Here is a 72,089-nt window from a genome sequence, read left to right as displayed (position 1 = left end):
GTAAGTAGTTTAATTGGGATTTGGAAGCCCTCAAGGGCCCACTTGTTGAGATGGGATTTTCATCATTAATGTGGCAAATTCCCACTTGATTTATTAAAAGTTTTTCAGATATCATATCTTTTTCATATCATAATCAAACCAACATTAATTATAAAATTAAAAATTTTATTACGTGGAGATAGGAAAATGAACGAGAATAGCAACACCAACATAGACGTGGATTAAAAGGGACAAAACACCAGGCGTAGCTAATTCCTCCTGTATTGTCCTTTTCACATGTGCATTGACAAAAAGGCCCACAGGAGTAGCTAATTCTTCTGAATCGTTTTCCGCTGTTCGATCGATACAAAAATGTCATTTTCTGGTGAGGTTTGATTGTTGGAACTGGAAAAAGAAGAATCGATCCGTTTTCCTAATAATTGGGCCTAAGGGAAACTTCTTGGAACCGTCCATCATTAACCAAATTGATGAGATACAGGTCAATTGACAAAGGACGGGTCGGGTGCAAATTGATTGGTCCAACCAATTTGTTGAATCCAATTAAAAAATTTGAAATCTAAGATCTGAAAAGTTAAAAATGATATTAAATGTGTCTGAAATCTGAAAAGTGATATAGATGTTTTTTATGATTTCGGATCTCTTGTTCACGAGAATTTGGTTCATGCCTACCCACAATACACTATCCCTCGTGAATTGGGAACATCTCCCCCTGCATAATACTATGCAGAGGATGAGATATTCTCCATGTGTGGCTGCGATAAATGTGGGTAAAGTTCTCATAGGCAAGAGATCCAGACTCGCTTTTTAATTGAGGTTATTAATAGAAAAGGTTATCTGTGTTGGATCAAACCTTTAGGTTATGTTTGGTTTGAAGGAAAAGGTAGAAATTTCTTGATTTTACTATTTTACCCCTAAAATAGATTATTTGGTAATTTTGAGTTCAATTTGTACTATTTCATAAAAATAATTTATTAAATTTAAAATAATATTGAAAAATATGAATAAATTATAAAAAATAAAAAATTAATAACAAAATTTAAAATACATTTAAATTTCTAAATTAAAATAAATTATTGAAAGTTAAAATAATAATGGAAATAGTAATAAAGTCCATGAAGCAATGAAAAAATATTTAATAATTAGCAAATTAATATCTCAAAACTATTAAAATATTTAATAATAAATAAAAATTAAAATAATTAATACAAATAAAATTTATAAAAAATAAAAAAATAATTTATTAAAATAAAAATAAAATTGGAAAGTACGTATAGGAAGACAAGGGAGAGGGTGTTAACCACTGTTGTTGAGAATTGCAGCGGTGGTGGTGGGAAGACATGGGAAAGAGACCACAAGCGGCTCTTCACAGAAGAAGTGTAGATCAATTTCCTTCTTTCCTTTGCATGGGATATGAACTCGACCTCAAAGGTCAAAGTCGAAGCTTCCGTTGAAGGGATAGTGCCGTAACCAATTTGTTGTGCCTTCGCCATCACGTCATTGGGAGCAGAATTAACATTCTTGAACTTCCCAACCAAAATTTCAGGAGTGCAAATCAGACAACAGAGGATGTAGAGAACGTCGAGGCAGAGAACGTTGGGAACGGATCTATGAGTTCCCTCCATGGGCATTGTGTAGATTTGTGAGTTCTTTCTTGGATGGATCTATGGATTTGTGAAACTGAGGATGTAGAGAACGTCTAAGAAGAAGAAGAAGAAGAAGGAGAGAGGGGGAGAGAGAGAAGGGTAGAAGAAGAAGCTTGTGCCGCTGGTTTGCCATCAAGTGGAGAAGGAAAATGAGGGGCATAACAAGTATGGGCATTTTTGTCTTTAAATGTGGTTTGAAACGCATCTGAATGCATTAAGTCACTGGCCCGCCTCTTACAATTTCAGATCCTTTTTTCAGATTCAATCCAAACATAAGTGATGTATAAAAAACAATATTTTCAAACTTCAGAGATCTGAAAAGTGTTATCAAACACCACAAATCTTAACATTTCTTATAACCATAGAGGGAAAGGTCTATTTAATTAATGCAAGAACCGGCTCAACTGAATCACCTCACCCAAATAAAAACCAGCCAACTCTAGAGCTTGTGGGTGGTCTCATAAATTTGCTCCTCTAGAGGAAGTAGAGCTAAAAAAGAATATAATAAGAAAATCATTGACTCCAATTTATGAAGAAAAGTTAATAATGAAATGATTTTTCTTGCTTTTAAATTTTCAATAAAGTAGTGTGGACTTTGGAATCGGTTCCCATCAAGAACAAACTTGGACGTATGGCTCAGTTTGGGAAGAGTACAAATATAAATATATACAATACAAATACATATAAAATAATACAATATATAAGATTTTACGATCTATATATTTGTATTTGTACTCCTTGCCCAACCAATTTTAAAGTCAGAATACATGGTTGAATGGGCCGGTCATAGTGGCAGTCATCATATGATGACTTTCATTGTTTGAATGGAGTCTGAGCTGAAGACAAGAATTTACAACGTGGATTGGGCACCCAACCGTGAACCGTGTAACACGTATTAGTTTTTGAAAAGTAACGGGAAAAGGTTTAATTCTCCGTTACATCTCTTTTAGTTTTTAAATTGATTGAGTTTTATAAAAGTCAAATAATATAATTTGTTAAATCTTTTGTATCTCTCTCTCAAAGAAACCTAACTCCCCACTAAGAAAGAAGCAGAGCAAATCAAATGGGAGACAGAAGCAGAGGCCCCCAAGAAGTCCTATTCAGATTTCCGAGCAACTTTTTCCGTCCTTTTCTATTACAGTATCTAATAGGAAGAAAAAGAAAATAGCTAATGAGGCTTTAATAGGAAGGGTCGTGATATCAAATTGATGTTCATCCAAATTCCCAAGATATATGTTTTATTGGCAACAAAACTAAATTTGTTTCAAAGTTTTGTTTTTTTGTTTTTTTTTTTCCCTTTGTTGTAGAAACAATAGTAAATGGAGGAAGGATAGAATAATCTCGGCATTGCTCCCATAGTGTATCCACAAATACATCTTTCTGTCTCCAAGAATGATTAATTGAAAAGAATGTAGAACTCAAAGGAATCATCTTCTTCAAGGTGCTAATTTCCACAACTAAGAATTTGGAGGGCACTTGGAAGTAAGGCTGCAACTTGGGTCGTGTTGGCCTGAACCTAACCCTAACTCAACCCGAAAAAGTTGGGTTGGATTGGGTCGGGTTGATGTTCGGGTTAGGATTAGGGTTGAAATTTATATATCCGACTTTAGTTTGGATTGGGTTAGGGTTGACCCCTTAGCCAATCCGACCCAATCAGAACCTGACTCTATAGTATATGTCATATATAAACATATGTTATATGTAATACATAACATACATTGATTTGTTTAGATGCATAATATTTGTATAGCCCCCACCATATACTATCATGTATTTCTTTTAAGATACTCACTTCACTTAATTCTAATAAGAAAGACTAAAACCTTAATAACATTATTTTATGTTTATTGAAAATTTTATTCTTCATCTCCTCTATATTGTATGCCGCCTAAGAAAGATTTTTCGTAAGTCATAACTCATAATAAACTATAGTCATTTCTGACACTTGTTTTTTTAAATTTTGTACCAAAAGAACAAAAAAAAGTCTACAAATAAATATTAATGAAACATAGGATTAATATATGTAGTGAGAGTTGTAAGATATAAAATTGAGAAATTTTATGAGGTTTTAAGGGATGGGAAGAAGGTTGGGTTGGGCCCAACCTGAAATTGACTTTGGGTTGGATTAGGGTTAAAGGAATTTAGTTAGGGTTAGGGTTAGGGTTGGGTTGGTCGGGTTGAAGGTCGGGTTAGGGTTGGGCTAGGATTGGCCTCAACCTGACCTAATCTGGCCTGACTTGCAGCCCTACTTGGAAGCAACATAAGAATTGGTTACTGCTGAGGAATTTTGGTTTCAAGGTCCATGAAGATTGGGAAGTCTGAAATTGGTAAAAGTGGAGAATCTGTTGAATAGAATGAGGAGATATCTCTAATCTTGTTGTAATTGCTAGTGTTAAGCCTTAGGGAAGAGGAGTTAGAAAAACAAAACCCTTTTAACCTGCTAGGTCCATTTGCTTTCTCTCGCTACAATCCGATCAATAATTTCCAGATTTTTTATAATTATATCATCTTATCATCTCAAATAAACCCGATTCTTCAAAATGTAATAATGATCTTTCCCATTTTTAATTAAAATTATCAGATGAATCAAATAAAAAAAAAACAAAGAAAGTAACAAATGAAATGAGTTCCCTTTTTCTTTCCTCTTTTGCAGTTCGGAAAATTAAAAAGGTAACGGAGAGTTATTTACTCTCCCATTACTTGTATATGCAAATAAATAAAAGGGAGAAACAGGAAGCGTGGTACAACGTAATTGGGTGCTCAGCCCGTCTTCAGCTCATCCAGACCTGTTTGAACGAGCTACCGGATTATGTTTTACGCCTCATGGAGTTACATAATGGGTATCTACCCACAAACACTTCCCGATTTACAGTTATAAACTTATAACGCCTGTGGATAGAAGAACTGAGTTCACAATTGGGAGGGGGTAACTCGCCTGGCCCGCAAGCCATGAGTAACTGCACATCATCCCCATGAATGACAACATATGTATATCAGATGTTCCCAACAGTGGCAGGCTCGGATCTGGTACCCACAAATTGTTTTTACATCTTTATCCACGGGACATTATAATTGCACATTTGGAATCTCTCTCTTTTTTTTCATAGGGAGATGTTCCCTATAAAAGCGGTGGTGTTTCATGGGTAAATGTTGGAACATTTTATGGGTAGCAGATCCGGTGTAAATTGTGGTTGGGTAGGATGGTGAATACTATAGGTCTAAGGTATTCGCATTGACACCCCACATGCACATCTCAGCATGCACTGGAAACATATTCCATAATTGTTATTGGGAGATATTTTCGATACAATGTTTTCAAATCCCACCTGAATTAGGGTTTGGGAATGGGCTACCCCGTTGTGTAGTTCAACAAAGTAAATAATAATAATAATAATAATAATAATTAACAACAGAAACTAATTTTCCACATTCTATTACCCATACTCGTACCCCCCCCCCACCCCCACCCCCACCCCCACCACCACACCAGAGCGTAAGGCCGGAATCTATGCCAAGTCCTTGCCACAAGCAGGCAAAGGACCTTACTGGCTACCTGATCAGTTAACCGATACAATTCTGATCCAATGAGCTTTCTGATTTTCTGTCTGATCAGAGTCTGACAAAATTGGGACAAAGACTTAATAAGAAATTGAAATCAAGGAATTATCTGCTCGTTTGGTGATCTATTAATTTTATTTTATGTGTTTGTATTGTTCATGACGACTGGTATTTGCAAGCGACGTATCAATCCCAGATAGACAATGCACATGGCTTTCTATTTCTGAAGAGATTGCTGCTTACTTTTCAATTAATTCAGAACAAAGTACCACTTAAAACGTGAAGATGCATGGTGAATCATCCATACCTGCTGTCATCAGATGAGACATCCAAATGTTGAATATTGTCCATGCATTTAATCCTTCATCTCTTAATTAATTTGCGTTTCATTAAACATTTGAATCGGTGGATATCTTCCACCTTGGTTATCACCGCCAAAAATCTGCTTGACTTGATCAACTTCAACCATTTTGAGTGGTTTTTCTTATGCTTTTCTCAATTTTTCTTTTCCACCCATCGATTAATAGTACATAGTTGAGGTCATGAAATCATGTTGAATTTTGGTGTATATAATATATTCTATGCCTAAAATGGATTACGTAGCTTGAATAAACTTTAAATGTCAATTTCTTTGTGTTTTTTTTTTTTTTTCAAATTTGCTATTTTGTTATTTAGGGTCCATTTGCAGTATAAATCCAAACATGATGTAAAATTTCTACCTGGTCAGTTTGCATGCATTTATTTGTTTGTAACCATGCATGATTTGCATCCTTGCCTGATGCAAAATTTGTACTTTTTGCAGTGCATGCTTCACATTCAAAAAAGCTGACACAAAATTCCTCCTACTTTCGTTTTCTCTCATACAATACTTCCCATTTATGTAACTAATTCATGACAAATTAAATACATTGAGGTACTTCCGATATATAATTAACTTGCTATTATGATTAGGGTTTTTAATTTTGCTGAAGTTTTGCAAAATTTCTCATCAACTTAGTGTAAATGAAATTACATTGGACACATTTTCTCTAAAAGATTTCATATGAAATTCCAGGGCTTTGATAAACTTATAATGATGATATTATCAAAAATTTCCTAGTTATTGGGTACATTGGAATCCTCTCTACAAACACATCTGTTATTTCCACTACATCTAAGATTTAGGTGGAAAAGAAATAATAAGAAACGATTTAAGCATCCATAATTTAATAATAAAATAAAACAAAACGAAAATGGCAAAATAGGATTAATTCATGCAGTGCATTCCATATAATTAACATAAGGCTTACATGATGATGACAACAAGACGGCCATGATGATATAGGGATAATGTCACCACTCCAAATCATCTCCTGCATATGGAACCCTTTGAACTAGCCACGTGTTAAATTATCCATACCAAAGAGGCCTATACCTCACTTTGGATTGGCTTTTATCTTCATTGAAAAATCAACCATTCAAAATCATCCATAGAGATGAGAGAATTAATTAATGGTTGTGGTCAGTTTGAATTGCCCATACCCCATGAATAGAATATATAGTGAGAGTGGGCCTTAATTTTGAGTTTTGACCCCCAACACAACATCTTGCCACGTGGAAGATAATTAAACAACCCAGCTGGCTACCAAACTCACTTGAAATTTCATATACATGTATATATATATAATATATATATATATATTAAAAGTAACATGTACATGGGGAACACTTTGTCCCTCTTTGGCGATAATTAAAAGCTTGAAAACCATGATTGCGATGTGTGAGGGTTGTAACTAGACAAAAAGAGCAATGGTCCCTGTGTAGGATGATGAGAGAGAGAGTGACACAGAGTGGCATTTTACTAAAAACGCTGCCATTAATTGCAAGAGACCTCCTCTCACTTCCCCAGTAGACATCGACACTTCCAAAGGGGTTTTCTAGCCATTAAAGGGCTTTGGAATAGTACAAACCCTAATTAAGCACTGGTTGATGGCATGGGTGTGCACATGGGAACAAGTTTTCCTTGATAGGAATGGAGGAAATTTAATTGGATATGTTTTCGCATGCTGCACCACAGCTAATTTCTTAACCCATTGCATGTATCAAGTTTTTCTCTTTTCTCCTTTTGAGGCTAATTCATTGTGTTGGTATTTCTAAATCTTTCTTATGTCACCATTAACACCAAGCAATAATAGCCATCAAGGACCCCTTGGTTGATGAATTGGTTTATCTTATATCACCATCGATGCTTGCAAAAATAGCAATCATGGATCCAATTGGGCCAGGAAGAAGGTAAGTGATGTTTAGAAGCATACATTTATGCGAAAAAACTACAATGTATTAATCCGGATCTGATGAGCTGCATTATTTGATATGCATGCATTAGGGGCTATTTAACCAATGTTCGATGAAAAAATCATGATCAATCATAAATGTGTTAACCAATCAGGTGGAATTTATCAAAATTTTATGGTGGGTTTTGATTGGTCAAAACTTAAAAAAAAAAGGAAGGGATAAGTTCAAAGTACATTTGGAGTAGGTGTCAGCTCGGAATTGATGCCAATTCATGGGCGGGTATGGATGCATAGAGTGTGATTTTTTTACCTTTTGAATGTTTATAGCTCTGCAGTGGAAATCATAAATCTGCATTGGGCAACAGAGGTGTGGGTAAAAGAGTAATTGCAATCAATAATCTATTAACTAAAGAGAAAATGAAAAGTGGTAAGCCTTTTCAATTCATTTGTTATCCCATGGAGTATTCATTACTATGTAGTAGAAATTAAAAGGCTTCTTGACTTCTGCAACTTCTCCTTAAAACATGTGTACGGTGAAGCGAATAGACCAGCAGATTGCTTAGCTAAAATGGGTGAGTTGTTGAAAGGATTCACCAGTTTCAACGCCATTTCACATACCCCAGATCAAGTAAGAAAGTTAATTTTTGAAGATCTTATAGGTCTGCCCAATTTAAGAATTAGATAATCTTATTTGTACTTTTCTTTTGGGCTAGGCTGAGAAACTTAGGTTGAGAGATTTGTATTTTGTGTTTGGGGCAAGGCGGGCTATGTCCTACCCTATAATATTTTTTTATATTTGATATTGATAAATAAAATTTTAAGGTGGTCGCCCCTCCACCTGAAGTAAAGTTTGAAGTTAAAAAAAAATAGAAAATGAAAAGTGGGGTAATATATCATGTGAAACAGCCCAAGCTTTTTTTTCCAAACAGCCAAATTGAGCTCGTGGGGTAATGTACACTTGATGACTGATTGAGGCATTATTGTTGGTTAAACATACCCTAATGCAGCCATCAGTTGCAAATCAAACCTGTTTGAACACTGGTATACTCTCTAGCCCTAGCGCTAACAGTAGGATGAAAAACGAATTTGAATCCGGATTCCTTCCTTACACCCATCTCAGTGCACTATCAGCCATGCATTGGGAACATCTCATGAATGAAAGACTGATGTGCGGCTGCGATGTGATGTGAAGTGGGTGTGAGGAAATCCCAACACAACCAATTCATGTGTTGAAGTATGTTAACCAGAGCTTTGTTTTGTCATCCACCATAAAAAATCACACTGTAGGTACAACCTAAAAGGAGCAAAGTTTTTCTTGCTCAACTATTCGTCAAGTGCAAACTCTTCTGTTGCTTCTTTCTTGCTTGTTACGATGGATTTCGTGCAAGCAAACTCCAGCTCAAAAGCCGGAGTCCGTCTCCATTTTCTCCCTTTGTTGCTTTTCTGGTTTTGTTACTTGTTAGAGATCTAGAGAGAGAGAGAGAGAGGGAGAGGGTCTGTGGTAACTGGTAAGCAAGAGAGAGAAAGAGAGAGGGCTGTGCGTGTGCGCGTTCTGACAATAAATATGAATTAAACTGTACATTTGCTCGGAAAAATATGAAACACTTTTTGGCTGTAACCTTGGCTCCGTTCTAAGATTCCCCGCTTGCCTGAAACACTGAACGACTGAAGCTTTTTTGTACACGACACCCCAGCTATAAGCAAACCCATCTCACGTATTCACGTTAGTGTTGAGTCTCACAACTGGTTTCCCAGCTGCAGATACCCACAATCGTTATTTGCGCATATTGACTGAACTTATTGATCAGCAAACTTCACAACTTTACAAGGGAAATCAGAAAAGGTGAGAACTCAACCCCACATGAGTTTTCATCTTAAAACATGTCAATAGATGCAGTTCGAAAGAATTGACTACTGCTTTAATTGATTCAACTGCCTTGAGTATCTAACCATTTCCGCCATGAAATCAAAATTAAAAGATGTTTGTTTCTTTAATTTCCTGGGTTTTGTTAGCTAGCTAGCTTCTTGCTTTCCACCAGGAATGCTATATTTTGGCCTCTTCAACTGCTAGAGAGACCAAAGTGATGGTCACTCTGCAATCTACGTTGTCCAAACTGGTTTGGATGGTAGCTATGATCATCCGCTCAAATTGGAATCTGATGCAGTAGATCACTTGAGCGGGACCCACCTAAGTGATGGCTATCTATAGATTAATGCATCTAATTATATAACTGCTAATTAACCCCATAAGACTGTATGAAGCTAGAAAACGACTCAAGCAACATAAACCCAGATGAGGAATAGATGGATATTGGACCACTGGCCATCAAATATTACAACGTCGTCGTCTTCAAACTTCCCTCCAATTTACAGAAGAGGGAGCAATTTAAGCAAAAATGTAATTTGTCTCAATAAATATGCCTGGGTTCACACGCACGTCTGCCGTTGTCAACTGGGCATACAGTCAACCTCGTGCAGACAGATCACAGATGCATCCCACGCACAAACACACAGAATAGAGAGAGAGAGAGAGGGAGGGAAGGAGACCTGATCATATATGATGATTGATCGATGTTTCACTATTCATTCTCCTCAGCCTACTACTGTACAGAAAGAACGATACATTGAAGTAGCAGAACTTAAGATATAGCGAACAAATCTCTTAAGCATAAAGCATCAACGTCTTCCTCTCTTGAGGTTGAACTACTTTCTTCCTCTGTTAAGCATGAACCATCCTCTTTCTCTCTTAAGCATAAATCGTTGGCTACTTCCTGGACCTCCTTCTCTCTTCTCAGTGAAGACGACAAGGAAGGAGAAGAAGGAGAGGAAAGAGATGAAGATGAAGCAAGACTGAGAAGCAAATCAATAAATGCTCCAACTATGAAGCCATGAGTCTTCTTTCCATTCACCCTCAAATACCATCCTAATAACTCCTCCAGGCATTCCCAGTCCTTCAATCCATGAGCCTCGACCATCTCCTCCATTGACGTCCTGAAGTCCACGTACGGATCCTGAGACTCCATCGCCAACACCACGCTCTCCTTGAATGGGAACTCGCCTGGCTTGGACTCCTCCAGGATTGAATTTGTCTCGCCAGGCTCAAAGAACAGCCTCTCCGATCGCAACCCACGAATGACCATCTCTAATGATTCACCTCTGGAGTCCTCCGACGCCGTTGAGAAGCTCCCAGACTCCGATGAGTTGGTAAACCACGACTCCGGCGTAGTGGTCATGTCGCCTGGATCAAAGAAAACCGAGTTAACGGTCTTGAACATGTCTTCGCCGGCTCGGAAAGAGAGGGTCTTGGGGTGCTTGCAAGAGGGCCACTGCCATGAAGCCTTTATGTCTTTGCCCTTAAAGATAGAAGGAAGCTTCATCATCTTCTTTCCCATGGGATCTCTCTCAGCCTACAGCCTTTGTTTGAGAAGTGAGGCCTGTATAATTCTTGGGTTTGTGAATGAGCTTCCAACCTTTGGCATTAATGGAGGTCAGAAGGGTTGCAGGAGGGGATTTTAAAGGAGAGGTAGAGGAGACCAGTGGGTGAAGATGGAAGCAGGAAGAGGGGCTGGTGGGGTCTTTCATGCGTGTATTTAATTGCAGGTTTGGAGAATTCAATGTTATTCAATGGCCCTATTCAATATTATAGTACTTTTAGGTGTCTATTTTTATAATATTTCATTTAACCATTTTTTAAAAGCAAATCTTGCTGAGTAGAAGGAGAACCCCCCTAATTTGCTCTCTTTACAAAACAATTGTGTAATTGCTTAGTGTCTGTAGTTTGTATTTTGTCGGTTTTCTAAATGGGTGCATTGGGGGCTTATTTTACATTTTTGGCCCTTTCTCTTGGCTATGAAAGTAAAGGAAACCACAATATATATATATTTGTTTATAGTTTATATAAAAATGGATAAATTAGAAAGAACCCAAGAAAAAAAACAGAGGAAAAAGGGCAAATGGAGGAGAAAATCGTGATCCATTTAAGAGTTAACCGTTTGTCACGCTTTTCCTTATGTCTTTAAGAGGGAGATTGAGACCGGGGAGAAGCTGAAAGAGGAGTTTCCATTTATTACTTTGCTTGCTTGCTTGCAAATCCTTACATTTTAGTCTTTTTCTCCATTAAATGATCTATTTCGTAATTCTAGGTCTAGGGTTTCCAATGAATGTCACATGGGATTGCAAAGGCCAGGCCGGGCCGGGCTCCACCCAAGCCCATGATGATTCAGGCCAAGACCTTTTCATGGGAAAAAGTGTTTTGACCTAGCAGGGCGTTGAAATTAGCATAAAGATTAAGATGGACGTAGTTTTAAGAACTAGACTTACTTTTTTCAAATGCTACTAGAATCTAGATCAAGTTGATCAACCCTTCTGTCCATTCAACAGGCTCCAATGTTAAGCCCAGGCCCATAGTGCCCATTATGCTCAGTCAATATGTGCCGGGCCTAAGGGACCTTCAATGTCTAGTCCTCAAAATTAATTTCTGCTCAGCTTTAATAGAATCCTGAAGATTCATGCCATAGAAACATGATGGCTTAGCTTATTTAATGGATTCCAATACCGTCGTTGACACATTGTTACATATGAGCCTTGAGGTGGCAAGCATTGACCACAACCGTGAACCCATTTGGTCTTCGATTCTCCATATCCATTTCATCAATAACTCAATCAAATTGACAGATGAATCCCATTTTTCTATCCAAACAGATCCGACCCATCTCCACCCCTTTCATGTACTGCGTCTATACAGTGAATCTACTACACTGTTCAATACGTAGGGTTTTATATTCCTTTTTCTGTGGCATTAACCGTAATTCAAATTTAATGGCCAAGATAGCAGTGATATTTGTTTGTTGTGGGTCCCCTATACGTTCACCCCTGAAATGAAGTACCAAGTGTAATACTAGATGCCAAAGAGTGGTGGGTCTCACCTATTTATTAACTGACAGATACACCTTGTAGCACAAAATTGGTTCTAGCGAGTAGCACAGCCATGATGTTTATTTGCAGACAAAACAGAAGGGGTCACAATTTAGAAAGGGGACCCTTAGCTGAGGAGGAGGAACTTCTCACCAGTATATTAATGTCAAGTAGGACATACACTGTGGGGTATAGGCGTTGAGTAGATACCAATCTAACGACTAAATGTGTACTAGCTTCTCATGTGTTGGGGTCCCTTGTTAGATAGCCGTTAGCCAGCTTTGCATTAGAAGAATAATATCAGTTTTCCTCTTTCTTCTAGTTATTGGTATTCTTTGGAGCGCCATTGGTTTTGCAAAACCCTTATATGGGAATTGTTTGGATTTGAAGATTATGAGATTTTAATGAGGATTATTAGTTTATTATTTATTATAGTGTGTGGATTATTAGTCTAGAGCATCATAGTGTAAAGTAGGGTTCTAGACTTTTAGAGCCAATTGTTTGTTGGGACATTACACAGATATGTTGCAAAGTCAAGATGAATTTTTTAATGATTTCGTTTGTCTTTGACAGGCAAAATCAGGATCAGCCATACAAACCCTCATTATTTGATTCATTAATTTCAGAAGAGGCAAGCTAATAAAACACATAAAAGCAACCCTATAGAACCTAAACCGTCTGGTTTTGTTAAATTTCCCTCCTTGAAAGTTGAAACCCGACCCCTGATGGATTCCCCTCAACTTAATTAGGATCATAGTTACACAAAATTAAATTTGGTTTAGGAACCTTGCCTGATATGTACATGAAACCATTGGAATTACGTACCCATTTCAGACCATTGGTTGAACCACAGTTATAACTCTGATAAGGTCTGGTTTCAGTTTGACATGAATCCACACTACTGTTCCAATTAGCATGCACCACCATTAGCAACACAATATTTAAATCAACCTGCAGTTACAGTGTTGGTTCATGCAACTAAGATAATCGAGCTAGATCTTTCGGTTGGAATCTGTAGATTGAGTGGTCTGATCATGGCTTTTCCAACTAAGAACAATATAAAACAAAGAAGCATGTTTGGATGCTATGTCACTGTGTCTCCCCTACAGAAATACGATCCATGATTGTAGCTAGAGGGAATCTCTGTTACTTCCTCCAGCCATGCATGGAAATGGTACATTGAGGTTCTGATTGGCTTAATAATCTAACCACCCTGGCCCCTATCCTGCTTTTTTCCAATGAATTTTTGTCACAGAAAGATGAACTGGGAGAAACATAAACTCTGATCATCAGGTGGAACATACAGTGTATAAGTCAGATGAGAGAACTAATGACTGGCATGTTCTAGGGCCATCTTGCAGGAATTCCAGCCCATTGGTTTCATGGATGTTTAGCCGCCCCTTAACAAAACAACAACCTAAAACTATAAAATAATCAACCCTTGAACCCATCTTTATTAAGTACAATTCCCTTATCTATACCAAACAATGCTTGATCAAATGGGTCGTCTGGATCAGTATCACTAAAGGTACTATATATATAACATGCATAATGTTTTTCTTTTTTTTTTTTGTCAAAATTATTCTGCCCACTGGTTAATGAAGACAAGGACATGTGGGAGATAAAAGTACTAATTCGGCAAAATATGTAGCTACAAGTTGGGGTGCCACATCAGCTGCCAAGTGTAACATTTGCTTAAGGAGCTAGCAAAGAATGACCTCTTAAGTCTTTTCTATAACATAGTTTGTTAAAACCAGAATGGTAGTCAATTTCCAGCCAAAAAACAAAGTAGTTCAGAGAGCCAGTCATCTAAGTAGATATATATATATACCACCATTTTCATTGCACAAGTCAGTATTAAAGTACTCATTTTTATATGTTAAATTGCAGGGATTCTTCCCCCCATAAATTAGTTTTATATAACTACAGTTTCCTTGGATGAAAAGACATTGATGGAAGACAAGAATTACAAGTAGCGAAAGGAACAAGTTAAGGAAAGAACATGGAAACGCCATATACAACGTACTTTATTCACTAGGCCATCTGGTGGGGTTGCAACTCCAAGAATTATTTTTAGGGATTCCATAACTTTTATTAGTCTGTTGATTTACTTGTTTTACAGAGGTAGTTGGAGTTGTTCCTCCCTGAGGTGGAGATGATATTTTTCTCTTATAACCCATTATTGTAGGATTATCAAAATTAATCTTGACTTAAACCTAGCTATTAAATCCAATAATATAATTGTCTCACCACCTTAATCGACATGATCATAACCATTGACTTAAATCCTTCGACATGGAAGAGAAATATCTTAATTTTGTTTCTTTAGTTCAAATCCATACCACATTCTTTCACCTAATTATCTACTGGTTTTCCATGAAGTGTACCATTTTCAGGTAAAGATTCCTTCTTGCATGACATACTTCTGTCCATTATCTACTCTGCTCCTATAGTTTGTTGGGGAACAAAATTGACTACAAAAAGAATCTTTCCCTTGATAAGCATAAAGCTTCTAGCTTTTTCCTTGAAGAGATTTTCAATGGGTTGGCTCTAAGCCCTTGTGTGTACTTCATTTTTCTAACGAACAATGACAAGAATGTAGCAATTTAGCAGGTAGTACTAATGGAACCCAAAACAAAGTTACGGAAATTGATTCTGGAAAATAGAGGATAAAAATCGGGCTATAGGGTATCCCTGTGATAGGAGACCCTCCAGAGTAGTCATTTCTATAGAGTGCTTTTTTACTCTAGCCAGTACCCCACCATGTGTTGCATTTTCTCCTCCTCAGCATTACCCTTAATTTTCTTGATTGTTCTTTCGTGACATAGACTACTTGGAAGAGGGATGTTGAGAAGAGACTTGTGATATGAAAATATATGGTGATATATAGGAAGATCTATTCTGGGCTTTCATCTATCAAGATCCTGTAGAAACTGTGTCAGTTAGCTACCAGTTCTGATTACAGAACATTAGAGTTCCCTTTCAAGTTAAGTCATCAAAAGTTTTGTATTTACTTGGGTGCTTAAGATTGTTGGTTTCTGTGATAATTTGGGTCATGGCCCATTCAAGATCATCAATAAAAAAGGTATAATGGGAAGGTTCTTTCCATTAGGCTGTATTTGGTTTGAAGGAAAAAGTAGGGAAAGGTAGGGAAACCTTCACAAAACTTGTATAAGTTTCCCTACCTTTCCCTACTTTTTCCCTCAAAACAAGCATAGCCTTAGAGAAAGAAACATTAAGAAACAGAAATTTAACGTTCTAGTGGAAGGGAAATACAGAAAATACTGCACTCTAGCATATTTACCTACCTCAGCATCATCATTCATAATAATTAACCAACACAATTTACTAAGGAAATCCTTGTATACAAAGTGCATCAGCAATCAAACTTGAGATAAAAATCTGTAACTTGATTTGAGTCCCTATGAGTCTCTGCCAAGGTGAAATTCTCATAGGGAGGGAGTGAGGGGAATAATAGTCTGGTGTATAACCAAGCAGAATTACAACAATTGACCATATCCATAGATACACCAATTTACCTGATTTAGATGAGGGTCATTCTTTCTCATAGCTCAAAATATATATTGAAAGTTGAAACCTTCTGTTAATTAGTAGGAAAGGTCCTTTTTGATCTATAAATCAACTTTATATTTCAAATGCCATTATAAGTAATGACACACTTTAGTAGTGTCGTGATGATTTAATTTCTAGAAATTTACTACTACCGATATCACTTCAGATTAAGAGAAAGCTTTATTTTATCTAGTATGTTGGTGGGAAGAAAACATCACCATTAATCTAAACTATGTGATGCATCATGAAGAAATGAAAGGAAACCAGGTGCTTGATGGTCTTGCAGGAACTGGAGCTGATTTACAGTTTTATACTTGATTTGACAGAATGAAAACTTGTTAATTATTCAAGTATTGCAGTTCACTAGTATGATACATAGTTTTTCCAACTAGTGATGGCCATCAATAAGACAAAAGGATGGCATATGCCACTTGTACAAAATATTGCAATTGCTAAATGGAATTGAGACTTAGCATGCAATAAATAATGATTTTCTTTTACAACTCTGCTGAATATGTTTTGGGAACTAAATATTGTGAAAATAAGTTTACAGTCTGGATTTTAATACATGCAACCATTATTGCAGTAATTGTTGCACCAATAAAAATAGTACAAAAAAGAATATATTCCTTTTATCTTGTATTTGCTTTGAAGACAAAACCTGAAGTATGACTTGTAATTTTCCCTTTATACAATAGCTATGACTCTTCTCTTGTTTTTATATGAGCTATATTACTATTTTGTTAATAAAATACATAGAAACAATAAATAAATGTACAGTGAAGCCCAATAGTCCTTTTAACTTGTTGTTTGATTGTAGAGCTACAAACATGGGCATTTTATAAATCTAGGTGATTGATCCTTAAAGCCCACTTTCTTTACCACCTTAAAACTAGAATCATTCTGTTTCTTCATGAAAGAAAAGCATAATAACATGAACTTGTCTTCTTTTCATTTTTCATCATGCTGTACATTCCAATCAGAAATCCTTCTGATACTAAAAGCATCTATAATGGTCTCTAGAGAAAATCATTCCTTTCTGAAGATTATCCTGTCTTAGGATCATGCCAAAACTCCAGCCATTTTATCTGTCTCTTCTTTCTTTTCCTTCACCTGCCCTTTACTGCCCTTTATTACTATTTTGGTTAAATAATTTCCTAAGAGTTGTTTTTTGGTTTTTTATAAATATTTTGAATATCAATTATATTTTTTTATTCTTAATTGTGGTAATCCTATTTCCTATCTGATATATTTTTTTTTTGTTGGCATTATATCTCCTTTAATTTATTATTTCAAATACCATAAATCCATCATAAGGGAGATTCCTAAATTTCACCTTATATTTATTTTAATAATCTTTTTTATTACTCTTTATAGGGTTATATTATCTAAAACTTACCTTCCATCGAGTCACCATTAGTGACCATCAACAGAAGTTGGCTAGCTAGGCCAGTAATTATTTTTAATGGCCAAACTAACCCTGAACCTCTGTTAAAAAATCGTTTAAAAAAGAAAACATGCATGTAAGAAAACAAAAAAAAAAAAAATCTTATTTTGTCCTCCGTCCTCCAACCCAAAAGTCCCAAGCCTATTTGGATGAAGAGATGAATCCCCAAATCCAACTCAAGGGTAGTAATTAAGGTAAACTTCATCATCAAACAGTTTTCATTCATGACAAACCCAAAGGGAAGGACAGTATAGTAAATTTGCAATAGATCTCTAGAGGTTTTGAAAAGTCAGGCCGGGTAAGTTTAAAAGAAATGGGGGAAAAGTGAAGGAGAGTTTATGATAATAAGCCCTTTTCATAATGGTTGGAGTTCTCTCTCAGTGCTTGTAGCGGCAAATGCACAGATAGACGAGATATCTAAGTTGAACCAGCAAAATAATTAAGCCGTAAGCAGCGACTCATGCATACATGAAACATACCATCTATATAATGTTTCACCTTTTAATTTGTGTCCTCCTAACCAGCGAGACAGTTATCAAAGTAAATGGGGATGGCGTCCTGAAGTTGTTTAAGCAATTTTTGCTTTCTACAGAGAGCTGAAGTTTGCATGGGAATTGGGCCTTTCTTCCATCATCTTAGAGGGAGCTAGATGCGTATATTTAGAAGATGGTGAATATATATACTGTTGGTATACTACGTAGAATATTGCTCAGTTCGGTGTGCTTAATCTTCTTTATTTTGGTACACACAATCGGGAAGCTCATCATATAATTCCTGATTTTCTTGCACATGTACTTTTGAAGATATATGCAGCAATGAACCTAGCTAGCCTTTGGCTTTCAGAGCAAAAAAACAGGTTTGACTTCTCTCTTCTATAGCTTCTCTTAGTCCTTTTAATTAGGCATTTATATTCTAGGATGAGGATTCCTTCCTAGTGGGTAGTGGCCTCATCATCATCAAAAGTATTATTATTATTATTATTATTATCTCTACTTAATTATTTCATTCTAGAGCTTTCTCTTATTTCATCTCATTTTCATGATGTTGTCACTAGTTTTAATAAGGGGTTAGGATGATTCCTTCTAAGCCAAAGGATTACTTTCCTTGTAAACCTGGATTTCTTGCAAGAAAAAATTCAGTACATTCAGTTACACATTATGTTATAAATTTATAGGGAGTTGTTCCCATGCTGACTGTGTGCAGAGTTTTTACTTTCTGGAGATCCGTCCAAATCATCTATGTCAATCTTGGAATCCATCATAAATTTTCAGTGTTGGAACAACCCCCTACCAAATGGCAGAAAATTAAAGGCAAAACCATGAAGAAAAGAGTGAAGATTCACCAAATGGGAGTTGTTTCCATGCTGACTGTGTGCAGAGTTTTCATACTTTTTTGGGTATTTGATATAATTATGAGCTCTTGTTGTAACTCACGTACAATTAATAAAGTATTATTGGCTTTATTGTCCCCTCTCTCTCTCTCTCTGGAATTTATAAATTTGCAGTTTATGCTCCCTATTCTGAGAAGAAAATAGTTAGGAATTATTCTTTGTTATTTGTTTAGAGCATGAGCAAACCATATATCATTTGTTTGGTCTTGCCCGATGACAACAACTGTTGTATTTGTGTCTCTTTGGGGTATTTAATTGTTCACGCAAGTCGGATGGTCAAAATCAACAACAGTTGGTTTTCTTGGCTTGACCGGTAGTTTTGTTTGTAGTGTATTTGTAGAACCGTTTTCCAAAATCAGATTAAAACCCTAGAGTGGGTGCTTCAACGTATCAGTGATATTTTCAATAATGTTGTTCTCAGACCCATAATTAACGCTACTGATACCTTTTGTGAATCTTCATTTGCTGCAGGTATGAAGACCAATTGCCATGGGTAGATTTGATGTATATATGTAGCAGTACTCATGGATGCATCATGTGTGGTTCGTTCTAACAAAATGCATGTCTTGCTGCTTGTGACCATGTGTAGTGCTGCTGTGGAGGCTGAACTTAGAAGCAGGATATTTCTCTGAGTTGGAGATTTGTCTTTGTGGAGTCTGATTCTCTTTTGGTTGTAATTTGTAAATGCTTTGAAATGGCAATAATCTATTATCTCTTGGAAATTAATGCTTTCATCTTTTAGACTACTCTATCGAGTTGTTTATAAGGCTTTATATTATTAAGTCCATTGTTATAAAATATTTGGACCTAAATGTGGGCTGTGTTGATTTCTTTGGATGGACCCTTTCAATGAGAAGTTCCAACCAGGATTGTCCTCCTAAGGTCAAAGTTGTTGTATTGAATAGATATGGGTAGCATATGAGATTATTCAATTTTAAATTTAGTTCCATGAATGCCAGATCATCAGTGATCATTCTCCAGACATTCACAAACTACTTAGTCAAGTGCGTGGACATTTTATCAGTTTTTAATTTCTAACATCCAGGAAATAAAGCAATGCAACGTGTGATTACAATAATCCAGGCCCAAAATACTGATGCAGGAGATGATAAAATCAAACCTATTGAATAATGATGGATTGAGTGACCATAGGCCCTCATGTTCCATAAGTGTAACTCTATGTATATGTTTGGCATCGATATTGTAGATATAGCACCGTTTTCTTAGAAAATGGTTTCTTTTTTTTTATTTGGAAATATTGCTGTCAGGTAGAACGTTTCCTGGAGTAATAACAACGTTCTCTGTTTGGTATCAATGCTCCAAGAAATATTTTCAGTACTAGTACCTATTATCCAGTGCCACATCATGTCCCTGTCACTGCCACATCATGTCCCTGTTGGCAGCAACGAGTTACAGTTCCAAGAAACGTTAAATTCGGCATTTCTCCAAAGCTCACCTTTTCGATTTCTAAGGCAGGGCTTGGAGCACTGTTTTTATAGAAAAATGATTCCAAACAAACAGTTATTTCCTGGAACACCATTTTTCTGATGTGGCGTCGATGTATCACCGTTTTCTGGAGCAACAGCAACGATGCCAAACAAACGCCATGTGATCATAGGATGAGTCTCTACATGTGGACACTACACACATATGTGTTTTTTTTTTATTTTGTTTTTTGGAAAATCACATGTGAACATGTCATATGTGTATTAATTAGACTCTTGCCAAGTCATCTATGTAGTTAGTCTGGCTAGGATAGAGTCAATGGGCAAGTGTGGCAAACTCTTAGGACAAAATCCTGCCCATAGAGACATTTGTGCCAATCAAGTGGAGATAAAACATAGCCTATAAACAGTCTGGAAAGTTGGGAGAGATATGCAAGCCCCAATGAATGGCTCTTCTAACATTTTGATTATTTTGGATGTAAAATAGAGGTGATTCGGTTTTCTGGTGCAAGTTACTAGTTGGAACTCAATTCTGATTGTATCCTATTGGCAATATTTATTAATAGGTGTAGGGGTTTTATCATCACATTCGTTGGATTAGCATCTACTAACCATATTGCAAGCTAAACAACTTGGATCTTCAAGGTTTCTTCATTGGTATTAGAGCGCAATACACTAAATCAGTGGGATCTTCAAAGGTTTCTTCATTGGTTTTTGGCCACCAGTTTCTGCGTCAGCGATTTGAACGGATGTCTGTTCCAATTGAAAAATGTAAAGAAAAAAAAATTAATTAAAATAAAAAACAGTCAAAACTGTTGTTTGGGTCAAATGGGTCAATAGTTTAATCGCCTGGGTTAATGGGTTGTTGATCAAGTTAATGATTTGGTAAAAAAAGGGGTTAAGTGTAAAATGGAACCGATTGCCTGAATGGTTCTTGGGCCGAATGGTCAGACCGTTTGGACCAACAACGATAACAAAACCATGAAAGAAAGAGGAGAGAGAAGGAAGGAAAGCAAGTCGACAGTTGTTTCTCACCTCCATTCTCAAAGCTCAATCATCTTTTCCATTTGGCTACACAAAACTTGACTCTAGTAGAATAAATCAAGCGATTTAACTCTTCCTCCTCTCTATTTTTTTTCCTAGGTTGCATTTGAAAATGATGTAAATGGAGTGTGAATCAGTTCAGGGTAAATTCGCACTCTGATTCACTTTTGTCTGTATTTGGCAACATTACATTTATGCATTGACAAATGACAGAAAACACATTTTCTAATGCATATTTACATTGATAATAAGATGTAAAAGTACATCAATAAAAAAAAAGTAAATTTGCATTTAAGTGAACTTTTGATAAAAAAAGACATGCTTTATTAAAATTCGTGTTTGCATCCATTACACTAAAAGTCTATTTGGTAATAAGGTAAATTTGTTGGTGCAAAATTAACCCAACTTTGCAATTTATATGGACCGTTTTACACTATAAATTTACATTCACACTTATTTGCATCATTTCCAAATACAGCTCTAGTTTCTCTTGTATCATTTGAACTAACCGTTTTGAATTTTGTTTTGTGGTGGATCGAAGAAGAGAAGCAAGTTTCATTGTTGTTTCAACGTTATTTTTCTTTTTACTAGTTGGCTTTGTACATTTGTTTAAAAACAAATCAGTTAAGGGTATCCCATAAATCCCCAAAGAAAAGTTGGGATTTTCGTTTTGTGGTTCGAAACTGAAAAATGGAGGTTTTCTAGCATGAACTGAGAGAGATTTGACATTTTTTCTTATGAGGTGATCTACTATGGCTTACACGCGCGAAAAAATACAACCAGATCTAGCTGATCTAGCTGAGGTTGAACTGGGCAATACCTATGCCTATTGTTTTATCTAATTCTTCAAACTTTGTTTTATTAATTGAAGTGTACAGCAAAGGATTATTTTTAGATCTGTTTGCATAATTTGAGAAGGTAAACAGTGGCTGCACATCTACTAGAATCTAAAGCAAACAACAAAAAACATATGGATCATTCTTACACGTTTAACATGAAGCTCAAGGCCCATTAAGATGGTGTTTTGCGTCAATGCTGTTGCTCCAGACGGTGATACATCACAGTTACGTTGAAAAATCGGTCCAGAAAACAGTAATATGTTTGAAATCATTTTTTCATAAAAAACGGTGTTTTAAGCCACATCTTAGAAATCGAGAATGCATGGTTTGGAGTAACACCAAATTTGATGTTTTCTCAATTTAGAGCTCGTTGCTGCTAATGAAGACATGATGTGGCAGTGACGTGGACTTCCTATAATGGGTATTAGTGCTAAAAACGGATATAGAGCATTGGTACCAAACAGAAAGTATTGTTGTTGCTCTAGGAAATGTCCTACCTAACAGCAACGTTTCCAAACGGTGAACGGTGACAAATCAGCACCACGTTGAAAAAATCGGTGCTCCAGAAAACGGTAAGATGTTTAGAACCACTTTTTCATAAAAAAACGGTGCTCCAAGCCATGCCTTAGAAATCAAGGTGTGGTTTGGAGCAATGCTGAATTTGACGTTTTCTCAATTTAGAGTTTGTTGCTGCCAACGAGGGCATGACGTGGTAGTGACATGGACTTCCTATAATGGGTTCCAATGCTAAAAACAGATATGGAGAACTGGTACCAAACAGAAGGTGTTGTTGTTGCCCCTAGAAATGTCCTACTTGATAGCAACTTTTCCAAACAAAAAGAAAAAAAAAAAAAAGAAGACAGCTTCCAACCTGTACATATATACATCGTTGTTTTTTGAGAAAATGGTGTTGTATTTGCAGTACCGATGCCAAACATATACTAAAGCAACTTCCCGCAGCATCATCTTCCTTATTTAACGAATTAAACAAGACTAAAACAATTGAATGACACTAAGGCTGCGTTTAGAAATGATGCAAATAAGTGTGAATGCAATTATGTAGAGTGTAAAATGGTTCATATAAATTGCGAAGTTGGGTTAGCTTTGCATTGCAAATTTACCTTCTTACCAAATTGACTTTTAGCTGTGATGGATGCAAACATGAATTTCAATAAGTATATGCTTTTTTTTATCAAAAGCCCACTTGAATGAAACTTTACTTCTTTTTTATTGATGTAACTTTAACATCTCATTATCAATGTAAATATGCATTGGTCTGTCATTTGTTAATGCATAAATATAATGTTGCCAAATACAGGCAAAAGTGAACCAGAGTGGAAATTTACACTGAACTGGGATTTACACTGCATATGCATCATTTCCAAACACAGCTTAAGGTTTGTGAAGGTTTCCCTACCTTTCCCCACTTTTTCCCTCAAACCAAATGCAGTGTAAATGAAAATCAATCTCATACAAAAGAACCCGACACTTTAGCTATTATGGATTCAAAGAGAAAGAACGCTACCATCTAAGTATAAAGAATATTATATGATGCTAAGAAGCTGAAATTTTAAAGAACCTTGAAAATTATGATTAGGCCATGAAATCATCAAATAAAAGACAAATGGAAATGGGTTAAAGCAATTAATTAAAGAAGAAATAGACTTCATTAACAAAAATGAAGTCTAAGAATCAGTAGACCTACCAAAGGAAAAAAAATTAAATATATATGGTATGTAATGAATTTACATCTATTAGAATATTAATGTCTTTGTAGTTTATTTTATTTGAAATTGGCCCAAATGGACATAAAGACAATCTTTTCAAATGAAAAATGGCATGAGAAAATCTATATAACTCAACTAAACAATCTAGAATGTGGTATTATACATTTCATGATGCTATTGTAAAAATGGTTTTTGTTCCAAATCTTTTCGATCATTATGTATTGCATGAATAATGAAAATTATGTTGATGATATTTTGATTGCAAGTAATGATTTGAAAATGGTTGATTGCAAGTCAAAAACTGTTAATTTAGTCAGCAACCTATTGACTCAAACAGTTGAATTGTCAATCTGTTGGACCTAAACAACAGTTTTTTGTTATTTTTTATTTTAATTATTTTTTAAGTTGGAATAAGCCATCTTTCCAAACTAGACGATCAAATCACTGACCCAAAAACTTGTGACTAAAGTGGTTTCGATTCCAGATTAGTTTTTAGAACCTTGGGGGCATTAATCATGGGAAATGATGGATTGAATGGTCCTAAGCCCTCATGATCTACAGTGGGGCGCACAAGTCCGTGTGAAGACACACATATGAATTTTTCTAATATTATTTATTAATAATCATTATTTTCCTAAAAGTGTTTATCTGTTTTCTTTAATATAATTGTGTTTTTTAGAAAATCACATGTGGAGATGTCTTATGCGTATTAGTTGGACTCTTGCGAGGTCAGCTATGTAGTTAATTTGGCTTGGAAAAGTATCAAGTTCTTAGGAGAAAATCCTCACACTAGAACATTTGGAGAGAGATGCAACCCCAATGAATGGCTCTTCTAAGGTTTTGATACTTTTGGATATATAAATAAGAAAAAATTGATTCCGTTTTTTAGTGCAAGTAAATAGTGGCTCAATTGTATGTTATTTAGGGATGCAAACAGATTGGATCAGATTTGAATTAAGGTATATTCGAATTCAAATTGACATTGTTCATATCGGATCGGATCCGATCAGATCTGATAGGATTTGATTTGAATTCGAATTCTATCGGTAAGCCAGATCTTCAGATTTGATTCAATCTGACTTGTTTTCTTTAAAAATTAATAAATTATTAGAAGAAAAATAAAATATACTAATTTAAATAAAGTAAAAAAAAACAAGTTGTTTAATTATTTAAATCATATATACACATGTTTTTTATAAAAAATAAATAATATAACAAATTTATAAAAATATAATATAAAAATAAATTTATAAATAACATATATATGTATTATATATATTTATACTTGTAAATATATAACATATATCGGATTGGATCTTCTCGAATCGAATAGGGGTGATCCGAATCCGATCTAACTTTTGATCGGATCCTATTCTTTGATCCAATCCAATCTAAAGATCTAAAAGAGGTGATCCAAATTCAACCAAATAAAATCGAATCTCCGATTAGATCGGATCATGATCCAATCCATTTACACCCCTATTCCTATTAGCAATACGTATCAACAAAGACAGGGCAGTTTACATAGTCATTAAATTAGCATCTACTAATAATATTGCTTGGATAAAGGGGCGGAACTACCCTAAATACATTATATCCTTGGGCTTCAGTGCAAGGCCCGTTTGAACACCGAACAGCCTTTACAGCCTTGTATTGGGAATATTTCTGTGCCTATGGGGAGATATCCCCAATGCAACGCCATAAAAGGTGTTCGAACGGGCCTTGCATCTCATACCCAACAAATATAAATTTTCGTATGTATTCACACCTTGTATGCGTTGAGTACAGCTACAGTACATATAACTCGGGCCCCTCAGAAAAAACTCCCACTGTTTGGATATTCAAGGTTTCTTCATGATTGATTCAATCATCCAAGTTTTCAAAATATGTACATATGACCAATGTTTTAAAAAATAATCCGAAACCAAAATCATGGCTATCAGTCTTTGTGCCAGCGGTTCGATTATCTGGTCCCAAAGGTGACCCGGTCCTATTACAATTTAAAAATATAGAAAGGGCCGAAATCTGTTGTCTGAGTCAAATGGATTGATCAATGGTTCAACGGTTTTTGGTGAATTAAAGAAACAGTTCAGAGGTGAAACAAAACCGGTTGTCTGGATGGTTTTCGGGCCAAACAATCAAACCATCTGGGTCAACAACAGATCTTTCACAAGCTAAGAAAATCCTGCGAATTGCACGCAATACTGTCAAACTGATTAATTAAAGTAAAAGAAGGGATAACAATATAGAGAAAAGATCAGTGCGGAGAGGCTAGAGCTCATTAATATATTAGCCCCGGGGGAGGTGACTTCAAGGCGGATGATACTCGACGATTTCTAGTTGGTGCTGGTGGTGCGCGCAGTGTTTGTCTAAGCTTCCGAAACCACTTCTCTTTGATCATCTTCTGCTCAGGAACTAGTTGATTATTGCTCCCTGGAACCACCTTTCTTGGCCCGGAAACCCATAAACCCTGTTCATTACCTTCCCAAGAGAGAAAGAACAAACCAAAACATATGAGGAATTAACACTTCAATAATGTGTCTAATTGTCCTATAAGAAAGAGTACAGTAAGCAGGAAATTAAAACGAGACTATACCTGAAGTAAGACCAACTGAAACCACCGGAGAACTGCCCAGAAGAAGGAAGATTGCTAGCAATGCAGCCAAGAACTTTGCCAGAGAACCACCCATGTTGATGATAAGAATTAAGCACAAGCCTTTTGTCGCTTGCCACAACCAAAGGGCCAGAAATTATTTGAAGGATGAATGACGAAGTAGGTAGCTGTTCTGACTTTGATTATCAAATAAGTAATAAATAGTTATGGTTTACTTCTAAAAATTTGGTACGTGGAATGTATGACACAAGGGAGAGTGCAAAGTCAAATTTTCGCTTTTAAAATGGTTTGGCTTTGTGTTGGCCCAATAGGGTCTAGTCTAAGGGAATCCATTAATTTTCTTCAAGCTCAGGCTCAGTTCCACATGTATTAATTTCGGAAAACTAGAAGCTTGGTTCTGACTTCTGACTTCTGGGCGTGTGGATCGGGTGGTTTAACTTGCCACTTGTCAAAGTATCAATGAAGACAGCATTTCACCCAAGGATTCTCAGTGGTCAGTAGGCCAAAGGCATCCCCATTAATTGTAATTAATTATTTCTAACATTAATTTAGACATTTTCCCATTTTTTTATACCATATCTTTTCCGTACCATAGATTTTCCCATTTTTTTCCTTTTCGTTTTTCTCCCTCATAGGCTTATGCCTAATCAAACCCATATTGATATAGGTATATAATTAGACTATATAAGTTCACCTAACACCTTACATTCCTAGGGCTAAAGCCCACAATTATTTTTTCCTTTTCAATAAGAACCTGCTTGTTTTCTCTTAACTCTTATCTCTTAAGAGGAATCTTTTAACTTTAAGAGAAAAACGGTTGTTCGCTTCCTCTTATCTCTTACCTCTTAAAGTGCAATCATACAACTTTTTATTTTTCAATGATATCCTCAAAAAGACAAACAAAAACTCTAATACATGGGATCAAAATGAATATTTGATAATTTTCAGAATTCAGAATTCAAAATTCAAAACAGCATTCTCTGCATTCAGAGTTTAGAGAAAAGAAAAGTTCACCAATACCAATATACCCCTTAATGTAATTATTGTACTTTCAGATGTCCGACTTTAAAACAAACAAACAGGCCATAAGAATAAGGAAACCTACTTTAGATAGAAAATGCTATTTTGTATATTCCTTGCCCATTACCAACAATCAATAAAGAGAAAAAAAATACACATACTATTAAGCTTGGTTTAAAGGAAAAAAATAGGAAAAGGAAGAGAAAGTTAAGAAAACCTTTACAAATCTTGTATAGGCTTCCCTACCTTTTCCTTCAAAACAAACATAGCCTTAAAGTCTCTATATCAAGCTTAAAGTTCTAAATGAAAGTGAAACATTACATATGATATCTGAAACAAGGCTCAATCGCAAGTTAAAATTAATATCAATGAGCATAGCATCTTTGCATTACTATTCCTAATCTCATCTGCAATCTTGTTCATAAGGTTGTGTTTGGTTGCAATGCAAATAAAGCAAAACCCAAAACAAAATTAAACTACAATTTGCATTTTCTTCATTTACACTCCTATGTATTTGTACTAGTGCGAATAAAATTGCACAACAACCAAACACAGCCTAAGGCTCAGTTTGGAAGGAATACAAATACAGATATGTAGAGCGCAAAACCTTGTATTTTATATGTATTTGTACTGTACATATTTACATTTGTATTCTTTCCATATTCTTTCCAAACTGAGCCTAGATTATTTATCTCTATGTTAGCTACTTCATTATTTTTTCCTAACCACGTTTAGAATTTTTATCATCTCCCTGCACCTTATCTTCTAGCAACCACCTCTCAAATTCAACATCATGATGTGCTTTCCATCTTGATTAATTTATGAACAAGGAAGCATGCCATTACAATGTAACATTGTATTGGCAAGTCAATATTAGTGGCATGTTTCCTAAAATATGAAATGAAATCCAACTTTCAATCACATTCTGGAGAATACCTCTATTAGCAGTTGTTCTTGAGAATATGAAATCCAATTCCTCTATGTATGAGCATCCCTTCCTCCTTTGTTTAACCCACTTGTACTTATGCAAATGTATTATTTTTAAAGTGAGTTGGCACTTGTTCTTGCAATTTTGTTAAAACCCTTACCACATTTATGTTTTCCCAAACATCTCCATTTGATGTTGGCTTCTTTGTATAAGGGGATCTAAGGAAACTCTTATATGCCCCATAAGTGTATAGTAGTTGTTACGCCTCCTCCTTAATTGGTTAAACTTATTTATAAATTGCTCTTCAATGTAATTCTTCTTCTTCATTTTATTAAAATTGTTTACAATTTATTTCCATCCTTCATTTTTGAAAGTGGAAGTAGATCTAAGCCTTTACTTGGTTCACTATTATATATATATATATATATTAGTAGGGATGCACATGCGTTGCACATGTATGTTTCTGTTGCCAAAATTAGGGTGTTCATGCTCCAGTTCGGTGTGATTTGGAGAATTCAGACCAAATCAGTAAATTACGATTTGAGAAATGTCTAAATTGAACCAAACTATTTTGGTATGGAAACCAAACTAAACTAAATCGTTTTATTACAGTTTGGTGTGGTTTCTAATACAGTTTGGGGACTTTGGACCATTCTTATGTTCTTTTGGGCTTAACCCAATTAGAAAGCCCAAATAGCTCCCCTAAAAATTAAAACCTAAAAACTTTTATTATTATTTTATTATAAAATAAAGCGTTCGTTATATATGTATAATTTTATATATTCCATTTAGATAAATTATATATAATATTTATATATCATATATTCATATTATATATATATATATATATGTATAATTTCAGTTTACGGTTTGTGGTTTGGTTCAGTTTATAAAATTCAATAAACCAAACCAAACCGTAAATTCAGTTTGGTTCAGTTCAGTTTTCGATTTGAACCGTAAAGTGAACACCCCTAGCTAGTCAAAATAACATATTTAAATTCAAGTGATTTGAAAAAAATAATTGATTTTCAAGTACCAAAAAAATAATGCACAAAAACAACCCAGCAATGATAATAATGACTAAATTCACTATGAATTTATAATCCAACTTTAGCATTATAATCATTATTTGAACAGTAATCAATCAAAGCTACTAAGCTAGCAAGTGAACATAACCAAAATGACTTAGCAGCACCACCTAACAATTGAGCATGAAAAAATAACACAAATGGAAAATGTAAGTTCAAATATCTTTTCAATCATTCTCTAATTTAAACTCCTCTTCATTATCAAAAAAAACTTAAACCCCTCTTCTTGTTTTCTTGTTTGATCTATGAATTTAATAGCAATGTTCCTTCCATCTGAAAGCATTCCTTATAGACTAGTCCAAAACGACAATGTCAAAACAGAAATAGTAGTCTTCCCAAAGCTATTTAAAAGTGAAGAGTCGAACCACTATCTCAGTTGCAAGTTATAGGGTTGTATAATCACCTTTCTCTTCATTTAAACTACTATACATCCAAAACAAATTAACCAAAAAAAAGCATAAAAGAGAAACCAAAAGTGAGTGCAAGTTAAATAAATTTGGAATTTTAGACAAAATAAAAAAAAAATAATAAACTAACTACTTTGTTGAGTGAACTCTTATTTTGGATTCTAAATTGATTGTGTATCCAAAGAAAACAAAAAAGCATTCAAATGCTATAACATACTATACCCATATTTAGGTTCAAATTTGGAGGATTTTTATAAATATGATCACATTTTTATTAAAAATGGGGAGATACATCCATTCAGGTTATCAATTAAGTTTATCCTTGAAGGAGAAACTTTGAACTTATCATGATGATTTGATTCCATTTAATATCATGAAAACAATCCAGAGTAATGTGAGAGTTGTTCAGCCACATTGATATTTGATAAAAAAAAAATAACCAATATACCTTAATAGGGTAACCATTACGTGGAGAATTTGGATGTCCACATATTCATCTTTTTAGGGCACTTGTCTCTCTTGTATATAAGTGTAAGATAGAAACCTGTGAATTTGCTAAATTGGTTGTTAACCCATTCAAAATTGTATTATTGATAGGGGTAGATTTGTAAATAAAAACCAGAGTGTTCTACCAAGAGAATTGATCATTTTCTCATTTTTAAAATTTTTAAATAATGGGGTATATGTTAATTTGGCTGTTTTGTATTATTAATAGGGGTAAATTTGGAAATAAAAATCAGGGTGTTCAACGAAGAGCCATTGGTCATTCTCATTTTTAATAATGGGTAATATATATATGTTAGTTTGGCAAGTCAGCATGTCTCTCTTTTTAATAATGGGTAATATATATATATATAGAGAGAGAGAGAGAGAATTTCAGTAAATAATAAGTATTATTGTTATTTATTGTAAATTAAAATATTTTAAAACATATCAAATATATTAAAAGGGGGCCCACTACTTGGTCTAATGGTAAAATCGCCAACGGTTAGGACTGATCCAATCTAGCCCTCTCAAGAGGCCAAGACACTAGATAAATGGGACCAACATTGGGTAATGGCCTTTATATCAGATCTATTAGAATTTCTAAGATACATATCATATGTAAATTACTAAAATAATTATTCTATCTTAACATTTTATTCTCTAAACTACTAAGATTAAAAAAAAAAAAAAATTTAACATAAATCTGGAATAATGGATTTGATAAATCATCCAATCCATATATAAACATTATTTATCTGCATTACATATAACCCCCAAGTTAATTAAATCATATATTATTTTAAATTTTTAATAACTTGCATAAAAGTTGAAGATCGTCTAGAAATTATGGGTGCAACTTGGGGCAGGGGGGCAACCTAAGCCCAGACTAACCCAACTTGAAATTTACATGGGTTGGGCTTAGATTTTTGGTCCTCAGACCTAAGACTTCAAGCTTTTCTATTTTTCAGGTTAGGCCCAGTCTTATACATACATGTATAATTTTAAAACGAATTCATTGACCAACTCAACCCAGCCCACCCAACTTGCACCCCTGCTAGCTAGTAGTGAACAATCATACCTCAAATTACAAAGAAGCAGATTAGGGTCTTGCTAATGGTTTGTGATATGACATTTTTTTCTCCTGTATTTAATAAGGTGTGAATAAACAGTAATATTTGAAAACACAACTAATGGTGTCAATGGTGCTAATTCATCATTAGCATCATATTTAAACCTTATCCCAACTATATGAGGTTGGCCACATGAACCATGTCTTATCATTCCATTTTGTTTGATGTCATAGCCATTAAAGATAATCATTATTAGGCTAAATTTGAAATCCAAATGGTTTATAATTAATGAGGCATGCATAAAAAAAAAAGTGGGATATAATGAATTGAATTTTACAATTAATGAACATTCAAATTTGAATTTTATACTTGCATTTAAATTTGAAATTCAAAGTGCATGGTTTACATTAGATAATACAGACTAACACAAGCTGATATGAACCCATTTATCATGCAGTACCGACCAATACAAATGACTTGGACCATTTTCACCCATGGCACGTGTTAGGCCTCTAGGATACTGATGCCAAACACCCTGTATTGTATAATATATCATATCGATGCCTTGAAACTTGTTGATAATCACAAGGAGTGGGAATCTACTCGTAACAAGACGCTCCTAACATAATCCCAACATGCCACGCATCCCATCTATATGTATATATTAAATCTGGGCATGGCAAGTCAGTATGTCTCTCTTTTCAGAAAATTTACTTATTTATTTTCTCCTTTTTGTATTTTTTTATTTTCTTTTATTTTAAAAATATAAAAAATAACCATTGCCTATCTTGATGGAACAAAAAATAAAGTTGTAGATGAATTATGCCAGCGATGGCTTGGTTTCTAATCCCGTTATTATTATCTCTGTAAGAAAAGAGATGATTAACATAAAAAAAAAATAAGGTTGTACACAATTAAGTAGGCACATAATTATGAGAGAGTGAATGAGAGAGATATATTATATTATTAAAGAGATAGAATGGGTGGAGAGAGAGAGGGAGAGATGGGGGAAAGAATGGTAATACAACTAGGGGTGTAAACGGATCTAATTCGAATTGAATCAAGCAATCTGAATTTGAACCTAATTAAAAAATTCAATTTCCGACAGATATTAAAAATTAATGCTCAAATACGAATTCAATTAAATATTCGAATATTCGATTCGATTTGAATTCAACCGATTAATTATTTTAGGTAAATGAAAAATATTTATTTATATAAAATATAAATATATAAATTACTTATGTAATTTAAATATTATATATATATATATATTATATACAATATTTAAATATATCTTATATTATATAAGAATTAAATGCCATATCCGAATTTGACCAATTATGATATTCAAATTATTTGAATTTGATTCAATTATGTTGAATCTCGAATTCAAAATCAGATTTTTGAATACGGTTCACACCCTTAAATACAACATACTAAAATGAAATATTCATAAATCAAATAATCTATACAGGTTGAGGTTAAACAATAAAACATAAAACAACATAAATAAAAATATTATTCTAAAAAATTATTAATTTGAAATCCACTAAACTTCCACTTAAAAATAATAACTATCAATAAAACTTAGTAAAAATTAAAACACATTTATCTTATAATAATTAGTAAAAATTAAGATATTTGGTTTTCTTAAAATGTTAATTAAAAACATTTTAGTTCCACTTAAAAACCAAACTTAATAAACACTAATAAAAATAAGAAACATAAATACAAAAAAAATATTAATTGGTAGCTTTAATAATATATTAAAATCCACTAAACATAATAAACATGGGTTTGATATATTGCACGTGTCCTCTTGTTGTATCATGTTTTCTTTATTCTTTTTATTTTATTAAATGACTTTGTATTAATGTATTCTAAAGTAAACAAATAACATTATTAAAATTAATAATTTTTATGAGTCAGGACCTTTAATGTGCATAATGCACATACAACATTAGAGACCTATATAAAGTAAAAGTAGTAAGAGACCTATACAACATAAGAGACCTATATAAAGTATTTTAAAGTAAACAAATAACATTATTAAAATTAATAATTTTTATGAGTCGGGACCTTTAATGTGCATAGTGCACATACAACATAAGAGACCTATATAAAACATAAAACCTGTTAAAATGTCAAAAAGATAAATAAAAATTTAAAATCCATTTAAATTCCTTTTAAGAAAACTTGGGTTCGACTTGGACCAGCTCAACTTCAATTTAAATATCTTAGGTCTCCTTGTAGTTGTTGTGACTCAATTTTGAATTACCTTATAGCATGGGCAAGGCTTGTATATGTAACATGTACCATGGTTTTTAAAATCGACTCGGAGACTGAACTGGTCAGGGGTCTAGTTACCAGATCGAACGGTTTGACCGTTCGAACCAAACGCTCGGACCATTCTAACAAAAAAATTAAAAAAAAAATAAAAAACAGTCAAAACCATTCGAACTGAGTATGTCAATCTTTAGTTCAAGCTATTGGCTTGGAAAGATTATGCTTGACCATATAACCAATTAGGGCTCAAGCCTTTGGTCCAATATCTTGGGTTAGGCTCAAAACCCAGACTTTTTTTTCTGTGTCGGACTCAAAACTAGCCTCTAAGTAGTTTTTTTTGTGTCGAACTCAAAGCTAGCCTCTAAGTAGCTCTAGCGCCGACTAAAACCCAATTTGACCTTAGCCTGACCCAACTATACACATGCAACTTTTTAGTGATAGACTGATAGCTCAAATTAATCTTATCATTTATACAAAAATTCCTATTTAGAGCTTTAAATTAGTGATAATAAGTAGGTTCATGCAAACTCATCTCAGGCTTGGACCCAATCTGAGAATGTCAATTTTTAATAGGCTAGGCTTGGGTTGGATAGATTCGGCTTGACCTCAGGCCTTAAAAGGATGTGCCTAATTCACCTGCTTGCCATGGGAAAATGTTCCCCTATTCTAGGGATGTTCGTGATTCGGTTAACCGAACCATGGCCCTTTTTTGTAAACTGAACCGGTGGTATCAGTTTTTTCATTTCACCAAACCGAAACCGAATCGGTACCACTAGTTAACCAGTCCATTGGTTTCGATTTTTGACCGGTTCGGTTCTTTGGTTTTTCAGTTTTTTATATTTATAATATATATTCTATAAATATATGTATAATATTATATTATAAATATTTTAAAAATATATAATATATATAATATATTTATAAATAGATCATTATAAATATAATATAAATATATATTTATATATTAAATGAATATATATTTATATATAATACATAGAAAATATGTGACATATTAAAAATATATAAAATATACATATAAATATATATACCGGTCGGTTCGATTAACCATCAGTTTTTTTGTTGGTTAACCAAAAACCAAAACAGTCCTTCGGTTTTTCAAAAATTCCAAACGTAAATTGAACTGACCAATTTGGTTAATCGCATTTTGTGGTCCGATTTTCTCAGGTCGATTCGGTTTTTCAGTTTTTTACGGACACCCCTACCTAATTCACAGGGGGACTGTAGGAGGTTGTGGCAATTCTTTGGTTAAGGCCTTAAAGGTTTCTGCTTGTGTCTTTCTTTTGGTTTGGGTGCGGGTACTGCTTAGCCATTGCTTTTTTGCTTGGGCTGGTTGATTGGTGGGCTTTGGTTTTCTTGGACACCATTGAGTGGGCTTTTGTGTTGGGTGCTCCTCTTCCGACAGCCTTTCAATGACTCGCTGAGTGCTGACAGCTGATTTGAGCTCTCCGGAAATTTCACCAAACATAGATAGGCTCTTCACGTGAAATTGACGCCCTCGGAAAGCCGGCAGCTCCCTCCCACCTAGTTAACCCATAAGCAATATAAACATGGAAATTGGAAAGCCCAAAAATATGGCTTTGAAACTACTTTTAGTGGCTTCTTTAGATTTAGCCCTCCCAAACGCGGACCCTAAACCAACTATTTCTAATCACTCTTACCAATTTACCATTATTCCCCATTAATTCCCTCCTTTGAGTTCCTTTATGTTCCATGAGTCAATATGTCAATTTGAGAGCTGAGATGACTACCATTAAATGGACGGCCAGGATTTAGCCAGTCAAAATATCCACATAATTGATCAAAATTAAATGGTCGGCCAGGATTATAAGCAAATTATCCAGAAAATATAAATAAACAAAACTTTTATTTTGATTAAAAAACCTCCAACCCATACAGAACGCCGGCGTGCTTCTCCGGCCCATCTTTGCGGAAATATATCTCTCTCATCTTTTGGAACGCATGCCACGTCAGTAAGCTATCGGACCCGGCCTGATGGCACTTCCCAACCGCCCGGTCCACTGCGAGCGTCTTGGCTACCCGGTCCAACCCACCGTACAAACTCTGACAAAACTTCATCAGATGCTTCACATCATAAATCCTAGTCCCGAATAATACCCTCAAAACCCTCAAAAATTCCCCGATCTCGTCCGGCAATCTCTGGCTGGTAAGGATCTTCACTAAGTAACCAAAATCGTACGCACTATGAAACGTTACCCAACTCACCGAGTCGTTACAGACGAGTCCCGATGACATCATCAACTCGGCGAAGCTGTTCGAGTCGATTCCCTTCGCCTTGTTCTTCTCGAAATCAATCCCCTGTTGCCTCAACAACTCAATCGAATCCGGGGCATACGCATCGCGGGAGACATCAAAATCGCGAAAGTTGAATTCCCAGATATACCGGTTGCCGGTTCCCAGATCCGGAAGGTTGCCGTCGGCGTCGGAGAAGGTGAGGCCGACTTGGATGAGCTTCAAGTAATCAACGTTGGATTTGAGGACGAGGTAATGCTCAGACGGCTTGTGGTGGTAGAACTTGCCGCTGTTGTCGGTCGGATAGAAGACGATGCCGGGGAATTCTGTGTCCATGGAAATGTAGGGGTACTGATCGATGACATCTTGGATCAACTCGAATTCGGATTCGAGATTATCAGACCATACTTCTCGGATGACGATCGGCTTCAGATTTGAATCGGAGTCGACGGAAAACATGATCGTCGATGATTCTGATTGATCTTTAATCCTTCTGACTATTAAATCTTCTTCATCGAACTCGGAGTGAGTTGGGAAATTGGAAATATTGTAGGGCTTCTGTGACGGGGGAAGGAGGGAGAGAGGCGGTGGTTATATAAAGGAAGTAGGGGAAGTTTGGTCTTGCGTGGGGCCCAAGCTTCGCTTTGACTCATAAATAAATGGCAGTAACTGAAGCCCTTGGCAGCTTGGCGAGTTGGCGTTTGGCTCCGCGAATTTGAAAATCAATTAAATATTTAATTAATTTTCTTGCTGATTTTGAAGTGATTTGGGTACATTTCGAGGTAATGGACTTGGCTCCTACGTGTTGGACGACGTGGATCCGATCAAAGCTATTTAGTTTAGGGGTTCAGATTTGAGAGTTTAAATTTTAGGGTTTAGGATTTAAAGTGTAGGATTAAGGTTTAAATGTTTAGGATTTAGGGGGCCTTCTTTTTTTGGATTTTGAGAGGGGAAAGTAGGTCAATGGGATTTTGGTAACCATGTTCTTTTTTCAGATTAATGTGGGGATAAAGGTTATTTTCCTAGGTATCATTTACTTGGGTAAATAACTTTCCCACTTGGGAAAAAAGTTTTTAACACTTGAATGGGACAAAAATGCCCCTTTTCATTATAGATTTATATGGATAAAATTGTCATTTCCTTGTTTTACTTGGAAAATAAAAGTACATAGGTAAATACACTTACCTAGGTAAGTGTTTCCTAGGAAAATGGATGGATAGATGTCATTACCAAACCCGACTACCAGAGATAAAAAAGTTAGGGAAATTTTCAATATAGCATCTTAAACTTTGGGGGTAGTGTCAAGTTAGTACCCGAACATCAAAACATGTCACTGCAATACCCAAACTTTGGAAAACTGTCACTTTAGGCCATGTTTGGTTCAATTCTCATTCTTTATCATTCTTATCCAAGATGAAAGTCCAAAATGGACAAGAATGGATAAAAGTAGGCAAAATGAGAAAACATTGCTATGAATCAAACACTTTTTTCCTAAAAATGAATTCTTTTCAGATTGACAAGTGTCATGTGTAAAAGTACTTTTGTAGAAGTGCTTTCATAAAAATACTTTGATAAAAGTACTTTCAACAAAGTACTTTCCTAATTTTTTTTTGTAAAAGTACTTTTATAAAAGTACTTCTGTAAAAGTACTTTTGTGAAAGTGTTTATAAAAGTACTTTCATTGTAGTATGCTAGCAAACATTTATAGCAGTAGTTTTATAGGCATATTTTCCTCAAAGAATGAAAATGAACAAGATGGGGCATGATTATTTTTCATGCCACAAAGTAGCGGCAAGCTACCTCAATTTTTGTGCTATGGGCTGATTTTTCATTCTAAAAAGAATGTGCCCATGGCAAGAATTTTATAACCAAATACTCTAATGTTATTTATTCTTGTTCATTCTTGCCCAAAATGAACAAGAATTGAAAGAATGAAACCTAGAGTAGTGAACCAAACATGGCCTTAATCTAAAACTATTAACGGACGTTAAATGACATGAAATGACATAAATGCCCTTGGACGTCATCTAATTTTCTTTATAATGTTCTTTGTGAAAATGACACAAATGACACGTTTTGGAGCTGAAGGTTTGGTAATTTATCTCAATGAGGACGGGAGCAAAGGTGTAGGGCCTGTAAGCAAAGGCAGTGTCTCCAATGGCCTGAAAAACCCTCCACATTTTCTCAGTTGCAGTGACATCCAATCCAACTTCGACCCCTCTTAAACTAGTCCTTACATTATGGTTTCTCTCTACAAAACGAAACCCATCCAAGAAAAATGAATCATCCTTTTTGGGTATCTATCCATCCAAGTATATGTTGTTTCAAAGTTTTATGAATCAATTACTGAAAACCTACAACTTTAGCTGCAGAGAGACCAATTCCTTTAAAGGAATAAGAAAATGACATAATAGCTGCTATGATGGATAGCCAAAACAGCTTGTGAAAATTGGGTATTTGAGACAGCATTATCTGAATGCATGCAAAGATGATCATGAAGGGATAGTGGTCGCTCTTGTGGAAGCAGTTGGACATTTGAACTGCTCTAATTGAGAAAAGCAATATGAAATTAAAACCAGACATTATCTACAAACAATTAAAGCCAAAATTGAATGAAAAGAAGTTAAAAGAACGACATTTAAAGCTTAGAGGGCATCGGATTAAATTACTTATGCCATGCTGATAGATGCAGTGACGCTGTATCCAATGGTAGCCCCCTATAAAGCTACCATATTGAGCTAATCCACAGAGCTGAATCATTAATCCTCATGAGAAAAAAAGGGGAAATCAGATATCCAATTAAAATTCCAGACATTCAAGAGAGACCAATTTGTTCTATCATTTAATTTCTCTAAAAAATCCCACCAAGAACAGACTGGTTTCATGAACCTTTTCTTTTTTCTTTTTACCTAGATTGGTGAAACCTATGTTGGCTTTCACTGCATCCATGTATGTGTAGTTTCTCTTGCCTGTAACAGGGTCAGGAGACTTGAAACAGTCAGGCAAGTAGAACAGATGTGAACCATGACAGTGAAGAGTATGAGAGCAGCAAGTCCGATTATCCAACCCAACTAAGCTACAATCCAAGCTAGGGAGAGAACTCCAGATCGAATAACAGTAGTAAACATGTGAGCACTTGCAGTCAACAATGTCCTTCGTATCAAAACGAATCACAACAAGTAAATATATTTAATTAATTTTTCAATAAGAATCTCATAATTGTTTTAACAATTGGGAACAATTACCTGATGGTAGAGTGGCCATAGGCCCTTATTTAATCCTTAACATGTTGGAATATCCAATGGCCATGTGACAAGCCACATGTTGATGGAAGATGATTATTTTATGGTTATCTCCATGCAACATTCTCACACACAATCATTCATTTTAAATAATTACCTATTTATTTATTTTCTATAAAAACAAATTTATTTGATTGTTTATTTGAAAACATTTTTATGCATGGAGATACCAATATTGTTGGATTATTTGGATCCATATTCCAACTCTTATTGGGTCAATGGATATCCATTTGACCCAGTGTAGACTGGATGACCAAGTGGTTAGATCCTTGGTCAACATGAGACACTTGTCTCAAATCTGATGGAGCATGAATTTTACTGTTGAGGAACACTTATCTCAATTGGTTAGTCTGGTAACTGTTTGTTCCTAATAATAGGGAACTTAACGTTGGAGAAGCAACTATATAAGGGATCACTCCCAAGTGCTTCTCACACATGGCATAACTTCTTTACTGAGAAGGGAAAATATCCTCTCAGCTTTGGCTCTAATTAGATTAAGCAGTTCTCTCTTACACTTTCTTCGAGAGGTTGGTGTCTCGGATCCTATACTGCGCAACTGCTATTATTCTCTCTTTGCATGCAGGTTTGATACATAAAGATCTCAGCCATTCGCCTCTGCATGTACTTGGAGCATCAATGGTATCAGAGCGCAGCACCGACTATTATAGTGTTTAAAGTATAGTCGCGCCACACCGGATCTTACCTCATCATTTAAGATTCAGAGAAGGAGAGGAGAGAGAAAACAAACCCACTTTGAGGGTTTCCTCTCATCTCTACATCCCTGCCTCTCTTCTCGTCTCTCCCATCTGCGCACCCTTCACTGCGAGAAAGAGAACTGGTACGAGGGTTTCGTCTGGTTTCCGCTGCGAAACCCTGTTCGACTGCCCATCTCTGAACAAACGACGGCTCCAACAACTCCGAGACAACAAAATCCAGTTCAAAGTTTTTTTTCTCACCTCTAGTCCAACTATTGGCTTCTAACGACAGCGGCTTCACTCCTACGCTACTGCAACCTCGAAAGCATCACTGGTAGTTCAAGTTTTCTCAGATACATAAACGAATCTGCTGTTCGAGGAACTGCAGAAACTTTAGTCATCTCCATAGCTACTCAGATCTGAAGTGAGACAAGAAACCCTAAATAAATTTAGGGCTTTTTACTATTTTTGTTCACTACAAAACAAATCTGGTTAGATAAGGCAGATTCGACCAGTGAGGCGAACCCAAGCATCTTAAATCGGGTATAGAGTTTTATATACTTGCTTTTTTCGCCCATTTCAATTTTTGTTCGTTCGTTTTTTTTTTTTTTGCAATCGTTGATTCATACATCTTATTAATCATTTGTTGTCATTTTTTTTTAGGATACATTTTTTCAAACCACTTAGAAGCATCATTGCCGAATACCAAAGCTGCTTCTGAATTAAAAAGAGCAGTGAGAACTGGACAAATTAAATCAGCTGGATAACTTAGCTGCCAATTAGTATTTTTTGCGTAAACAGCTAAGTACTCCATTTGCATTTACTTTATTTATTTATTTTTGGCCTCCGAAATTGAATGACAGTCTCGTAAAATACAGCCAACTGATATTGCACTTGCTTTATTTATTTCTGGAATACTATTGCTATTTTGAATCATGTCTGCTACTGCATTATCCCAAGAACTCAGTAAAACTAAGAAACTGAATGGCACCAATTTTGCTCTCTGGAAACGTAGGATTAGAATGATACTTGATGAAGAAAATGTTGATTATATTTTAGATAAATCTATTCCTGCTAAACCTGCTGATGATGATTCCTTGACTGTAATTCGTGAATATCAAAAATGGGAAAAGGATAATAGGAAGGCAAGAAATTGTTTGTTAACTTTTATGGAGCCTGACATTGAAGTTGTGTTTGAAGAATACAATAATGCTAAAGATATGTTTGAAGCAATTAAAGAAACATATGGAAAAATAACTAAAACCTATGTTCAATTGTTAATTGAAAAATATTATGGTTGTGAAATGAGATAAGAGGATTTTGTAGTAGATCATGTTAGTAAAATGAATGTGATTGCCAAAGAGTTGGCAGCCACTGGGAACCCTATTCCTGAGAAAATTCAGGTCTCCACCATTCTTAATAGCCTCCCATCTTCTTGGAATTCTGTAGTAACAACTTTAAACCTATCTGGAAGAGAAGTTAGCATAAAAAACTTACCTACCTTATTAGGATTAGAGGCTGAGAGGAAGAGGAAGAAATCCCAACCTTCATCCTTAATGGTTACTCCCAAACCAATTGAAACTTCCTAAATGGCTGAAAAGCCTAAGGGCAAATTTTCAAAAATAATAATGGAAAGAAATTTAACAAGAAATTTAAATTCTCAAAATGATTCAAGAAGACTAAGGGTAAACATTGTTTTAATTGTGGAAAACAAGGCTATACAAGATACAATTGCCCTGAATGAAAGAAGAATAAATCAAATAATGAAAAAGGAAAAACTGAAAAGAAAGACATAGTCTGTGTAGTCTCTGAATCCTACTTTACTGATTCTGTTTTTTCTGATTGGTGCATAGATTCTGGCTCCTTTAAGCATATTTGCAAAACTAAAGAGATGTTCCTGAAATTGAAAGAAATGAAGACAGGATAACACATAATTTTTATGGGAAACAACACCTACACTGATGTACTTGGAACCGGAAAAGTGAAGATCCCCATAAATGAGAACACAAATTTAGTCCTTAATGATGTATTGTATGCACCTAGTTTTAGGAGAAATTTGTTGTCTGTACCTCTGTTAGATGAGAAGGTTTTTGATGTACATTTCAAGGGAGGAAAAGTGACCATAGAAAAGCATGGTAGAGTTTTAATGTTTGGGAATAAGTCTGATGGATTGTATCGTTTGACTATCAATAAAGTTGATGCTCTTTCTAGTTATGATTGTGCTTATCATGTGAATAAAAATGCATACATATGGAACATGAGACTTTGTCACATAAACAAAGATAAAATGATGAGAATGAGCACTAATGGCTTAGTTCCCAAAATAGAAATGAATTTCAATTATTGTGAACCATGCCTTAGTGGAAAAATGACTAGGCTCCCTTTTAAGAAAGGAAAGAAATCAGAGGAATTATTGACTATAATACACTCTGATGTTTGTGACCCTTTGAACGTAAAAACACATAGGGGTATGGAATATTTTGTAACTTTTATAGATGATTTCTCCAGATTTGGTTTTGTGTATCTAATTAAAAGAAAATCAAAAGTCTTAGAGAAATTTAAAGAATATAAAACACTTGTAGAAAACCAATTGGGTAAAAAAATAAAAACCCTTAGGAGTGATAGAGGTGGAGAATACATCTCAAACCTATTTAGTGACTTTTGTACACAAAATGGAATCATACGCCAATTAACCATGTCCTTCACGCTACAACAAAATGGAGTGGTTGAATGGAGAAATAGGACTTTGTTGGATATGGTGAGATCAATGTTATGTCACTCAAGTCTAGGAACACACTTTTGGAAAAAAGCCTTAGGTACTGTTGTGTATATCCTAAATAAGGTTCCAACTAAAATTAATAGCTTAACGCCCCATGAAATGTGGACTGGTAGAAAACCAGACCTGACTGACATCAAAATTTGGGGGGCTAGTGCCTATGTAAGAGTGCCAAATCAGCAAAGAAGCAAGTTAGATAACAAGAGTCTAAGGTGTACCTTTATAGGGTATAGTGATAATAACAAAGGATATAGGTTTGTTAATCATAAATCTGATGGAACAGTTGAATTAATAGAAAACAGGGATGCTATTTTTCTAGAAGATCAAATTGAGGATAATAAACATTTACCTATCTTATTTGAATTAAATAAAGAAATTATAGTAGCTGAGACTACACCTGATAGACAAGTTTCACCTAATAATGACACCTTAGGTATAATTCAAAGAGAAAGTATCCCTTCATCAAGATTAAAATATTATTATACCTACTTGAATGAAGAGTCTCTTGATGATCCAATTGACTTTGAATATGCTATTGATGCACCTGATAAAGAAAAGTGGTGTGAACCTATACAAGAAGAATTAGACTCGATAAATAAAATTCAGGTTTGGGAATTAGTTGATTTACCCAAGAATATGAAACATATAGGGTGTAAATGGGTATTAAAGAGAAAACTCAATGCTGATGGGTCTATAAAAAAATATAAGGCAAGATTAGTAGCAAAATGGTACACCCAAGTAGAAGGGATTGATTATGAGGAGACTTACTCTCCAATTGCCAAGTTTACCTCTATTAGAATCCTAATGTCCTTAGTTGCCTTTTTGGACTTAGAGTTGTGCCAATTAGATGTCAAAACTACTTTTCTTAATGGAAAGCTGAATGAAGAAATATACATGACTCAACCCAAAGGTTATGTAATAGAGGGACAAGAAAATAAAGTGTATAAATTAAAGAAATCATTATATGGTTTAAAACTGTCCTCTAGGATGTGGTACCATACCTTTTATGAAGCAATCTCTAAACTTGGATTTATACCTAATCAGTTTGATCATTGTGTTTACTCTTTGAATAGTGGGAGCAGTTTTGTTGTTCTTTCATTATATGTAGATGATATTCTTATTACTGAAAATGATGTGTCTATGATTAATGAAACCAAAGATTGGTTAAAAATCAACTTTGAAATGAAAGACATGGGTGATGCAAATTATGTACTTGGAATTAAAATAGAAAGAGATAGGAACACTAAAACCTTAACTCTTTCACAAGAGCATTACTTGGAAAAAATCTAAGGAAATTCAATATAAAAGATTGTAATGGAGTTGAAACTCCAATTTGTAGAAGAACCAAATTAAGTAGAGATATGGCTCCCACTAATGATGAAGAAATAGAGAAAATGAAGTATAGACCCTATGCTCAAGCTATTGGTAGCTTGATGTATGCCAGGCTTTTCACAAGACCAGATATCTCATATGCAGTAGGTCTTGTTAGTAGATACCAAAGTAACCCAGGTAAAATACATTGGAAGACTATTGAAAGAATATTTAGATATTTGCACTTAACAAAACACTTCAAATTAACCTATCATGCAAACGATTTAGAGTTACTGGGTTATTGTGATGTAGATTTTGCAGGTGACCCAGATGATAGAAAATCTATAACCGGGTACTTATTCCTCTTAGGAGGAGGTGTTGTTTCATGGACAAGCAAGAAACAAAGCTGTATAGCTAAATTCACCATGGAAGCTGAGTTTATCTCTTGTAGCTCCACAACATCTGAAGCTGTTTGGATTAGGAGATTCTTAGAAGAACTCTAAATTCCTAATGTGCCAATAGGAGCTGTAAAGATCTTCAATGACAACCAAGATTCCATTAAAACAATTAAAAATGGTGAGATCGGCCCTAAAGGAAAACAAGTAGATCTCCATTACCGGTATTTATATGATGTCTACCAACGGAATGAGATCCTGGTAGAATATGTGCCTACAAAAGATATGATTGCTGACCCCTTGACTAAACCCATTGCAATTACAGATTATGTAAGGCACGCTAAAGCAATGTTGTTGGTTGGCACTTATTCATCTCGGGCCTGACTGGCCAAGTGGGAGATGATGGTAGAGTGGCCATAGGTCCTCGTTTAATCCTCAACATGTTGGAATATCCAATGGCCATGTGACAAGCCACATGTTGATGGAAGATGATTATTTTATGGTTATCTCCATGCAATGCTCTCACACACAATCATTCATTTTAAATAATTACCTATTTATTTATTTTCTATAAAAACAAATTTATTTGATTGTTTATTTGAATGCATGGATATACCAATATTGTTGGATTATTTGGATCCATATTCCATCTCTTATTGGGATGGATATCCATTTGACCCAGTGTAGACTGGATGACCAAGTGGCTAGATCCTTGGTCAACATGAGACACTTGTCTCAAATCTGATGGAGCATTAATTTTACTATTGATGAACACTTATCTCAATTGGTTATTCTGGTTATTGTATGTTCCTAATAACAGGGAAATTAACGTTGGAGAAGCAACTATATAAGGGATCACTCCCAAGTGCTTCTCACACACGACATAAGTTCTTTACTGAGAAGGAAAAATATCCTCTCAGCTTCGGCTCTAATTAGATTAAGCAATTCTCTCTTACACTTTCTTCGAGAGGTTGGTGTCTTGGATCCTATACTGCGGAGCTGCTATTATTCTCTCTTTGCATGCAGGTTTGATACATAAAGATCTCAGCTATTCGCCTCTGCATGTACTTGGAGCATCATTACCAATCCTTTTTACGTGTCGCGTCCGTCGTTGTCCAAACCCTTATGGTATTTATTTGATGATTCACAATTTGTACTCTCCTAGTTGAAAGGCAGTTTGGACGTCGGACTAGTGAAGTCGTGTGGTCAAGCTATCAGAAAAAACAATACCAAAGGTCCTAGGGTACTTTATCCGGTGTAGGCACTCTGATGCTCAAGTTAGCGAATAATGTTATAGCTAGCCAGTTTACTTGTAAGTATGAGGGTATGAGAACTAAATTGTGCACATCTTATGAGGCTGGAGGTGATGCCCTTATATAGACGAGTTGTCGTAGACTCACAAAACATATCCGAGATCTCCGACCCGCATAAACAGGAGTCCGTTTCACACCCAGAGATGGACTTCGTGTGAACTGGTAAGGCTTATCGAGTCTGTCCTATTTGGGTGGGATAAGGATAAGGTTCACTGACATGCGGTGTGATCCCAGAGATATTAGAAACGGCTGGATAGCTTCTAGAAGAGGGTTACATGGCACCTCAGTAGGTTAGGACACCACAAGCTACTCGGACCTCGGTCTTAGCCAAGGTGTCCAAGGTGCCCGAGTTGACCTGGCCTGCTGAGGTGTTCGAAAATACTAAATTGTCATCTAATCAAGTCTCTCGACATGTTCACGTACTAACAGATTGGGCCAAATTACCCCTCATCAGTATTAGTTTTTCGGTATTACTAGTCCTTATTTTTTTTAATTTCTAGTATTAATTTTATTTTAACAACAAATTTTCCATCCACATACGCTCTGATTTAGTTCCAATTTCCATTTCCAAGTAGAAGATAATGAACAGTATCCTTAAAAGGATAATTTTGAAATTTTAAAATGTTATTAATCACATGTAATATCACGTGCATGGGTTAATTGACGAAAACGGCGATTACCAAATTGATAATTTTTTCAAATTTTAGATAATATAGTGACACGTTTTAAAATTCGAGTACAAACTTGGCACTACCAAAAATTCAAGATAATAAACTGAAATTTTCCCAAAAAAATTATTAAAAAGCCAGTGGGTCAAGCCGCTGGAGGACGAGCAAAGGCTTAAACGGCTGGAAGTGAACAAGTCGTTTGGGAAATCGCGTGTGGGGAGCGTTTGACCGCAGTACAGCAGAGCTGAAGACCAAGAAGTGACTCATCACATCTCGTCTTTTGAGTGTTCAGACTTCAACTTCAAAGTTCAGAGTTCCCCGTCAACGCGTCCAAATTCAAATAAATTCATTCATTTTGGGTATCTCTCACTGTCTCACACTCCAGCTTGTCCACAACTACCGTGGCCGACGGCCCACCAACCCATAAACACTGAGAGTCCTCTCCTCGCCACTCCCACGAAAAGGACAGCAAAAGTCTTCACTACAAGCCTCTAACATTCCAGCAGAGTTGTGATGTTGTGCATGGAGGGGAGTCATCAAAACCGGGAAAGACTTGCATACAAATGCACACTGCTTACAATTCAAAAATAAAACACTAGCAATTCTGTCTCAAATAAGGCTTTAAAATCTGATCGGAAACACTTTCACCACCGATTTTCAGATCAGCACTTTTAATTATTTGGTTTGAATGGATGACTCGTTCAAACTTAAAAAGTAAAAGAATAATTAAAATAAAAATAGCCAGAAATTGTTGTATGGGTCGAGCGGGTTGTTAACTAATTCTACAGTTTTTAGTCAAGGATCGAGTTAAGGTTGAAATTGAATCCGGAAATCTGAAAATTTTCCGACGGATTGGCGCATTTTTAGTCAAGGGTCAGGGTCAAAGGGAGAGTTCGGGCTCCTTTTGGGGAGCTCGGACCGCTGATTCCTCCTCTCGGAGCTCACGTCTTGAGCGTACTGCCATGCCGAGTTGTTGCACCTGCCAGGTCACCCTCGGTTGCTTCCACGTGTTGGGTGGCCAAGAGGTCGGGCCAAATCTTCCTCCATCAATTGCCCCCCACTCCTCACGCTAAGGGCCTTGCCCTGGCGCGGGGAGTTCGCGAAGTGACGGGTGGATTTGATCCGTACTTCAAACCGGTTGACTGATGGCGCGAAGTGTGCGCACGTCAGGAGATTTCCGGATTCCTCGAGCGCCAAAAAGTCAGAAAACGCACCAATCTGTCTTTAAATGCTGGGAGATGTGACGGCGAGCGTTATTTCAAATTCAAAAAACGCGCCACTGTTGCCTTCAATGCTAGGAGACGTGATAGCAGGCGTTATTTCAAATTTGAAAAACGCGTCGTTGCTACCTTCAATGTTGGGAGACGTGCGCCAGCGCTGCTTCAGTTTCCAAAGACGTGCGGCCAGTCACGTCTCGGTCTTAGGAGGCGTGCGATCAGCTTGATCGTGGGCCGTTGGATTTGCCTCGATCAGAGCCATCGGTTTTCGGTCACTATGGGTACAAATAGTGGGGGACCCCCAGTCGCTTTCCATCGTCATTCTCCTGCGTTTGCTTCTTGAGCTCGCATCCAAGTTTTAGCTCGCGTCAACCTTCCGTAGTCCGTTAGTTTTTTCCAGGTGAGTCAATACTTTATTCGTAGTTTTTCTTTCCTCCCAATGTCTAGCTCGGACAGCTTAGACAGCTTGAGGGGGCCAGATGCAGGTTCCACGAACCGAGCTGCATCCCCCGACAGCCTTAGTGAGCCCGAGGTAGAGCTCGAGGAAGAGCTCGAGGAAGAGTTCGAACCCGTAGGCCGAGTCGCCTCAGGTAGTTTGGCGTCCTCCTCTCGTCGAGGTCGGACATTAAACAAGTTTGGGCCCTCAACCATGACGCCTGAGGAGCTTTCCTTATCACCCAGTTCAACCTGCCTAGGGAGTATACTTACTTTATACCCTTGGGAACACGGTCCTGACGAGATCGTGATATTCCGGGAGCAGCTCGTCGTCGGGCTACGCCTACCTTTCCACCCTCTCATCGTCGAGGTTATGAACCACTTCGGTGTTACCGTTGGTCAGCTCCACCCAAATTCTATCCGCAATTTGGTTGGGACTATCTCCCTCTTTTGCAAACACATTCTGCCTTTAGACCTGAAGATCTTCTCTTCCATTCTCATGCTTAAGAAGCAAGCGGGTCCCCTTCCCGGGCATAGGCGGGCGTACTACCTGTCTCCGAGCCCGGGGTTCAAGCTTTTACACGATCTTCCCAACAAGGTCCCGGCGTGGAAACATGACTACTTCGGGGTACGAAGTGCAACGGGGTGGCCATTCCAAACCGGGTGGGGGTTGGCTGCCCCTGACCCCAGTGTTATGCTAGATAGGGATACGGCAAAAAGCCTCCGGGAATGGGCCCGGCTCGGGCTAAAATACCACCATTATCTGACGGAGGCCAAGCTCATCTAGGCTGGCCTAAGTTCAGGTAGGTTCCTTGCTCAGAGGCTTGCCTTTTGTTTTGCTTTCCATTCTTTCGTTTTCCTGATGCCGAACTCTTTTTGCAGGTGTGATGGACACAGAAAAGACTCGCGGTGGGAACCTGTTTCATGCCATGAAGAGGAGGAAGCGAGTTGCCAAACGGACTTGTGCCGAACTGCCCTGAGATGCGGAGCCCAAGGTACTGAGCTATCCGCCAGTGGATCCGCCCAGGGAGCCCGAGATGGCCCCTCCAGTACAAGAAGCGGCAGGGGCCCCTTACGCCGAGGCTGCTTATACGGGGGCTCCTTACGCTGAGGCTGCTTATACGCGGGCTGGGCCTTCAGGCTCGGGAGGCCAAGGCGAGTTCAGGAGCGTGCTATCGCCGAACCACACACTTCGAAAAAGTAAGGAGGCGGTTTACCCTGAGGAGGTCGCGGCGTGGGCCGAGCTTCCTTTGAACCACGTAGCCAAGCGTGCTGCCTCTTATGCCATGGTGGTAAGTTAGCAACTTTTTGTCGGGCTTCCGAGGGTGAGGACTAAGATTGCTGAAGTGCCTTCCGAGGGTGAGGACTAAGATTGTCGGACTACTAGAATGTTTTTTTTTTTTTGGAATGTAAATAGAGTATTTTGTAATGAAATGTTCTTTTGGTTAAGTGTTGTCGTCTTCTTCTTCTTTGCCAAACTGATTATATTGTTCTGTCGAGAACCACTTGTGCGGCCGCTTTTGGCGTCAACACTTGGCCTCCGATGATGGGATACCGAGGTCCTTATCAGCTCGCTGTTAGCGCTTGGTGCTAGCATTTTGCCTTTGCTTGCCCATGCCGAAGAGGTGACTAAGTCTTATGGTGTCGAGGTCCTTGTTAGCTCGGCATTCTATCCCTTAGGTTCTGGTAGCGACTCTTAGTTCACTTCGCTTGGTGATTTATAGGTAGTATTGTCTTAAGTTGACGACGTTCCACGCCCGGGGTACTTGTTTGCCCTCTAGGGTTTCAAGCTCGTATGCTCCCCCGAGTATTTTCTTTACTCGGTAGAGTCCTTCCCAGTTCAGTCCGAGTTTGCCAACGCCGGGCTCGGGTGCCATGATCTTACGGAGGACCAGGTCGCCGACGCAGAAGTTTCACTTTTTTACTCTGGCATTGTAGTACCGAGCTACTCTTTGCTGGTAAGCTACGGTCCGGATGTACGCGAGGTCTCTTACCTCGTCGAGTAGATCAAGGTTGGTACGTAGCTCGTCTCCGTTTGTCTGATCGTCGTATGCTTCTAGTGGCAGTGTAGGTACTTCGATCTCCATCGGAATTACTGCTTCAGTGTCGTAGGTGAGGTTAAAGGGGGTCTCTCCCGTGGTGGTTTTTTCGGTAGTTTGGTGAGCCCATAGAACACTTGATAGCTCGGTCTAGTCGCGCTTTTAGCCTGCGGAGGATAGCTATGTTCATAACTTCTGCTTGACCGTTTGCTTGCGAGTGCGTGACCGATGTGAAGTTCTGCCAAATCCCCATATCTTGGCACCATTCCTGAAATTTGATGTCTTTGAACTGCTTGCCATTGTCGGAGATCAGTACCCGAGGTAACCCGAAGTGGCATACTATGTTCTTCCAAAAGAAGTTATGGACGTTTCGAGCTATGATTGTCGCGAGAGGTTCAGCTTCTACCCACTTTGTGAAGTAATCTATCGCCACCACTAGGAACTTCCTCCACCTGCTGCTGGTGGGAATGGCCCCAGGAGGTCGATGCCCCATTGCGCAAAGGGCCATGGACTAGTGAGATACTTGAGGTCGGCGGCAGGCTGATGGTGGATGTTTGCATGTTTCTGACACTTGTCGCATTTTCTGACGAGCTCGATGGCCTCTGCCTTCATCGTTGGCCAATAGTACCCTTGTCGAAGTGCCTTCTGGGCGAGGGCCCTGCCCCCCAAGTGTCTGCCGCACAGACCTTCATGAGTGTCGTGGAGTACGAGCTCGACTTCGATAGGTCACAAGCAACACAGGTAGGGGAGCGTGTAGGATCGTCAGTACAGCCGTTCGTCTATTATCACGTATTTGGCTGCCTGGCGCTGCACCCTTCTGGCTGCATTGCGATCTGCAGGGAGGGTCCCGTCTAGCAAGAAGCTCGCGAGTGGGTCGATCCAGCTTGGCTCTGCTTCAAGGATGGGAGCAACCTCCTCTGCCCCCCTGAGAATGCTAGGCCGAGGTAAGTCCTCTATGTACACGGTTCTCATGGCGTTGTGACTGGTGCTAGTTAACCGGGACAGGGCGTCGGCCTTAGTGTTCTCTGACCTTTGCCAAGTAGGCGATCATAGTTGGCTCGCGTGCTTCGTATTTGCCCATAACTTGGTTGACCACAAGTTGGGAATCGTTGCAGATAACTATGTGTTTCACTCTTACATCTTGTGCTAGGGCCAGCCCGGCTATCAATGCCTCGTACTTCACCTCGTTGTTGGATGCCGCGAACTCAAAGCGTAGCGCGTATTCCAATTTTGTGCCACCCGGGCCGCACAGGACTATTCCACCCCCGCTGCCCTGTTGGTTCGAGGAGCCATCTACATGAAGGATCTAGGGCTTCTCATCCGAGTTCGCGTTTGGTCTAACTAGGAGAGATGCCACCCTGGCTGCTACCTCACGGGGTTCGGACTCTATTGGCCTAGGAGCTCCAGGCTCACCCAAATTGGGGATCTCGGGCTTAACCGGCCTGGGGACTTCGAAGCTGAACGTGCACTCAACGATGAAATCTGCTAAGGCTTGGGCCTTAATAGCAGTTCGTAGCTTATACTGGAGGTCGTACTCACTGAGCTCGATGGCCCACTTCGTCAGCCGACCGGAAACCTCGGGCTTGAGTAAGACTTGCCTCAGAGGTTTGTCAGTCAAGACGACGACAATGTGAGCCTGGAAATATGGGCGGAGTTTCCGAGCTGCAATTATCAGTGTGTATGCCAACTTTTCTATCTGCCGGTATCTTGTCTCTGCTCCCTACAAAATTTTACTAACATAATAGATGGGTCGTTGGACCCAATATACTTCTTTTATTAGTACCGAACTGACCACTTCGTTACTTGCCGAGAGGAACAGTTCTAAGACATCGCCCTCCTCGGGCCTGGTTAAGACCAGCACACTGGCGAGGTATTTCTTGAGCTTGCCGAACGCGAGCTGGCAGTCGGGGGTCCATTCGAACCCTTTGCCTTTAATTGCCTTAATGAAAGGCAGGCAGCGGTCTGCTGACTTGGACATAAAGCAGCCCAGGGCGTCTATGCGGCCATTTAGCCTCTAAACCACTTTTACGTTTCAGGGTGGTCTCATATCTAGGATGGCCTTTATTTTGTCCGGGTTGGCCTCAATACCACGCCGGTTGACGATGTACCCTAGGAACTTACCCGAGGTGACACCGATGGCACACTTGTTTGGGTTTAGTTTCATGCTAAATTGACGCAGAATTTGGAAGATAGAGTGCAAGTCTTGTATTAATTCATGCAAAAACTATGTCTTGACAACCATGTTGTCTACATAACATTCTATCTTCGTGCCAATTAAGAGCTGAAACAGCTTTTTCATGAGTCTTTGGAAGGTTGCCCCAGCATTTTTCAGTCCGAAGGGCATGACCTTGTAGCAGTACAGGTCGAACTCGGTTATGAAGGTGGTTTTTTCCACGTCGGACTGGTCCATCCTGATTTGGTTGTAGCCCGAGTAGGCGTCCAAAAAGCTTAGCAACTCATGTCTCGAGGTCACGTCCACTAGGTGGTCAATTCTGGGGAGGGGGAAGCAATCCTTCGGGCAAGCTCGGTTCAGGTCAGTGTAGTCGACGCACATGCGCCACTTGCCGTTTGCCTTTTTTACCAGAACTGGGTTGGCTACCCAGCTCGGGTAATGAACTTCCCTTATGAAGTCTGATGCGAGGAGCTTCTCAACCTCCTCATTGACCGCCTTCCAGCGCTCTGGGGCTAAGTTGTGTTTCTTCTGTCTAATGGGTCTAACTATAGGGTCAGTATTAAGTTTGTGAGTTATAAGGCTGGGGTCAATACCAGGCATATCAACCGCGGACCATGAAAAAATATCTAAATTTTGAAGTAAGAAACTTACCAGTTCGGATTGTAGAGGTTGCTGGACAGAAGCACCGATCTGTAGTGTCCGAGCTGGGTCCGTAGCTGAAGTTGGGATCGCGACCGTTTTTCTGTGGGTGCAGCTCGTTCTTCGCCTTGCTCCGTAGGCCACTCTAGTTCGAGGTCACCGACTACCTTGGTTTTTCCCTTCAGGGCGGCAACATAGCACTTGCAGGACTCGAGCTGGTCGCCCCGCACTACTCCCACACCGAAGTCTGTAGGAAACTTCATTACCAAGTAGTAGGTGGAGACCACTGCCCGTAGGACATGAGTGATTGGCTGCCCTATTATGGCATTGCATGGGAAGGGGGTCGCGACCACCAGGAAATCGTGGTTGAGTCTGACCACACAGGGCCATGTGCCGACTTCCACAGGTACTATTATTTTCCCAAGGGGCCTAACTTCCTCTCTGCTAAAACCCACCAGAGGAGTGTTTGCGGGCTTCAACTCGCTTCTCCGCAACTGAAGCTGGTCAAACGCCAACTTGAAGAGAATGTCCGCCGAGCTGTCTGAATCAACAAGCGCACGTCTGACTTCGAAGTCGTTGATCCTTAGTTTTATGACAAGCGCATCGTTGTGGGGTTAGTGGACCCCTCGCGCATCGTCTTCCGTGAAGAAAATTGGTTCCTCCGTCTTCGGCCTCTTCGGAGGGTTCTGCTCTTCTCGGGCAGCTTCGCGAACTGACGCCCGGGCCGCTGTCAAAGTACAACCCGCTACTACCAAACCTCCCACTATCACGTGGATGGTTCCCCGAACTGGCCTCTCTTCCGGAGGTTGTCTTTGCGACTGTTCAGCCGGCTTGCTGCTGGACTCGGGAGCATCTTTACCGTGCTCCCCTTGCCGACCTATCTTGTTATTATTATTATTATTATTATTATTATTATTATTATTATTATTATTATTATTATGCTGTACAAAATTTCTTAAGTACCCGCGACGGATGAGTCCCACTATCTCGTCGCGGAGATTATTACAATGTTCGGTACTTTGACCGTGGTCTCTATGGAAACCGTAGTACAAGTTTTTGTTCCTCTCGTTTGGGTTCCCTTTTAGGCGAGGTGGCCACTTTACGTACGGGGCGTCTTTGATCGTCATCAAGATCTCAGCCCGCTTTGTGTTCAAGGGCGTGTAGTCTGTCCGACCTGCCATGGGAGCTTGGAACGGCTGGCTTGGTTTCGGCGCCCAAGCTGGATCCTTTTGGCTGTCTCCTTGATTGGGGAGTTCTTCTCTCTTTCTTTTTTCAAACCCGCCCCCAGTCCTTTGGTTGATCTCCTCCTCCGTTCGCATTAACTTGTCCGCGAGATTAAGGAACTCAGCAATGGTCACAGGCTGGTTGGCCACTATGTGCCACTTGAATTCCTTGTGTGTCACCCCCATCTTGGCCGCCGCGAGCTGAACTGCGGGGTCCAGGCGTGGGATCTGTAGAAATGCATCGTTAAACCGCTTGATGTAGCTGCGGATGGGCTCTCCTTCCTTCTGGACCATGCCGAGGAGGCTCTCCTCAGTTCGGGGGCACCGCTTGCTGGTGATGAAGTGCGCGGTGAAGACCTGAACGAACTGGGCCTAGCTCCTTACTGACCCGGGGGCCACGTTCCTGTTCCAGGTGCAAGCCACTCCTCTGAAGGTGGTAGTGAAGGCTATGCACATACAGGACTTGCTGGCCCTAGCCAAGTGCATCTGGGACTGGAAGGCATCGACGTGGTCGCTGGGGTCAAAGGACCCATCATACTTGTCGAATGGGGGGAGTTTAAAGTCTCTAGGCATAGGAACTGCAAGGAGTTTTGATGACAGGGGGGAAGGGACTGAGAGGATCGGGGCAGCCTTTACCTCTTCTGAGCTCGCTTCTTCTTCACCTCGGAGCTCGGGCAGGATGCGGGTTGCAGTTTGGCGGCTTCTCCGGCGGCGCCTCTACTGCTTGGAAGGCCCGGCGTTGGCACTGCTTACCTCGGTGCTCCCGAGCTCGATGGGCCTGGACTGCTGGAGGTAGTCCGCGGCTAAGGTGCTGAACCGGTTTTCGGTGTGCAGGGGCCCGTCCTGAGAGCGCTGAGGTGATGCTGACTTGATGGATCGGGTTCCTGGTCCGCCGGCGCGTGGCGAGGCGGGGGCAGCCCCTCTCTCTCTCCTATCAGGGGATGAAGCCTGGCTTCTAGAGGGGCTCCAAGCCTGGGGGGCCCGAGCTTGGGAAGCCTAATGGCGGGGTGCCGAGGTGGGAGCTGATTTTGAGGCAATTGGGGGAATTGCTACTGGTAGTGGTATTGGAATACATGGTGCAACATCTGCTGCTGGTAGATTTGATGCTGCCTTGAGGGGAGGGCTTGGCTCGCCTAATGGCGGGGTGCCGAGGTGGGAGCTGATTTTGAGGCAGTTAGGGGAACTGCTGCTGGTAGTGGTATTGGGATACATGGTGCAGCATCTGCTGCTGGTAGATTTGATGTTGTTGAAGCTGCTGCATTTGGGCTTGGATGGCCCGCATGCCATGCACCAGGTCATCAAGCTGGTTCTGGCTAGTTGTCGGGGGAACAATGGTTGGTTCAGCAAAGGTGGTTCCAACAGAGGGAGGAAGGGGGGTGTTCATGGCGGGAAGATTCACGGGCGCCACTGTTCGTGGCGCATTCAGGCTGGGGATCCCATCCACCGGAAGGGGGATGGTGAACTGTCCGATGCACACCATGGGGACTTGAAGTTGTTCCCCGGTGGCGTTCATCTCCGTGCTATGTCCAGCATTGCTGGAAGAAGCCATGGGTGTTGGGGTTTCTTGGAAAAAAGGTGTTATGAAAGTTTTAGAGGGAGGCTTTTAGAAGCCATTCCCACAAACGGCACCAATTGATGGAGCACAATCCGGTCGGTCCTAGCTGTCAACGATCTTGCCTCTGACTGGAGCAAAAGGTGCCTGAAATGGGGAAGAAAGCGAGTAGTCTCCGGGGAGGAACCCGGTGAGAGTGCTCTGAAGCTCAAGTTAGTATTTTCTCAATGGCAAGATAAAAAAGCAGATGGCGCAAAGTTATCACGTACCTTTATTCTTGAGGGGAAGAGGGCCTTTTATAACTACTTCGCACACTCACTCCCAAGCTCCTGTCAGGTCGGGTATCATTATCTCTGTACTTCTACCAGTTCGGGTCATCACCTCTACTGGGGCAGACAACCGCCACTACTCTCTTTGTCGGAGCCGTCTCTGTAATTGGAGGTGGCGGTGGCAGGTGGTCGTTGAAGTGTGGCTGTCAAGCGTCAGATCCTAAGTCAGTCAGGTGTGTCGCCTCAGGATACTGACTCCTTTGGTGTCAGGTACGGTTGTTCAATTCGGCAGCCTGGAGATGAAGTGCTGGAGTGGTGTGTGAGGTGAAGTCTTGAGTTCGGATAGAAGTATGGCCCGAACTTCCCTGGGGTGGGCAAGTTCAGGTTGTTGCCCTTTGCGCTCCTCGTAAGGCTCGAGGTCAAAGGGAGAGTTCGGGCTCCTTTTGGGGAGCTCAGACCACTGGTTCCTCTTCTTGGAGCTCGCGTCTTGAGCGTACTGCCATGCCGAGCTGTTGCTCCTGCTAGGTCACCCTCGATTGCTTCCACGTGTTGAGTGGCCAAAAGGTCGGACCAAATCTTCCTCCATCAGAATCGATTACCTAAATAGTTCCTAGGTCAAACAGTCCGACTGTCCGGATCAATGACAGTTCAAAAACATTGGTCCCAATAAATTACTCTAACCTCACATTAGGAACATCTCAATTGTCACTCATGAAGAAATATGTTTCTGATGTATGACTGCAATAACCGATTGAAACATTATTGAGACCATATATTGGTTACTGATCCAAACTCCCAAAAAATATAAGTTATTAGGTTATGGACCACTTTTATATATAAGTCTCTTACACCTGTAATTCCTTTTCAACCTGAGACTTTTTTATATATTATTCATACATGAATCTCAACAATTGTCAATTTAAGATTGTCGGTAGTAGAGGACGGAGTGGTGGTCTTTGGCTTGGTTGGGACACATCTCTTCGTCTGACTATCACCAATGAATTACAACTTGTATTAGTACTTTTCAGGTTTTCATTAATCATTATCTTGTGGTTCTAATTCAAAACATACCCATCTCTGTTCAGTGGAGTCTACTTTGTACGAATGGCCATCCACAGGCCCATCTATGACACCATGAGATTCTAAATAGAGTGATCTTACTACTGCAAAGAGATACAAGTCTATTAAATCATAGGAACGGCCAATTTTGTACTATTCAACCAGCTTTTGGTGGAATCTCATGGAAGGATTTGCTTTAGAGGTGTATTCATAACCATGGTTTTGAAAACCGGATCCGATCACAGTCTGACCATTTGGCCGAGGATCGATCATGGTTCTAGATACAGTTTTGAATCCAAAAAACATTTAATCAGAATTTGGATTGAATGACGGGACCATTTGACATGGAAGAGGTGAACTGTCAAAGCGTTTCTGTCAAATAGACAGTAATTATGTACAGGTTATACAGCGGAGGGTTGCCCATTCCCCAACCCAAATGCAGGTGGGATTTGATCCCAAGTCTCTGCTACGATCAAACAGGAAACCTTACCAATCAACTGGTTAGCATCTTGCACTATTCTCTCTCCACCTTTGCCAAATGTGCGCTTCTACTGGAAAAGCTCATTGTAAGGTGCTCAAGGAGACAGAAGCCTTGGGAAGCTATCGAGTTTGTTAAGCAATTGAATCTTCACTCTGTCATTTTTTTAAGGGAACGCAATTGTGATCATTCAAGCTTTGTTTGGAGATCTCTGGTTCTCCTCCTTGGCGAATTCGACAACTCAACGCCGATTACAGAGCTTCTTTGGTGGAAATTCCCAATAGCTCAGCAAGATATTTGTCTCGGTCTGCTAATGAGGCAGCTCCCTGTCTTGCCAAATTCGGCTAGGGTTTGTTTGTAATATAAATCTGAGCCAGATACAAATTTTGCATTCTGTTCAGTTTTGCATATGTTTGTTTATAAATATAATTTGATTTTTTTTTTTTATTTGGTGATATGCACCGCTAATAATCCCCCTCCCCAAATTCGATGGTTGCAAGAATCAAATCCGATACCAGAGAAAACCGTTTAACATACCAACTTAGCCATCCCTCACTTAGTAATTATAATTTGAATTATTATTTAATGTAAAATTTGTATTTTTTTGTTTCATTAGCATCAATTCACAGTGCAAATTTTGCATTTAAGGTTTGATACTGTTGAATTATTACTTAATTGGACAGTTTTGTATGCCCTTAGCTTCAATCAGAATGATGTACTTTATGAGTTTATTGTAAATGAATAAAAGTGCATATTTGATTCATGTTCCCTTGGTATGTTTCTGTGTAATACCCTTAAACTAGACACTTAATGAGACTCGTGTTAGTTTAGAATGTTCACAGTCAGTGGGTCGGTCTGGGAAGATCTATCCTGATAAGGTTGACACTAATGTGCTACCAAGTCGGTTGGGGTGGCCTATCTCAACTGCCAGGGTGAGACCCTAGGCACATACAGTATAGGATTAATTGAATCTTTGAACTGGACTAGATTTTCAGTATTGCCCTGGACCTTGGAGATTAATGGGCAAAACTGGAAAGTTACACCCGACCCCTAGACTCGATTATGATACTGCACTAAGTGTCGGATTGGGCTGTCTTTGATGTACTAATCAGTGAAATCCTTAGCGGGGGTCAAAACCTGGGTATGTTGGGACAGTCTGAGAATTCATCTGAGTGGGTGATCATAGTGACAGGATCAACCCCTTTGTCGAACAAAGGTAATGATCGGGGATACACTCTCATTGATGGAAACCAAGACTGCCGGCAACCGATTTCAATCGTTGAGATTTGTTTTGCAAAATATATTTTATATGAGATATAAAAGTATATACATTATGGTTTCTAAAATGTTTGCAAAAGGTTTTAATTCCCGAGATCCATATAAGCAGAGAGTGCAACACTGTTCCTTGCAGCCGAGGGAGAGGTCCTCTCTTGTCGGGTAGTGTTTGATCATTATGGGCTGAGAAGTTGAGTGTAAGACCATTGAGGATAATACCTGATGGGCTAATCTTGCATCTGCCCACAGTCCCTGGGTGTTACAAGGTGGCTTGGCCCAGGGACCACTTAGGGTAAGTGTTGGGCCCATAGAGCCCATTGGATGGGTTTCAAGGGGTGCACTGTCCATAACAGTGTATTCGGCCAGGCCTTGTAACAAAGGCTGGGCCGAACCCATGTGGCTGATGTGTAAATCAATGCTTGGGTCTCACGTCATATAAAGAATCCCAACTGGGGAGCAGATAGGAAGACTAAGTGAGCACTTAACCTTAATGGGCCTAAAGCCCATTTCGAACTGGGCTATTTAATTAGTTAAATATGGGGCAAATTCTGAGATGGATTAGCAGATAGGATAGGGTCTTAACCCTATCCACTCAGAGAGTCCAGATCTGAATGTGATTCAGATCTAGAAACCTCCTAATGAGATTAGGAGAAGGCTAATCTAATCTGCAGATAAGATAAGGGTTTATCCTTATCACCTAAAGGGATGTCTGATCCAAATCAGATTTGGATCAGCAAGTCCTAATTGGATTAGGAGCTGATCCTTTAGGGTTACAAGAGAAGGAAGGGGCGGCAGCCTTTAGAAGATATTATTCACATCCTCTTCAGAGCTGAAATCACAGAAAAAGAAGCAGAATTCTTTCTTGCCGCCTCCTTCTTCTTGTCGCCTACCTTGCCAGTTCGATCTCCCGTTGTGGGAGAAGTCAAGATTCGATCTTGACATCAATTCTTTGTGAAAGGATTGATAGGAAGTTGTGCTCACGTGCCATCCTGTTGTTTCTTGCGAAGGACAAAGTTCTTGGAGAAGAACACTGCTGATTCTACTCCATCCTGCACTACGCCATCTTCAGTGGGAACAGTCTTTGGATCCTTCCTTGGGCGTGAACACCTCCATTGGGAGATATTGCTTCTCCGTATCAGGTATAATTCTCTCCTACTGCTTTTGTTCGCATCTGGTTCAGTTTATGGTTCAAGATTGATCCTTGAAAATATTATTTTCTAAATAGGGAATGTGATTCCCAGTTGAAGGGAGAGAAATTTTTTTGAAATTCGCCCACCTTATTCCGCAAGTTTTGGGCGTCCATACGATGGATCTCTCATCCCTTCACTACTATGTCATCCACGATATCAAACTAACCCTATGAATGGTAAGCTTTATGCTCCAGCTAAAACACCACCAGCAGGGGTACTATTACTTCTCCACTCGACAGAATATTCAGTCGTTGGTCGGGGCCCCTTTCTCTGTGAAGCACTGGAAGGAGTCATTCTTCTTCGTGCGCATTCCCGGGGGTCACCCTTTTCCTGCCGAGCTGTGGAAGCCAAGGACGACTCTGTCGCAGTCCTAATGGTCGGCACTCACTTGGGAGGAGAGGTCAACCCTGAGCATGATCAATGAAATCGACATTATCGCGTACACATGCTCGGAGATGCTAATGCTCGTCGGGCTGATGAAGAGGGTGGCCAGTATGTTTCCTTTACTATTGTTCACCGAGTTAAATTTACCTTGCCCACTTTCTTCTTACCTTGGGTATCCTATGTTGCAGGTATAAGTATGGCCAGTGAGGAAGAGATTGTTCGCCGGATGATGGCAGTTCGACAAAGGTAGAAGTGAGCCGATGTGCAACCAGAAGCTCGTCCCAAGATAGAAGAGCGGCCACGATCTACGGATAGGGCTGCTTGTCGGCAAAGGAGAGTCTAGCAGTGGAATGCCGAGGAGGACAACATTGTCATGGTTGACCTTGAAGGGGTTCGTCGTCCCGTAGGCGCGTTGGTAACTAAGGCAGGCAGCAGCTTGGGTCTGCACATGCCGAGGTGGTTAGTTCGTATGGATGACAATCTGAAGATGCCTGGGGTTCCCGAGCAGTTACTACGAGGATTCGTGAGAATATCAATAGATCGGGAATCGGTCGAAGTCGGTAGCAGAGCCTTGGAGTGTGCGCTGCTACGGTCTGCTGCCCAGGTAAGTCCCTTCCTCTTATTCCTTGTGTTTCGCTCTCTTTTTTGGTATACTTATCATGTTCGTCTACAAAATGCTTGTGCGGCAATCGCACTGGTTGATCGTTTTCGAGACCTCCGGTCATCATACGAGTGGGAATCACTCTAAGTACCTACGGCAGAAGGCCCAACCAAGCTTCAGGCTGCTAGGGAGCGATCGACCATGTTGGAGAGGGAGGTGGTTGAGCTAAAGGTGTAGCTGGCTGAGCAGGCCAGCCTTGTCCGGGAGCTGAAGCAAGAGATTGCCGAGCTTAAGGTGGAGCGAAACAGGTTGAGATGAGAGGCTGTCAATGAGTACAAGGCGTCGGAGGAGATGCAGCTGCAAACGGACGAGTACATCGAGGCTTCCTTCGCGGCTGAGTTCAATCTCTTCCAACGAAGGATCCTTCGCCGCCATTCGGAGTTGGCCAATGAGTCGCAGGGTTGGGGTGCTTTCGATCCGGATTCTCTGAAAGGATCCGTCAAGGGAGCTGATGCTGAGGTCGAAGCCATTGATGGTGCTGCTGACTCTGCCGCCAAAGATTGAGCGGTTGCCTTTTTTTTTTGGGCTCGGTATGCCAAGCCTTAAATGATGTAATGAACGATTTTGAGTTGAATATTAGTGTTTCTTTGTCTGACCATATGTTGCTATACTTGTGCCTTTCGTTTTTCAGTCGAAGCATGTTTGGTCAGGCTGTTGTGTGTGCCGGTTGGGCTATGCCTCTACATCTTGTGTAATTTTCTTCTGTTGGCCGGGGGGTGGCCGGTTTGGCTACTGTGTGGGTCGGGGCTGGTTGTGCCTTGGGTGGCCTCTTTGTACTTTACGATTTTAGTTCATTAGCTGAGGCATGCCTCGGTGTCCCCAGTCTTGGGCCGACCGAGGTGTAGTTGGCCGAGGCATAGCCAGCTGGCTACCTTGGCGTCCCTAGTCTTGTGCTAACCGAGGCATGGTTGTCCGAGATCTTTTAGTTCCTGAGCTCTCAGCCATGGGATGCTCAGTTTCTGGGCTCGGGAGCCTTTGGGGCCCTTCTAGGGCTAGCCGTTTCCCAGTTAGCTCAGCCGTTAAGCCAACGGTTGTGTGGAGTTCCTCGATCGCCCTCAGGCCTCAGTGGGTGGGGGCGTTCTTCCTCCATGTTTAGGCTTAGCTGTTGTCAGTTGAGTCGGGTAGCTTGGTCGGTGATACACTGCCAAGCAGGGCGTGATGGGCTCATCCGTTTGGGGATCGGCGGAGTCAACTTGGTTGGCAATGCGGCTTAGCATGTGTATGTGTGGTGTGTATGGTGTGTGCACGCCTCGGGGTCGGAGATGTAGCTTAAAAGAAAAGGAAACTTTTATTGCTTGTAGGTCTACTGGTAGTACATCCTGAGATTCCTGAGTTCCAACTCCTCGGTATCGGTCGGCCTTCGAGGTCTTCAAATCTATAAGTACTCAGCCCTAGGACTCTGGTGATTCTATACGGCCCTTCCCAGTTTGGTCCAAGCTTTCCTTCTCCTGGTGCGGGGACTATGACTGCGCATTACGAAGTCACCTGTGCTCAGTCCTCTCACCTTGGAATCGTAATGTCATGCCATTCTCTATATGTCTTCTCACCTTGGAATCATAATGTCATGCCATCCTCTGTTGTTGTGCAACCATCTTCACATGTGCTCAGTCCCGAGCTTCTTCTACTAGGTCCAACTCCGCACCTAGATCTTCGTCATTGTGCCCTTCGTTGAATAGCTCGGTCCGAAGGGTTGGGGAACCTATCTCCAGGGGGATCATGGCTTCGGCCCTGTAGGTCAAGCTGAAAGGGATCTCCTCGGTGGCAGTCCGCGGGGTCGTCCTATAGGCACAGAGAATGCTCGGCAGCTCCTCAACCCACCTTCCCTTGCCTTGATCTAGGCGTGTTTTTAGGCCGTGTAGTAGGATGCGGTTGGTTACCTTGGTCTGTCCATTGCTCTGAGGTCAGTGTACTACGGTAGTCACGTGATCGATCCTCAGGTTGTAACAGAGGGCTCCGAACTTCTTGTCGGTGAACTGTGTTTCGTTGTATGTGATGAGCATGTGCGGGATACCGAAATGGCAAACAATTCACTACCATAGGAAATTTCGGGTATTGTGGGCGGTGATGCGTGCCAGAGCTTCGACTTCTACCCACTTCGTGAAGTAGTCCATTGCTACGAGAATGAACTTCTTCTACGCAACCGCGGTGGGGAAGGGAATGAGGATGCCCATTCCCCATTGGGCGAACGGCCATGGACTGGTGATCGGCTTTAGAGGGGCCGCAAGTTGGTGATAGAGATTAGAGTGATGCTGGCAACTATCGCACTTCCGAACTAACTGGGCGGCATCCTACTTCATCATTGGCCAAAAGTAGCCCTGTCGGAGTGCCTTATGGGCTACTGTGCGCGCGCCGGGGTGATCTCCGCAAATGCCTTCATGTATCTCCCTTAGGACATAGTCTGCTTCGGCTGGGGGGAGACACTTCAGGTATGGAAGCGTGTGGGAACGGTGGTAGAGTTGACCCTATATTAGGCAATACTTGGCCTCTCTGTGTTGGAGCCTTTTCACTTCTGCTTGATCCTCCGAGTAAGTGCCTTCTTGAAGATACTTGATTATGGGGTCCATCTAAGATGGGCCATGCTGCACTAGAAGAATGAGGATGGTTGTTGGTGCGATGCTCGGCTGGGCCAGTGTATCTAACCAGACGGCTAAGTCAAGATCAATTTGCGGCGAGCTAGCTAGCTTTGAGAGTGCATCGGCTCGGGCGTTATCAGCTCGAGGGATCTGCTAGATATCAAAATGCTCGAGCAGCTAAATGAGCTCTTACACCTTTTGTAGGTAGCTCGCCATAGAGGGAGTTCGAGAACCAAACTGGTTGTGGATTTGGTTGACCACGAGCTATGAGTCACTAAAGGCCTCGATTCGTCGGGCCTCGAGGTCCAAAGCAAAGTGGAGCCCAGCAATCAAGGCCTCATATTCGGCCTCATTGTTGGATACTTTGAATTCAAACCTGAGGGCGTGTTCCAACACTGCATCGTCCGGGCCGAGGAGGATAAGGCCGGCACCGCTACCCTGATGGTTTGACTAGCCATCTACATGGAGAGTCCATACTGGGGGTAGTGGGGTTGGCTCTTCAGTGGTAAATGTACATTCTATGATGAAATTTGCCAAGGTCTAGGCTTTGATTGCTTGTCGAGGTGCGTCCTCGATGTTGAATTCACTTAGCTCCATACTCCACTTGACTAGGTGGCTTGATAATTCTGGTCTTTGTAGCACCTGCATAAGGGGCTAGTTGGCGAGTACTCGAATGCTATGGGACTGGAAGTAGGGTCTGAGTTTTCTAGATGCGGTGACGAGGGCCAGAGCCAACTTTTCAAGATTGGAGTATCGGGTCTCTACGCCGCTGAGGACCTTACTGGTGTAGTAGATCAGCCTCTGTACCCGGTCCTCTTCTTTGACCAGTACTGAACTGACAACTTCATATCCGACCGAGAGGTAGAGCAATAGCTCGGCTTGGTCAGGAGGGGCGGTGAGCTCAGGTATTGCTTCAGTTCCTAGAAAGACTACTCACACTCTTCTGTCTAGTGGAAGTCCTTTGGCCGCTTGAGGGCTTTGAAAAAAAAGGAGGCACCGGTCCGCGGATTTGGACATAAATCTGCCAAGGGCTGCTATTCTCCCAATGAGTCGTTGCACTTCTCTGTGTTACCATGAACCTCAGAAACATGCAGGAGCCAACCCCGAAGGCTCACTTGGTTGGGTTTAACCTCATCTTGTACTTTCTGAGTGTGCCAAAGACTTCGCGGAGGTCAGATAGGTGATGTTCAACCTTTTTGCTCTTTACAAGTATGTCATCAACATATGCCTCCACGTTCCTACCAAGTTGTTCTTTGAATACCTCATTCACCAGCTACTGATAAGTGGCGCTGGCGTTTTTGAGGCCAAAGGGCATTACCTTGTAGCAATACAGGCTGCGGTCAGCGAAAAAGGTTGTTTGCTCCTAGTCATCCGGGTCCATCCAAATTTAGTTGTAGCCTGATAAGGCGTCCATGAAGCTTAAGAGCTCATGTCCTGTTGTTGCGTCGACGAACTGGTCAATCCTCGACAGGGGAAATTTGTCTTTGGGAGAGGCCTTATTCAAGTCGGTGAAGTCGATGCAGATTCTCCACTTTCCGTTGGCCTTCTTCACCATCACTACGTTGGCCAGCCAATCAGGATATTTGACTTCCCGAATGAAGCCAGTGTCGAGCAGCTTCTGCACTTCATCGGCGATTACTTGCCACCGCTCTGTGGCGAAGTTTCTCTTCTTCTGCTTCACATGTCGGAATGGGGGTCGACGTTAAGCCGATGTGTGATAACTTCGGGGTCGATCCCAGACATGTCCTTTACTAACCAAGCAAATATATCAGCATTATTCCTCAGTATTCGCACAATTTCCTCTTGGAGGTGGTCGCCTAGCAGAGAGCCGACTTGGACTGTCTTTTTGGGATCATCTTCAAATAGGGGGACCTGAATGAGGTCTTCCACGGGTTGGTCGCGTTGCGCCTTTATCTCGTCACGTAGGTCATATGCTTCCACCATAAACGTCTCGGTCGTTAGACATGGTCCTCGACGGGATAGCTGATAACAATGTTGCGTTGTTTTCTGGTCTCCACGTGCCACCCCTATGCCATACTTGGTTGGAAATTTCATGGCAATGTGGTATGTTGAAACTACGGCCTGCAGGGCGTTGAGGGTCAGTTTGCCGAGGATCACGTTGTAAGAGGAGAGGCAACGTACCACAATGAAGTCTACCATGGCCATCGCAGTGACATCGCCATCTCTGATCAAGAGGGGAAGAGTTATCCTCCCCGTGGGCTAGAGGGACTCTCTCGAAAATCCCATCAAGGGAGTGCTAACTAGTGTAAGTCGCTCTCTGTCAATGCTGAGCTTTTCGAATGCATCTTCAAACAATACGTCGGTAGAGCTTCCTGTGTCGACTAGGATCCGTCGCAACTCGAAGTTGGCCACTTCGGTTGTAATGACCAAGGCATCGTCGTGCAGTGTCTGGACCCCTCGAAGGTCGTCGTCAGTGAAGGTGATAGATGTGTCGTGCCTCCTCCTGTGACCTCAGTCGTTGATCTCGTACAGTTGAGCATATCTTTTTCGACCCGAGCTGCTTTCCCCTTCGGCGGTGACCCCTATAACGTGGATGACGCCGGCTGGGGGGCCTCGGGGTGGCGGTTTTGGAGCTTTATCCACTCTTCATTCCTCTTGGGTTTGCTTCTCCCTTCTGTCTATGAAGCCGTTGAGATAACCACGCCTAATCAGATCTTCAATATAGTTGCACAGGTCGAAACAATTCTCCGCGTTGTGGCTGTGGTCCTTGTGGAACTCGCAATATTTGTCTCGGTTCCTCTTGTTACTTTGCGTCTTCATCTTCTCGGGCCACCTGACGTAGTTGCGGTTGCGGATTTGCATAAGAATTTCAGACCGCGAAATATTAAGCGGCGGGAAATTCTAATAGGTCAGCCGGGGGGGGGGGGGTCCGAGGTCTATGGTCAGTCTGGTGATCCTGTCTCTTGTGATCTTTGTCCGACCTCTCAGACTTTTGCTCGTCGATCTCTCTCCTCTTTTTATCAGGCTTCTCATCCTCGTCTCTGAGCTGCGCCTAAGCCTCTTTAGTGTTGATATACTTCTGTGCTTGGCTCATTAGCGTGGCCAACGTCTGAGGAGGATTTTTAGAGATTGAGAAGTTGGATGGGGAAGAGCGGAGTCTGTGTTGTATGGCCATCACCGCAATTGATTGGTTCAAGTCCTAGACTTGGAGTGCTTCTTTGTTGAACCTTGCCAGGTAATCTCTAAGGGACTTCGCCTTCTTTTGTCGAACCTGCATGAGCCTGGTCGAAGTTTTCCAATGCTTCTGACTAGCGGTGAACTGTGTGCTAGGAACTAGGTCTCCAACTAGGCCCATGATGTTATGGATCTCAGCGGCAGAGAGGAGTACCACACCAAGGTTGGGCCTTGCAACGTGGTCACAAGGACTTTGCACATTAGTCCCTCCGACACGCTGTGTAGCACCATCTGGGCTTTGAGTGCCGCGACATGGTCGAAAGGATCGGAGTTCCCATCGTACTTGTCGAATTGGGGGGCTTGCCATCCAGTAGGGGGTATCTCGTCTACGATGTCTTAGATGAAGGGCGGCTCCTTGGTGATATGTGCGGTGGCCTGCACAGGTTGGTCTACGGTGAGAGTTACGCTCTTGTGGGTTTGAGTGCGTTCTAACTCTTCCGAACGTTGTCGGAGCTCTTTGATCTTGGAATCTCTGTTGTCTGGGGCCGCAATGTGTATGGCCTCCCTCTTGGGTCGTGTGGGGTGATGACCGAACTTGACTCGGCGACAGAGACCACGAAGGGCAGTGTCCTTTTGCCAAGCCTTTCTTTGGCGGGGATGGGCGTTGACTGGCGTGTCTGGCTATGGTGGTCCTGTCCACAGGAGCGGGCAATAGAGGCGGGCCTTCGGGTCGTGTCCTGCCTCATACGCTCAGACCACTCTCCCCTTATATCTGACCGACGTGCTTTGGGGTCCTCGGTTCGAGGACCGTCCTTCGTGCGTGTCAGGGCATGAGAGGGGACGACCCAGTTGTGTGGCACAACAGACCCTAATGTCTGCATGAACTCGAAGATCTTATTGACCTTCTCTTGCATGGCTCAGAATTGTGTTGGATCTACTGCGGCCGAAGGTTGTGGGGCTTCTTGATGCGAGGAGTCACGGTGTCGGTTCTCCTGAGCCGGGGAACAACCTACTGATCGTTCAGACTAGTTCTTATGCATCTTAATCGGCTTTAAAGCTGTGTTGCGAGGAATTTTTTGGGAGAGCTTTTTGTAAGTTCCCACAGACGGCGCCAATCTGATGCTGCTCAATCCGAGGTGGTGCACGAACTTAGGAGGGCAACCAGATAGTCCTTGCTGGTAGGGCGGGGCCTAGCTTCAAGGACGAGGCCGCGCTTCAAGACCTGTGATCAATGAAGGATTCAGAGGCCCGAGGAGTTATCCCCGGGTAAGTACTCTGATGCTCAAGTCAGTAGGAGGTGGTGGATGGTCGGGCCGAGATATAAGGGTGTTGGTCTGAGCTAAGTAGTTGTATGGGTGTCAAAAATTGGGAGTCCCTTACCTCGAGCATGGAGTACCATTTTATAATCGGAGGGTCCGCATCCTGGTTTTGGAGTAGGGTTCTAAGGAAATTAGGATAGAGTACAGGGGGTAGAGTGCTACTCCTCGACGGAATTGTCTTCCCATCCTTATCCGCTAGGCGAGCTTATCCGTGTGGCATGTAACTGACGTAGTCGGCGGGATTACGGTAATACCGAAGCTCGGCCGGACTATGCTGACGTGGCCGAGCTGTGACAGGTGGTCGTGGGCCTCTAGGCCAGCTCAGCCATGCCCCCAACAAGGCTGAATTTAGAAAGAGTACAAATACAAATATTGTATAATGCAAATACATACAAAATACAAGGTTTTGCACTTTACATATTTTTATTTGTATTCCTTCCAACCTGAGACTAAAAAACTGATGCAAATTTTGCACCATACTTCCATATAAAGTGGAGGACGACAGCAATTTGCTTTCTACCTTATTCCTCCCAAAGAAATTACCTTCGGGTAGCCTCCATTTTCTTTCGTATATAGTGAGGAGTAGTATTTTACGGAGGGGGGAATTCCCCATAGGTACCCTGTACTTTAGGCTGAGTGACAATCTAGTACCCGAACTTTCATTTTGCGACGATTTAGTACACGGTGTTAATCAGCCGTTAAGTAGCATGCAAAAAGACAAAAATGCTCTTCAAGTGTCATCTAATTTTCTTTATCAACCATCCAGTAAAACCAGACTGAAGGTGCCGCTATTCATCGTCTCGCCTCTTCTCTTCGACGGAGAAACCTTTTCAAGCACTTCTGCTTGCTTCTTCTCACTCACCATTACCTCTTCGGGATACTGCACTGCACTGGAATTTTCTCAATATTTTCAACCCAAATGGCTCCATCTCAGCTATGTTACACAAGAAGCCATTTGAACCCAAAGAGAGTCATAGCTCTCTCTGGTAAACAATAGAACAGGGGTCAGTACCATCGGCGGATTTCAGTTTTAGATGAAGCTATGAGCGATGGAAATGGCATGCTTTAGGGAAGCCCGGTATGGTGAATTCATCGGAGCGATGGAAATGGCGGATTTCAGTTTTAGGTGAAGTATGCGGTCGTGTCGTAGTCTCCACAAGTGGTAAAAATGACATGGAATGATCCGACGCGCTTGGCAACGTTAACTGACCATCCAAGGAAGACGTCGGCGATGATGCACAGTGGAGGCTGGTCGTCTTGCTGGGTGATGGTGGAGACAAGGTTGTGGAAGGAAGGCTCAAGGGTTTGTGAGGCACGGAAGAGGGTTATCATGTGATGGTTTGGCAAGGCTTCTGTGTTTTCGATGTTGGGTGGTAGACCATGGTCGGTGTTGCAAAAGGGCAGTTCGGCAACACGAATGGTGGTGGAGGAGGAGGAGATGGTCGATCGAAGGTAAACAGCGTTGATGGGAGTGGTGGCGATGGTGATGGCGTAGCCTGTTCATTGCTCAATTGGCCTACCCAATGCTAAGAATGGTATCATATGGCCACGAAACAAGAGAAGATTTACCCATAATGCTATTAAACCCTTGAAACATTGGGTTGAACAGAGAGCCCTTAATAAATGGGTTGCTGAGCGTGTGGAATTGGCAAGGGGAACGGACAGTAGGGTCATGAATGGGGAGGTGGAGAGAGTAATTAAGTTGGTTATGGGTGAGGGAGAGAAAGGGAAGGAGATGAAGATGAAGGCGAGTGGAGCTGCAAGAAAGATAAGAGTTGTAGTGAAAAAAGAAGGAGATCAGTTGGGGTCTTCGGTCAAGGCACTTGACGGTTTTTCAGAGATTGCTTTGTCACAGAAACGAAGCTCTAGTTTAAATGAAGCAAATGGATATCCTTCTTAAGAGAAATGAAAATGGTGGAGGGTGTTATTGGGAAAGCAGATTAGGTGGTGGAGAAGAGAGATATAGCAGTTGCAGAGAAGACAAAACAATGTTGAGGTTACTTTTTATTTTAGCCTTTTGTTTTCCAATATTCTGTTATGCTCTCGATCGGCATTTAGAACAGAGAGAATAAAACAGAGCTATGGGCTCAAGCTTTCGAAAGGACACTTGGGTGTATTATTTTCTTTCTTCTATTCAATGTATTAATCTCCACTGATGTATTGCAGATGGGTGTTTCCGTAATCCACATACCCGCCTTACACTGGGTAACCCTAACCCTCCTTTAGGAGGTAGCAGTGGTGGTGGTCTTACACCACCTTTTGGAGGTGGAAGTGGACTTTCAGGGACAAATCTTCCACCTTCAATGAGTCCAACATGACCGATCAACGCGGTGAAACTAGGGTTGTGCTTGGATGTTCTTGGCGGGTTGGTGCACGTTGAATTAGAGAACCTAGTGGAAAATGATTGTTGTCCGGTGCTTGGAGGTTTGCTAGAGATTGAAGCAATTGTTTGCCTTTCTTTTATTTTCTTGAGAAAGAAGATAATGAACAATGTCCAAGGGTAATTTTGACATTTTTAAAAGTCTTAAATCCCACATGAAGTCACGTGATATACATAATTGGCAGTCCATTAGTAGTAGGTATTAGATTGTCGCAAAATGAAAGTTCGGGTACTAGATTGTCACGTTTTAAAATTCGGGTACTAAACTAACACTTGACCAAAAGTACAGGGTACCTATCAGGAATTTCCCCCTTTTTTGTAAATAAACACAGCCTTAGTTATTTAATTGCTAAATTGGACCAACACCTCCCCTATATAATGATGTCTACCATCTGTCAAGATTTGTTTGCCCTTAATATCTCTACACGAGTGAAATTTTTTAAAACCCAAAGTTGCCCCAACATTCCTTGCATTGGGAGTTTACACCGTGGTCGAAGAAGAAAATGGATCTTATGAGAGTAACAAAAGAGAGACAATTGATAATAATGGTCGAATATCTATTCTCCTTTCTTTGATGATCTATATAGAGTACAAGAAGTTCTACCTGAAATAGGATAGGTTAGATGCAATCCTAATTAGGATAATCCTTATCTTACTAGGATAGGTTTATCCTTTACAAAGATAAATTACAAGTGTATAAGATAGGAATTATTTACAAGAAGGAAAAGTATAGTAGGAAAGGTATTTACAGGATAAGAGGGAAGAAGAGTTTACGGGATGAAGTAGGAGTCTTGGGTGCATGTGTCATGCACCGGATACATGCATGTGCCATGCACATTAGTATGTTATCGCTTACACCCCCCTCAAGCGCAGCCAGGGGAGAAATGGTGAGCTTGTGACGAAGAACCTTGAATTGCGGAAGACCGAGAGGCTTGGTAAGGATGTTTGCGATTTGATCAGCCGAGGGTATGTACCGAACATCAAGAAGCTTTGCTGCAACTTTTTCCCGTATGAAGTGAATATCCAACTCGATGTGTTTAGAACAAGAATGAAGTGCAGGATTATTAGCAAGAAATTTAGCGCCCATGTTGTCACACCATATCAAAGGAGTCACAGAGACAGAGATACCCAGTTCTTGGAGGAGCATATGAAGCCACAAAACCTTAGCAACCGTAGAGGCTAAGCTACGTATTCTGACTCAGTACTGGAGCGAGCCACCATGGGTTGCTTTTTGGAGCTTCAAGAAATTAAATTAGAGCCAAGAAACACACAATAACCACTCTGAGAGCGACCATCTATGAGACAACTACCCCAATTAGCATCAGAGTAAGCAACAAGAGAGAATGTACGGCATGGTCAAAGAAGCAAACCATACGTAATTATCCCTTTGAGGTATCAAAGAATCCTCTTTGCAGTAGCCCAGTGAATAGTAGTAGGGGTTTGCATGAACTGACAAACCTTATTCACAGCAAAGGCGATTTCTACACGTGTAATACTTCTGTACTAGAGAGCACCAACAATACTGCAAAAAAAGGTTAGATCAGTGAGAGGTTCCCCATTTGATTTGGTGAGCCAAATTGAGGCAAACATGGGAGTGGAGAG

General features: G+C 40.0%; 2 protein-coding genes, 1 long non-coding RNA gene and 2 pseudogenes across 4 annotated transcripts; 2 read left to right on the top strand and 3 right to left on the bottom strand.

The window, feature by feature from the left end:
• Positions 1 to 9,821: 9,821 nt before the first annotated feature.
• Positions 9,822 to 11,082, bottom strand: LOC104601355 (transcription repressor OFP13). The gene has a single exon (XM_010264643.3). The coding sequence runs from the start codon at positions 10,864 to 10,866 to the stop codon at positions 10,114 to 10,116; it is 753 nt and encodes a 250-aa protein (XP_010262945.2). The 5' UTR covers positions 10,867 to 11,082; the 3' UTR covers positions 9,822 to 10,113.
• Positions 11,083 to 26,045: 14,963 nt separating this feature from the next.
• On the bottom strand, positions 26,046 to 28,141 carry LOC148802291 (uncharacterized). Its single transcript, XR_016082255.1, has 2 exons — positions 26,450 to 28,141; positions 26,046 to 26,334 (listed from the first exon to the last, which is right to left on the bottom strand). It is a non-coding gene; the product is annotated as an uncharacterized LOC148802291 (long non-coding RNA).
• A 7,482-nt stretch (positions 28,142 to 35,623) lies between these two features.
• LOC104601354 (putative CCR4-associated factor 1 homolog 9 pseudogene) lies at positions 35,624 to 36,608 on the bottom strand (annotated as a pseudogene). The gene has a single exon (XR_016082074.1). The product of XR_016082074.1 is annotated as a putative CCR4-associated factor 1 homolog 9 pseudogene (transcript).
• A 4,350-nt stretch (positions 36,609 to 40,958) lies between these two features.
• Positions 40,959 to 41,336, top strand: LOC109114947 (uncharacterized). The gene has a single exon (XM_019198432.2). The coding sequence runs from the start codon at positions 40,959 to 40,961 to the stop codon at positions 41,334 to 41,336; it is 378 nt and encodes a 125-aa protein (XP_019053977.2).
• A 2,824-nt stretch (positions 41,337 to 44,160) lies between these two features.
• On the top strand, positions 44,161 to 44,613 carry LOC148802290 (secreted RxLR effector protein 161 pseudogene; annotated as a pseudogene).
• The last annotated feature ends 27,476 nt before the right edge of the window (positions 44,614 to 72,089 follow it).

The sequence above is a fragment of the Nelumbo nucifera genome, chromosome 2, assembly GCF_055504915.1.
Source record: "Nelumbo nucifera cultivar China Antique chromosome 2, China Antique-T2T, whole genome shotgun sequence".
Lineage (NCBI taxonomy): Eukaryota > Viridiplantae > Streptophyta > Magnoliopsida > Proteales > Nelumbonaceae > Nelumbo > Nelumbo nucifera.
The sequence above is the reverse complement of the archived record's forward strand: the minus strand, read 5'-3'. Positions and strand labels throughout refer to the sequence as shown.

Coding starts and splice junctions, on each gene's coding strand:
- LOC109114947 (XM_019198432.2), top strand. CDS start 40,959: ATGTCTGCTACTGCATTATCCCAAGAACTCAGTAAAACTAAGAAACTG.
- LOC104601355 (XM_010264643.3), bottom strand. CDS start 10,866: ATGGGAAAGAAGATGATGAAGCTTCCTTCTATCTTTAAGGGCAAAGAC.